This window comes from Zea mays, chromosome 4, assembly GCF_902167145.1.
Source record: "Zea mays cultivar B73 chromosome 4, Zm-B73-REFERENCE-NAM-5.0, whole genome shotgun sequence".
Classification (NCBI taxonomy): domain Eukaryota; kingdom Viridiplantae; phylum Streptophyta; class Magnoliopsida; order Poales; family Poaceae; genus Zea; species Zea mays.
This window is the reverse complement of record NC_050099.1, coordinates 247617872-247688954: the sequence shown is the minus strand read 5'-3', so window position 1 is coordinate 247688954 and position 71083 is coordinate 247617872. Positions and strand designations below refer to the sequence as shown.

The window sequence follows — 71083 nt, the reverse complement described above, 5'->3', positions numbered from 1 at the left end:
GGCGCTCCGCAAGCTCTGTGACGACGACGGCTCTCAGCTCTCTTACGGAAGCAAGGCGACGTCAGCAAGGACTCGACCGCTCCTATAGCTGTCCCTCCGCCAGGCTCCGTTGCTCCTCCGACAGCCACGACATCACGCCAGCAAGGTGCCAAGACCTCTCCGGCTGCCACATTGGCATGTACCTAGGGCGCTAGCTCTCTCTCCGCTAGACACGTAGCACTCTGCTACACCCCCCGTTGTACACCTGGATCCTCTCCTTACGACTATAAAAGGAAGGACCAGGGCCTTCTTAGAGGAGGTTGGCCGCGCGGGGACGAGGACGAGACAGGCGCTCTCTTGGGGCCACTCGCTTCCCTCACCCGCGTGGACGCTTGTAACCCCCCTACTGCAAGCGCACCCGACCTGGGCGCGGGACGAACACGAAGGCCGCGGGATCTCCACCTCTCTCACGCCCGTCTCCGGCCACCTCGCCTCTCCCCCCTTCGCGCTCGCCCACGCGCTCGACCCATCTGGGCTGGGGCACGCAGCACACTCACTCGTCGGCTTGGGGACCCCCCGGTCTCGAAACGCCGACACTGGGATTCTTCCGTGCTAATGGGGAATGGGTCACATGCTTCTGTTCATGGCACTGGCACGGTGGATCTGAAGTTTACTTCGGGAAAGATCGTGCAGCTGAAGAACGTGCATCATGTCCCTTCTATACACAAGAATCTCGTTAGCGGAACCCTTCTATGTAGAGATGGGTTCAAGGTAGTTTTGGAGTCCAATAAATTAGTTGTGTCCAAGTCTGGACAATTTATTGGTAAAGGCTATGATTGCGGAGGCTTGTTCCGCTTTTCTTTGTTAGATTTCAATAATAAGTCTGTGAACCATATTTGTGCTAATGTTGATGATCTTGCGAGTATTTGGCATTCTCGTTTGTGTCATATTAATTTTGGCTCTATGTCTCGGCTTGCAACCATGAGTTTAATTCCGAATATCACCATAGTCAAAGGTTCTAAGTGCCATAGTTGTGTGCAGTCGAAGCAACCTCGAAAGCCTCATAAGGCTGCTGAGGAGAGACACTTGGCACCGCTAGAACTCATACATTCTGATCTTTGTGAGATGAATGGTGTGTTGACAAAAGGTGGTAAGAGATACTTCATGACATTGATTGATGATGCGTCTAGATTTTGCTATGTATACTTGCTTAAAACTAAAGATGAGGCTTTAGACTACTTTAAAATCTATAAGGCTGAGGTTGAAAACCAACTAGAGAGAAAGATCAAACGTCTTAGATCAGATCGTGGTGGCGAGTTCTTTCCCAAAGTCTTTGACGATTTCTGTGCAGAACATGGCATTATTCATGAGAGGACTCCTCCCTATTCACCCGAGTCAAACGGGATTGCTGAAAGGAAAAACCGTACGTTGACTGACCTGGTGAATGCCATGTTAGACACTTGTGGTTTATCTAAGGCATGGTGGGGGGAGGCAGTCCTGACTTCATGTCATGTTCTGAATAGAATTCCTATGGGCAAAGAAGAGAAAACCCCTTATGAGAAGTGTGTTGGGAGAAAACCATCACTTTCATACTTGCGCACTTGGGGGTGCATGGCGAAAGTCAATGTACCAATTAATAAAAAGCGCAAGCTTGGTCCAAGGACAGTGGATTGTGTCTTTCTTGGATATGCTTCGTGTAGCATAGCTTATAGATTTTTAGTAGTTAAATCTGAAGTTCCTGATGTGTATGTTGATACTATTATGGAATCACGTGATGCTACTTTCTTTGAGCATATATTTCCAATGAAAGACATTCATAGCAATTCTAGATACTCTTCTGAGATAATTCCTGAACATAATACACCTATTGAGAGTTTTGAACATCCACATGAAATTGTCCTAGAGGAGGATGACAATGATGCTCCTAAAAGGAGCAAGAGACAAAGGGTTGAAAAATCCTTTGGTAATGATTTCATTGTGTACCTTGTGGACGATACTCCTACTACCATTGCAGAAGCATTTGCATCTCCAGATGCAGATGATTGGAAAGAAGCAGTTCATAATGAGATGGACTCCATTCTTTCAAATGGTACGTGGGAAGTCACTGATCGACCCTATGGATGCAAACCCGTGGGTTGTAAGTGGGTGTTTAAAAAGAAGCTCAAGACTGATGGTACAATTGAAAAGTACAAGGCTAGGCTTGTGGCTAAAGGCTATACTCAGAAAGAAGGAGAAGACTTCTTTGATACTTACTCACCTGTTGCTAGAATGACCACTATTCGAGTACTACTTTCTTTGGCTGCCTCGTATGGTCTCCTTGTTCATCAGATGGATGTAAAGACAGCTTTTCTTAATGGAGAGCTGGACGAGGAAATATATATGGAACAGCCTGATGGATTTGTAGTAAAGGGTCAAGAAAGCAAGGTGTGCAAGTTATTGAAATCTTTGTATGGTCTGAAGCAAGCACCAAAGCAGTGGCATGAGAAGTTTGACACGACTCTAACGTCTGCAGGCTTTGCCATTAATGAGGCAGACAGGTGTGTATATTATCGCTGTGGTGGGGGCGAAGGAGTTATATTGTGCTTATATGTTGATGATATATTGATATTTGGCACAAACATTGATGTGATCAATGAAGTCAAGTCTTTTCTATCAAAGAGTTTTGATATGAAAGATCTGGGAGAAGCTGATGTGATTCTAAACATCAAGCTGATTAAAGCAGATGGTGGGATTACTCTCTCGCAATCTCACTATGTTGAAAAGGTTTTGAAGCGATTCGGCTTCTCTGAGTGCAAACCTTCTCCAACACCTTATGATCCCAGTGTGACACTGCGAAAGAACAAGAGAATTGGTTTAGACCAATTGAGATACTCTCAGATTGTCGGTTCACTCATGTATCTTGCTGGTGCAACAAGGCCCGATATCTCGTTTGCTGTGAGCAAATTGAGTAGGTTCATGTCAAACCCCGGGACTGATCATTGGCATGCACTTGAGCGGGTTATGCGCTACCTGCAAGGTACAATGAGTTATGGAATTCACTATTCTGGTCAGCATGCAGTACTTGAAGGATATAGTGATTCGAACTGGATATCTGATGCAGACGAACTTTATGCCACCAGTGGTTATGTCTTTACTATTGGTGGAGGTGCGGTATCATGGAGGTCATGCAAGCAGACCATTTTGACGAGGTCAACCATGGAAGCCGAGCTAGCTGCACTTGACACAGCAACCGTTGAGGCAGAACGGTTGCGTGAACTCTTGATGGACTTGCCGGTGGTTGAGAAACCAATACCAGCTATCCTTATGAACTGTGACAATCAGACAGTGATTGCTAAAGTGACGAGTTCTAAGGATAATGGAAAGTCATCAAGACATGTCAAAAGACGATTGAAGTCTGTCAGAAAGTTGAGAAACTCCGGAGTTATAAGTGTGACTTATATTTCAACAGATAAAAATCTGGCAGATCCTTTTACCAAGGGACTACCACGTAATGTGATAGAAATCGCATCGAGAGAGATGGGTATGAGACCCGAATAAAGTTGCCATGGTGGAAACCCAGTCTATGTGATCGGAGATCCCGTGAATTAGGTCCTGGGAAGAACAAGCCATTGGTGAACTGAGGAGAGTAACCTTTGACCCTCTCTAAGTAAAGATGCAATACTCTCAAATGCTGTAAGGCAGGTTGGCTTCGTGCCTTAATGTGTTCTGTTGGCTTGTATTAGCGAAGATGTTGTCCTGCAGAACATTCTTTGAAAGAACACACCTATATGAGTTAGACTGTCTAACGTCGCAGTCTATGAGATTTGGGTGATCTCTAGTAAACTCATGAAGAGACCTTGGAGTACGACGTATATGCTCCACCCGAGAAGGGGATTACTGGTAGCCAAGTACTGGTCATGACTTCAAGTGAAACCCATTCACGCAAAACTTGCAATTCAAGGCATAGTCCATTGTCCAAGTTGTGGGTTGGTGTAGCTTGGAGTTCTAGGCGGAAGTTCAACTTAACAGTCTCTGCTGAAAAACTAGTATATTAAACAGTAGTGAACAGTGGCGAAAACTGCAGATGGGCATTTGAGATCTGGTGGAGGATTGTTAGGATTTATGGGCTTGGCCCAATTAAGAATTTCTAATAAATCCCAGAAAAATCTCAAAAGCCCATATAAGTGGATGACAAAGGGATAGGTGGAACCAATAGCACCATATTGCTAGCTCTTGTGGAGTAGAGCTAACTTAAATATGGAAGCCACACTCACTCACCAAGTCATGGATGAGAGGAGAGAGTGTGGAGAGCCACACGCGCGCGCTCGCTCGCCTCGCCTGGCCGGGCCGGGGCGTGGCGAAGGGCGCGGGCGCACGACATGCGTGTGAATGGTCCGCCGAAATCCGGCCCCTCGCCTTGCGGGGGCGCGACTACCTTTTGCCGTTTGATTTTTTGGTTTCTTGGCTGTTACGCTTATCCTAACCGATCGCTATAAAATCTCAACTGTTTGCGAGATTTTCGTGGGCGGATAAGCACGGGGGGTCGCGGACTCGGCCCTATAAAAGGAGCCCGGCAGCCAGCCTCCAAATTATCCCAGATCCCAGTTCGCCTTCGCCTCTCTTCATAGCTGAGCTGCCTTTTAGTTCCCTTCGTCCCGACCGCAGAGGTGCATCTGCGATCAGGAGAGCAGGTCTCCGGAACCCTTCGTCTTCTAGATCCTGCACCGGGAGAGGGCGAATAAGGTTTTTGGGAAGCGTCTTCACGCGACTGCTCGTGATCTTCTGACATCGTCGACCCAGCTGATCCTGGCGCGCGCCAACAATCAGTAAGTCTAATCAGTACGCATCATCTGATTTGGCTTTTATTTCAGTTCTTCTGATTTGGTCATGATTTATATTCGGAATTTAATTTGGAATTTGTCTAATTATTCAACATCTCTCTCTGCATATATAGACTAGTCCGCGCCATACTCCATAGGGTTGTGTTTGTGTTCTTACCAACACTTTAATTTGCTCAACAAATAGCTACCTCAAGTGAGAAGAACACATCTATCTAACCATCTCTTGTGTTTCTTGTTTGGTGCACAAATAAATTATACGCGTTTGAAATAGAAGAGAAGTTTGTGCATTCTTGATTGTTTTAGCGGATGATTCGTATAACCACGCATTTTTCGCATAAATTTCTCTTGTTTCTTTTTTCGTTTGTTTGCTTGCTTGCGGGGAAGGAGAGGGTGTGTTCATTTCCCCGAGAAGGTATGTGTGGGGGTTGCCTTGCCTGTGCATGCATGGGAATGGGAATATGAGAAGGACCCCATGTCCCCATCCATTGTTCGATTGCTACGTGCACTGGAGAAGGAATTTCCCAGGAGGAAACCACACGGGCGTAGCCCTCGCTCCCAGAAGCGAATAAAATCATATCAGACCAAGCATGCAGATCTGCCTTTATACACACACATATATATACACAGTGCTTTTGATCCAAATTCCAGCGATATTAACAGTGTGGTCTCTAGATGCAATGCAATGCAACGCACCGGAAATACAAGAATTTCAAAAGAAACAGACAAAGGGTAGCACATAAACGAGTGCACATGTTCTGGTGTTCATTACCAAACACGAAATGCTGTTCATCTGAGCATTTGGTTACAAATCTAATGGCCTAAACCGCAGCAGCAGTGACAATTTCCCCTGCGCTCGCTCGCTTCTTTATTATTAAACCAAGACACATCAGACATCTGATCTGGGCAAATCACTAAGTCCAGTGTTCCAAAAACAAAAAAAACAGTACACGAGATCGCTGGCAAGTATTTTAGATCCTTACACCATCAGCTGTGCAATGTCCTCGCGGAAGACACCCTTCCTCCTGGCAGTGACCGACGGGAACGGGGCGTAGGAGTAGGAGAAGCGCCTGCACTGGCTGCTCGCGCTGATCCTGTTGGGCTGTGCTAGCGTGGGCAGAACCGGGAAGTGCTTGGGCCCAATGTTGAGGCGCGAGAACAGCATCTTCCCGCTGGAGTCGTGGGGCGAAGCTTTGGAGGAGGAGGAGGTCTTCTGTGCCCCCGCGCCCCTGCTCGCGCTCGATACATGTCTGAACTGCTCGGCCGTGCTGCCGTTTGGTGGGCCTGGAAGACGGGGGCGGATCTCCGCTGATGGCTTCATGCGATCAAGCCAGCGAAGGATCGCGTTTCCGAGGTTCCGGCCGACCTCTATGTCTCTCTGCTGAATGTTCTTGTGGACCGACACTGCGACGTTGAAGACATCCCGTGTGCGCCTGGCAGAAGACAGGGGAGATGGAAGAAAGGAATCAGGAAAAAAAATGATGCGAGCTTTGATTGGTCATGTAAAATGCATTGGAATCATTGTGTAAATCTGTTCCCTGATTACATGTATGCTACTTTGAGTAATGGAATGCAGAACTACCGAATGCACAAGATAGATTTAACAGGAAAATATGTGTTCCTGCTCTATAAGGTTCGCCACTAAAACCTTGGCGTATACCATATAGGATTACTTACTACTGAAGGAACAAGGGGAAGCGAAGGTGAAGGATATGAACGCTTCCAGCAATCCCTTCCTGTAGGCCCCGTTTATTATGCTGTAGGGACACAACACCACCAACATAGCAGCTTGTGGCAAGGTAAAGGATGTTGCCTAAAACTGAAGCTGCCATAGCATGGGCGGATCTACAGGGTATGTCAGGTAAGCCGTGGCAATGCCTTGTAGCCCAGCGTACTACTATGAAAAAAAATCAGTGTTCCGTCTGCCTCTCAATCTCAAGTGGTGGCTTGTTTCGTGAGTTATGATCCCAAGCGACAGGCGCCACACTGTTTTGATTGCCTGGTGCAGAGGCGCTAGCTCGTCCACTCATAGGCTCAGACTTGCAGAAGCCTTGATCTGGTGGCAACGACGAACAAAATGGCAATCTCGTCTAACTTTCTTCTGAAGCTTATATGATACGATATTCTCTAGAAGCTACATGATATTCTCTAGAAGCTACGGAGTTAGTTAGTTTCTCGGCATCAGGTAGCAAGCTAGGAAACCTTTGTGAGCAGCACTCAAGGCTGACAGATCAATCAACTAAGAAATAAAGATTTCATTCCTATCTGCATTAGAAGAAGGGCAATTTATACAAACTGTTAAACTTGACTAGTATGCTAGTTTTTACTTCGAATACCGATTTGCTAGACAGTTTTTTTCACCGAATTTGTAAATGGATTTTACCGTATTGTACATATACAATAAAATTTTTTGGACGCGGAGTACCCTATATCAAACTTCCAGATCCAACAGGCATACCATTTGGCGGATTTCTAGATCTGGCACTGGCTACCGGTGACAAAATGTTTCGTGAGCGATTGTATAGCGGCACCCACAGGCCACATTGCCATCAGTAGCCGATCGTGAGGGCGGGGAGCGGGCAAATGTGCGTGCCGATTAGCAGGCCGAGAGGATTTGGTCCCGAATCAGTGGCGGGTGGTAATCTGCGGATAGGCGGGCCTGTTGTGTATGTGTGTGTTGCAGACACGGAATCAGCTATCTACCTCCCCTCCCCTTCCTTTCCTAGGTTGTATGTTGACCATCGAATCGAGGCGGCCTCGACCCCAAACACGGATTGAGTCGGAATCGACGGCGTCCTGAGCGCGGACGCACGGCAGCGGGGCTCGGCGAAGGCAGTACCTGTAGACGAAGTCCCGGATCCTGGGGTGGTTGGGCGGGATGAGGCGGCGCTGGATGCGGAGCGCGAGGCGGTAGGTGCGCCTCAGCCCGAGGAAGTAGGCGGTGATGGCCGTGAGCTCCCACAGCACCATCTCGATCCCCCGCGGCCCGACCTCGCCGGCGGCTCCTCCGACCCGCTGCTCCTCTTCGCTGGAACGGACGCACGGCCCGTCCCACCAGCAGCGGTGGCGGCGGCGGCGGATGGGGGAGATGGCTTTACGGCGGCGGCGGAGTTGCTCGTAATGGAATAAGGGGGCGGGGGACGAGACTTGTCGAAGCGGGGAAGGGGGAAGGAGAGGGCATCGTGGCGCATCTTCTAGTACTACTAGTAGATGCCGTGTGTCCGTGCGAAATCCTCTTCGCTTCCTTTCTTGCAAGAGGGGTTTGTTTGCTTTTTGCTTGCCGAGTTGACGGGACATCGCCACATGGGCACCTCACCCTCTATGTCAGCAGCAGGTTGCATACAAGAGCAACTCCAATAGTTCTCTAAATAACTCTCTAAATCTTAAATTTAAGAAGTGAACAAAAAAATGCTTCTCCAATGGTTCTCTAAATAGACTTGCTAAATTTACTTAGTTGCTATTCAACTCTATTTACTCTCCACATTTAGCAACTCGGTAGGAACTCCCTAAATACAGTTGACGTCAATTTCTTCACACTAGCGTGATTATTTTTACCTTTCCCATACAGTGAGATAGCCAGGTATAACACACTCTTTTTTTATTTTCTAGCATAATGAGGTAGCTAGGTCAAACACGTATGACGCAAGTTTCTCCTTCACCGTCGAACCTAAATTTCTCATAGGTTGCGTCACCGGACCACCACTCATCCATAATTCATATCGACCGACCTTTTTTCTTCCGCCCTCATATCCTCTGCTCTCAACCTTATTATCAGGCAGATCTCATAGGGACAGGGCCGCTAAAGCTAGATTCAAAATCGAACTACTTTCTAAATATGAGCAACTATTGGAGACTAAGTTATTTTTTACTTCCAATAGCTATTAGGAACTTGCTAAACATGATTTTAGCAAGCTATTTTTTAGAGAACTACTGGAGTTGCTCTAAGGCTATCCGCACTCATTGAACCCTAAATTTCTACTCTAAAAAGAATATTTCATTCTGGTCAGCGAAATTCTCTACTCTATTTCACAATCTTCCGCAGTCATATTCACCTTAAATCTCTACCCTATACCAACTTCCACATATTCTATTACTTATTTTCGTCTCTCTCCTACCCAGCCTCCGGCCACGTCCGCCTCACGCCCTGCCTCCGGTTCCACTTTTTCGTATCCAGTTGAACGCTAAGAATAGTGTTTCTCTCTCCTCCCCCTATTTTGCAGTCGCCGCGGGAGACGCCGCTGCAGCTGATTTTCCACCTCGCGCTACGCCAAAAGTGCCCCGTGGCAGTGGCGTTTCATCTGCCGTAGCCGACTGCGGCTAGCCTAAACCTAGCACATCAAGTGAACTCGTGCCATTATCTACGTACTCCTTCCATCCCATATGAAAATTCGTTTTATCTTTTTAATAAACTCGTACAATAATTAGAGGATGTTATCCATGTCGAGGTTAGGGTCGAACGAGGCGAAAGTTCCTCTCGAGGTTATGGTCATACCCACATCGGGGCATGTAATCATGTAGGAAGGGGTAGTACAATTGTCGAAGTGGTCTCCTTTACGGGTTGCCAGGGCAGTTGACCAAAGCTGAGCTCGGGCGAGGCAGCCCTCCCGAGGTTGAGGTCATCTTCAGGCGAGGCGGAGTGCACTCCCGAGGGTGAGGTCATGCTCGCACGTGTGCATGCCTCACCCGAAGTTGTTTGAGTACAATAGTTAGTGTGGTCCCATCACTCTCTGTTTGACTGTGGCGTCACGCGGGGTAGATATCTAATCGTCACATTTAATGTACATGTCTCAGGTTCTCGGGGCCTTTGATTGAGGTTAGACTCGAGACTGTCCTCCTGTCCGAGAAGGGCTCGGGGTGAGGCGGAAGCTACCATTCTGTGAAGAGGGGGCTCGGGCGAGACGAGGATTTCTCCCGAGTGTTGCCTTCACCTGAGGATAGGCTCGGACGAGGCGGAGTTTTGAGCGACCGTCGAGCGGGGTATCAGACGAATCGTGATTCGCGTCTTATGTTTTTCGGCACTCAGGTATTAAGCATGTTTAGAGGTATAATTTGGGTACCCCTAACTATGATATCCGGCAAATGTGAAGCATATATATATTAAACGTGCAGCTTTGAAGTCTTGCACTATTTACAACTGCTTCAAATTCTCTTACTTAGTTTAGTTGCTTTATAGAAAGGTTTTGGTTCCTGAAAAAAGAAAAAATGATGCATCATGGAGATGGAATCATTTGGTGCTAAGTCGCACAAATCGCTTAATGCTGATCAACCTAGCATTCAGGATTCGTAAACATGTATTCTAGACTGAGAATTTACTTTATAAAGGTGTTTAGATGTTTCTTTAGCTATTATTGATTTGTCTTTCTTACTAATTCTGCACATCATACATTTCTTTTTTTTATTTGAGGCAACACAAGTTTAGACGAAGTTTTTTCTGCTTTACTTTGAAGAAAGTGATGTTTGTTCTCGGTGTATCTAAACATAATACTTGACTTAAGGCATTCTGCCTTGTGTAGCTGCTATTTATGATTAATATTCTCACTATTGTTATTCTTAGAACCTTTCTCTACAATGAAATAGCATTTATTATACATGAAACTAATTAGAACTAAACTGATTTATAATTATAGTACATGAATAAACGGTATGAATAGCTTTCTGAATCATCATTTATATTTAGAAATGTATATGTACATCTTGCTCTTGCTCAAAATGTTATCACTTATATTATGATTATTTTTTTCATGCGCGTGCGTAAGGTGCGCGCCAATTACTAGTTGAGAATATTATGAAGTATAAATATAAAATTTCGTATAATTTTTTGTGTGTATTATTTTCTCCATATAACAAAAGGATGGAAAAACATCCAAATTCATATTCGAATAGGTATACAAATTTTATATCAATTATTTAAAAAGATATGAAACAGTTTCGAGGTTTAACTTTTACGAATGTTAATAGGTTCAATGTTAAAAACAAAAATATAAATTTACAGCCGCCAGTGACTGGAGATTGAAAGACTACAACTCTGTAAGTCACAAACACCAAGCAGTAAGTCAGTAAAGTAATGAGCAGCCATGAGTCGTCTGTGTACTTTCCAATGTGTTTTCAAATACGTTGCATTGTTGTTTTGCCCAGATAATAGATTTGAATTTATCCATGAATTTTTATTGCACAGTTTGGACTACGGTCGACGTGAATTGGATTGTTGTAGTCTATGGAGAACTGGATTGCGGACTGTTACAGTCTTTTGAGAATTTGGACTCTGAAGCCTGAAGTCTGAACTGTAGTTTGTTCTTGTGATTCAATGGCACTTGGACACTTGGTGGCTGTCATTGGCACTCTGGCAGGCAGCACCGTAGCAGGCTTAATGCCTTGCACTTTTGTATCTTGAGTACTCAAAACATTAGTAGTAGTAGTAGTAGGTACTTAGGTAGTACCTGTCTGTTGTGAGCTGTGGCTTAGTGGTTGTGTCGTTGTGGAGTGTGGATCTGTGATTCTAGTGTATGGCTCGAACCTGTATATTTTTGCTATGTACTTTAGTTACGTACTTCTGTTCTCGCATGTGCTTTTATATATATCTTGTAAATTGGGTAAACTCGAATCCAAAATTACGGGTATCCGAAATTATGGGTAGCAGGTTTTAAAAGTTGTGATGGGATATCAGTTTCTATTACTCGAATGTATCAAAACCCGAACTACCTGATCCGAACTAATTGGGTAACCCGAACACCGAGTCTTAGCCATGCTACCTTCGTCCGCTGGGCCAACAATCCAATGCGCGTCTAGCCGGCCCATTCCCGCCCCACCCTTGTGGCCTGCCTCACCCGACCCGACCCGGTCTCCCCCAAACCCTCGGGCAGCTTCTCCCGTGCCCCTCGCGTGCGCTCTACGACTGGGCGGCCGCCGGCACCCTACACCAGTTGCCCAGGTCTCTGTCTTCGGGACCTTCCCCGGCGACGAGCATCCACCAGGTCTGCCCCCCCTTCTCTTCCTCTCCTGCTCCGCGAAACCGAGCACCCAAACCCATGCTGCTTGTATTCAGACCTGATCTGCCAAATACAAGTGCAGTGTAGCAGTATACTTATTTTTCCTTTTGTTTCTTTTTATGATGTGTCTGCCTCCGCTGTTGTTCTCATTCTCATTAAGGGGCCTTTTTTGTAACACAGGTCATTGCTGAGAAGGCCGAGAAGAGCGACACCCTGGAAATTCACAGCAAAGTCAGTTCGTGCCCGTTTCAAGAATAATTCGATTGCATTTCTAATTGTTTGGGTAGTTTTCCTCCCATTACATATCTCCTTGTGCTTCTGAAAGTGCGTATTGTAGCATTTTTTTCATTGATTTTGCCAAACTCTTAAGTGTGGCTGTGCCGCTGTGGGACCATTTTCCTCCTGCCAATCATGCTTCCAGCTTCAACTGAAGAGGGGTAGCATTCTGTGCATTTTATTTACTTGACGATTCATTTTTCAGTTACTAGTTTGAACTGAAAACATTGTATTGTTCCCCCCCTATTCCCTATTTAACATAAGACTGTGTTAGAATTTTACATGCTAAACATTCTTTATTATTTAGAAACATAATACAGTGTTGTAATTTTAGATGCCAAACATCCTTAACTTTGTGGTTTCACTTCACCTTAATCCATGTTTTGACCAAAACATATTGTTTGCAGTCAATGGGTGGTTCACTAAGATGAGACATTTGTTGCGATACAACTGCATGATGTTTTGAGTCATTTATTCACACTGTTATTAAAGTGTCATTTAAACGACGATTAAGCGTCGTTTAAGCGCTAGAACGCGATTTGAATCCAAAACGTCCGAACGTTTTAAAAAATAGTGTTGAACGTCTGTTTTGGATGTTTAAGCATCGTGTAAACGTCCTAAACGCGCGTTTTAGACGTTTTAGGGTTCTACGGACGTTCTATGTGTTAGTGGGCCTTAATGGGCCTTTCCAGGCTTCAAGCAAGCCTCCCGCCAGACACGTTCCAGATTCCAGGCTTCAAGCCTCCCGCTAGCCAGCCGCCAGCCTGCTACCGCCGTCGGTCGTCCTCAGCCGCCCGCCAGGTACGCCGCCGGCCCCTCTCCTCCCTCCTCCGGTCCTCCCTCTTCCCTCCACCCACAGGGAAGTACGCCGCCGCCAGTGTGGCTGCCCAGTGCTCCAGCCGCACAGTTTTTGGCAAGTGCTCCAGCCGCACAGTTCTTCCCTCCACCCACAGGCCACACAGCCCATTGATTCAACTCCTGTTGTTCACTGACCGCAAAGATATTCTTATCAACTGATTGGAATTTCCGCAGCACCTATTGCTCCATTTCATTTGGTATAAAGATTTAAACCCTTTTTGGGGGGCATTTAGCTGAAGTGTGGCATTGTCTGACAGTGAATTTCAATATTTGAAAGTCTATGTCAAGTCTGAAAAGACGTTTCAACGTTCGTTTAAACGTTTAAACGTTGAAAAGTTGGTTCATAACGTTTTACCGTTTTAATAACCTTGTTTATTCAACAACTGTAAACCTGAAGCGGTGATATGATCATATGAGTCTAGTTCAGTACCAGACTTGGTGTTGCGTGCATTGTATTGGGTACCTGAATTTTTTACCATACCAGGTCTGAACTAACATGTTATCGTTGTGTCGCTTCTGATGCATGATATTTCCCTCCATTTGTTAACTGTGCATATCCTTTAGTATTTTTTGCAGTGTCTGATCTCCCAAGGGAACTCCTTATTTTTGTTCAAAAAATCTTGATCTATATTGTCTTCATGCAATGACTTTTGTCTCTGTTCATCTTATCAGTTTAGCTTTTGTTCAGTAATTATTGACAGGCTGGAAATTCTGCCTAGATATATGTATGCACATGAGTAATTTATCCTTGTTGAACGATGAGATGAAGGATAGGATTGTGTTCTGACAGATGTATTCAAGTATCATCTGGACCTGCACGCTATTCTTGGCTAGAATTCAGCCACCAATAGGCTTTGGTCAATGGTTGTGTTTCAGCCTAAACTGGTGGGGCGGGTTGGGGTGGGTTCGTTGATTATATTTTTAGGTGGGTGCGTTGGCAAAAGATGTTTGCAAGCGATGAGTTGGGGTGAGCCATGGGTTTGACCCCATTATCAGGGCTATGTAGCACAGAAGATAGTGCTGCTAGAAAATCTTGTTGGCAATCCCTGCAAAGTTGAGTGGCCACACATTCTTTGATGGTATCCATGGGTTTACCAACCAGAAATTTACCAATGGTATATGCATCTTTTACTGAAATGGTTTGTTAACATACAGCAATTCGATAAGGTTCTTGAGCCATGTCTTTTGCCTGAGCTGTATCTGAAAAGAAAAGACTTGCCACTAGAAAAATGTCTATTGTTTTAATACAAAATCTTATATAGTGACCAAAGTGGTGTCTAACTGTGAAGACATGTATGATCTGTTGATTATCAATATTTGTTTGGTATTTTCTACTCAAAAAAAGCTGTTCAGGATGTTCCTTTAACATTTAATGTGATATTAATAGCTGTGTCCGCTTCCGCTATTACATATATTTGTATTTCTATCCTTTAATTGCTTAGCCCCCTCTTAACTTCGTTTCATGATCCACCATTGTTTGTTAGGCTGATGACGAGGACAAACGATGCAAGTGGTGGTGGGAAGCTTCCCCGGAAGCGCTTCTATCGCGCCAGGGCACACAGCAACCCGCTCAGCGACTCGCACTTCCCAGTCCCAATATCGCCTGAAGAGGTCGATCTCTCACAGCACTACCCGCGGTACTTCCCTGCTGACAAGGGCAGCGACGGTGAGGAGGCTGCAGCGCCACAACAGATCCGCTTCGCCGATGTGGGGTGCGGATTTGGCGGGTTGCTTGTAGGGCTCTCGCCTCTCTTCCCAGATACGCTCATGATTGGCATGGAGCTCAGGGACAAGGTAATCCTATTATTTTGCCTTTTATTTCTCCCTTGATTTATTTGGACGCCTTGTAGCTTAAAGTTACTGGTAGTATTATGAAGATAAACAATGCGTTTGACATGCTTTTGAATATAAAAATGTTAAAATCTTAGAAATAAATCAAATTTGACCACATGCTTATCATGTAACATTACGAGTTTATATGCCAATCATCTGCAACATGTTCCAGTTTGGTTTGTGATACGAATTTAGTATTCTGTGACACCAACTTTCTTTCTTACATAATTATTATTTGCTTCAGCTTTGCAGTAAATGTGTGGTTAAAATTTAGTCTGCTGTAGATTTCTACTTAGAAAACGATGTGGTTTTAGAAAGTTGTTTTGTTCAGAAATTTCAAATAGCCTAGTTTAGGATCCACTGGGAAATATCTGTTACTCATTTTGCTTGTCATTTGTGATGGTACAGGTAACGGAGTATGTGAAGGAGAGGATTTTAGCTCTAAGAGGGGCAAACCCAGGACAGTATGATAACATATCCGTTGTCCGCACGAACTCGATGAAATACATTCCAAATTACTTCAGAAAGGCTCAGCTCACCAAGATGTTCTTCCTGTTCCCCGATCCCCACTTCAAGGAGAAGAACCACAGGAGGAGGGTTATCAGCATGCAGCTGTTAGACGAATATGCTTACGTGATGGAAGTGGGAGGAATCATATATACCATCACTGATGTCGAGGAGCTCGGAGAGTGGATGCGGTCGTGTCTAGAGAAACACCCGTTATTCGAAACCGTTCCTGAGGAAGAGATTAAGGCTGACCCTGTTTTCAAACTACTGTCTACTGCCACCGAAGAAAGCCAGAAGGTGGCAAGAAATGGAGGACAGACTTTCTATGCCATCTTCAGGCGGATCTCCTTACAAGAAGAATAAGTCGCTTAGAGATTATAAGCTAGATCGTGTTACGTGTGTTTGTCAGTTTTATACATTTTTTTTTTAAAAAAATTTAGCAGTAGGTGTACTTGGTACTAAATATTGCAATGTTGCTTTGCAAGGTTCTGCAGACCCAGTTATTTTGTTCAGCTTTAAAAGAGTTTACCAAGGCCTGTTTGTTTCGGCTTCTGGTAGCTTCTGGCCACTAAAAGCTGTTGCGAACTGTTAAACGCTCAGCTTTTTAGCCAGCTTCTATAAAATTCGTTGGAGCAAAACCATCCAAAATCAACATAAATATATAATCGGTTGAGTCGTTGTAATAGTAGGAATCCGTCACTTTCTAGATCTTGAGCCCTATGAACAACTTTATCTTCCTCCACACGTAATCGTAATAATACTCAGATTCTCCCCACAGCCAGATTCTCACCACAGCCAGATTTTCAGAAAAGCTGGTTAGAAAAAAGCTGAACCAAACAGGCCCCAAGACGATTGTGTTGAGTTTACCAAAATAATATTCCATTGTATAGAGCCATGTTCCTAATGGCATAGATGCCAGGATCATTTCCCTCACTGTGTATGCAGCTCAGTCTGAACCCTAAATACACCAATAGAAAATTGTTATAGGTTGCCATCTTAGCTTATGCCCTGTTTGCAATTCAGTTTTTAAGAAACCAGTTTTTATCTTTTAGTTTTAGCTGTTTGGTACCACCTCAAATTTTATAAACCAGTTTTTTAAAAACTAAATGCTTCTAAACAAGGCCTTAGTTGCAGATTTACGTAAACTTAGTAGTGTCTTCGAAGCCTAATACATGCTTACAAACTACGAGCAGCCTGAGGCAGTTACATCGAGATCAATGGACTGGGTGATACTGTTTGGCCAAAACGATAATGTGTACACATATGCTGAAGGTTAATAACAGTTACAATTCAGATCTTGTTTTGGTGGCCCTGGCCCATATTGAACAAAACAACTGAACACAACAGCTGGAGGACTGTTGCATGTACATCATCATTTTTCGAGTCACGTCGAACAGGCTACAGACCATGGACACTGAAATCTAACGGCACAATTGTAGAGCAATCTGTCAGATCGTTTGAGTTGGCGGTCAAGAAAAAAAAAATGAATGATGACTGGCACGGCGGCACGCGGCTCCTGGACCCTTCTTCATAAGCTATGCATGGGTCGTATGAGGCTGCTGCATTGGCTAACTTTTGGACTTTCTTTCCCTCAGATTCATGGCAGAGCGAAATCACGCACCTCTGTTTGCTGGAATAAGCTTGACAAGCTTTGCAAGATCATATGACTTGAAATCCCTTCCAAAGCATAGACTTAGATCCAGCGCAGTCCTCCCATCCTGTAACGCACTCACAGAGAAACCAAACAGTATTTCAGACATAACGGCAACATAAATTATTCATCCAAATAGCTCGAAGGACAGGTTGTAGCAGGAATATCAAAGAGTTGTCTTATTGACATCATCGTATTGGAAGCTACGCAACTTGTTTTGTGAAACAACACAAAACGTAAGGCAGCGATCACAGTAAAATATTTCTTTTGGTGTATATTGCTTATCAGCAAATATATGAAACAATACCTTGGTTCTTCTTGTCTTATCCGCACCATTGACAAGCAAGACCTTAGCTATATCTCTATTCCTACTCTGTATGGCTAAATGGAGTGGTGTCCATCCATCCTGCATGGAAGGGAACATTATTTAAGAGAACATTCACTGCCCTTGGAAAGGCTTGAGATGGTATGAAAATCGGTACACATTTGACTTACATTATCGGCAACATTGACATCAACCTTGTACTTAATCAGTAACTTCACGGTTTGCAGGGCACCAGCTTGAACAGCATAATGTAATGGTGTGGCTCCATCCTGCGCATCAGGCAGACTTAATTCAACATAGAGGGAAAGCATTCTTGTCCCCGACTAACGAAAACCAATGTGACGAGCTAACTTTGCTTCAAAAAGTTTCCCTTCACTCTTTTTGAGGACTTGGACAACAATTGACAAGAAGGGACTATTCCAGGTACCCTCTTACCCTATCTCTAACATGGGGATTTGCCCCTTTTCTTAGGAGATGGCTAATGACAGCCTCTTTTTTCCCTATGACAGCCTTGTGAAGAGAGGTGAAGCCATCCTGTATCAGCAACACTTATGTAGTTAACTATACCTTCGCAGATGGGGTTACTCTGATACAAAAGAAGAATGAAAATCATAAGCACGTAACTTACTCTATCAACTAAGTTGATGTCAACACCGCTGTTCAGAAGCTTGTCCATGAGGGGTATCTGCAGTGCCAACGCGTAGCTATGAAGTGGGTGCCACTTGGGCTACACCAAACAATTCATCAGAAATTAGATTCAACATCCAGTATTTCAGAGAAACAGTTAGATCAATGCATTCATTTGATTCCTGTCAGATTAAGACATCTCAAAATTCAGCAGCAAATCGAGAAATGCATCATCAAACACAAAAGAAAGATGGTTTTTAATATTTTAAGACAGATGGAGGAGCTTAACTGATGATATTCTAGTGACGTCAGGGGTCTCATGCTGGTCCAAAGTAGCCTTTTCTTCAGGCGTTAGGAGAAGCTCGATCTCTAGGCAAACAAAAAATTAGTGGTAGTGTAGAACACAAAGAAGTAGAGCGGATGCCTTCTCAGAGAGTGGACCGAGAAGTAGTAAGGAGTGCATTTGTGTGAGAACATCGAACAATACCTCTCCGGAGGTCCTGTTCTTGCTGCGCCGACGCCTCGAGCCTGTAGGACGGCGAGGAAGATGGGAAACGCAAGGCCCTCCTTTGCTCCGGGCCGTCGTCCTCGTAGTCGCTCCCGGAGCCGTCGTCTGGCTCCTCCCAGAAGACGTCGCCGTCAGAAGCGGCGGCGCGCGGCGGAGGGATCAGGCCCGCGCACAGCAGCCCCGGGAGCGAGCGGCAGAGAGGCGGTGGAGGGCGGGGAGCGGCGGCGCGGTGGGGAGGAGCAAATGGCACGGCGGATGGAGTGCTGGGTGGTGACGCGGTGGCCGCCCACACGAGCATCTCGAGGCAGCCGGCGTCCGGCGACCAAAGCCCCGGTTTTCCCGTCGAGTTCTGGGCACCGGCGGCGGATTTTGGTCGGGTAGCGCGGCGTCACTGCTGCTTGCGTCTGATAGAAATGACGGAGACAGACGACGACTCCGCTGGCCGAGGAGAATATGGGCCGGCTCAAAATGATGTGCTAGGCAGAGCCTGCAGTCCAGCCCAATAGAGAATCGCTGTCCGTTCGGCCCGTCCGTCTCCTCTGTCCTGTCAGCGCGCGTGGAGGAGAGATGCGGGAAAAATTATCACGACTAGTTTAGAAATTTAAATCTACTCCAGAATTTCTGGTAACTAAATTTCCACCAATCACTGCAAATTTTAAATGGGATTTAAGTTCTGAAACTAACCGTTAAGACTTGTTTGGTTGACAGGAAATGGAGGCAGGGCGGAGCCACGATGCAAATTTTATATGGGATTTAAGTTCTGAAACTAATCGTTAAGACTTGTTTGGTTGACAGGAAATGGAGGCAGGGCGGAGCCACGATGCGGACAAAGGGGCCCTTGGCTTCACTTCAATTTTTTATCTTCTTATATATATAACTAGGTAGGTGCCCGTGCGTTGCAACGGAAACATATCGTCGACATAGGGAACGTAGCTCCTAACAATCCTATGTGCAGCGTACCAGAGTGGTTGGTGATGACATTAAACATGGCAGGCGCAGTGTAGGCATCCTTTCCACAATCATAAGACAAAACTAAGATCCAAGCAGTGAAAATTGCAAGGCAGGCAATGGCTTTCTACTTGGAGATTTTAGGAAACATGTATTCTAAATCGTTGTCCCCTTGATCGCCGCTGCCTATTTGCATGCATAAGGAATATAACCTTTTTGTTGGAATGGAGAAAATCTCAAGATTTCAGGCCTTGATCCTTGTAATTAGGGCTGGACGAAATACTCGTGGCTCGCTGGCTCGCTCGGTTAATGGTCAGCTCGGCTCGGCTCGGATCGGCTCGTTTGGATTTTTTCACGAGCTGAGCTGACATCCTAGCTCGGTTCGTTAACGAGCCAGCTCGGTTCGTTAACGAGCCAGCTCGCGAGCTAAACGAGCTAATATATTCCAGCAAAACGAAACTATATGCATATCATTTACATAATAATTGATAAACATGTTATATATATATGAGGTGTCTATGGCCTATGAATTAAACTAATGATTAATGAACTATGTCAATGTGTTAATTTGGTCTATGCAAATATAATTATGGGTTAAACTAATGAACATGTATGTGAATTGTGAATTAATGAGTGATGAATTGTGCTAATTTGGTGTTATATTGACGTGATTTGTGAAACTATGAGTATAATTACTATTTTTTATTGTTAAATTAGTTTGAAATTAACTAAAAAATAATTATTATGTACATTTTATTTTTTTCTGTTCTGGCTCACGAGCTTAACGAGCCAGCTCGAGCTCGTTAACGAGCCGAGCCGAGCTGACTCTGTGGCTCGTTACCTTAACGAGCCGAGCCGAGCTGGCTCGTTAGCTTAACGAGCCAGCTCGAACTCGGACGAGCCGAGCCGAGCTGGCTCGTTATCCACCCCTACTTGTAATAAAAGGAAAAAAATAAAAAATTGTGTACTCGACAAAGCATCAATTACTGGCAACTGCTGAATGATGAGACCAAATGTTTTACTTATAATTTTATGAGCCATCAAAGAACGAAGAGGGGCTTTCTCCCAGATGGCTTAAATTGCCATGTGGTGGCATAATGAACTACCTTATAATATCACGTATGAATAATTGGAGCAGTAGCCATGGTAATCAACAATAGATATAATACCTCTGCTGCCTCACAATCATTTTCTCAAGTTCCTTCATAATGTTGTGACCATATATCTCTAGAACTCTACACAAAAGTGACTCGGCTTGTAAATAACAAACAACTACATGCCTCTTTAGACACCAAACTGAACACAACAAAACAGAGAAGGAACCTTTCAGCTTACCCATGAAGACGACAAACATCAACAGAACCAAGATCAATCACAAATCTGGTCTGCTCCAGGACCTTGTGCTGATAGGGGGGTCTTCATCATCCGCTTCATCGACTTCTCCATGTTAGCACCTAGAAAGGAATATCGGAGAGAAGAGATATGTTCAGGTAGAAGAAGGGTTGAAGAAGGAGATAACAACGAGGAAGACGATCTGATTTGATATCTGATAGCCAAATTCTTCCTATCCCTCCAGAATTCTCACACCAGCCTTATATCTCACCTGCTACCTGCTATTACGCTCAGGCTTACAAGGCTCATTCTAGCCCATATATTCTTATATTATCGCACCACATTACCACATCGAACCCACAACCATCTAGTATACCTAACATTCCCCACTCCTTGAAATACAGCTTGTTCCAAGCGGTCTTTCGCATGACCGCCAGGATCCCAAAGAAAGACGGAGATATTGCCTTGTCCACTGCTAACAGGACCCGGACCAGAGGTAACAAAGCCATCACCAGCAGCAATCCCTGAACCAATGAGATCGAGGCTAGTGACAATGCCAGTGCCAACAAGTCCAACACCAGTGAAAGCAAGGTTCCATTGTGTTATCCTCTCCATTGCAGCGTACCCTCCGGTTGCGAATGCCATGAGTATTGTATTATATGCGTACGCACAAGGCACAACTCTAGCTGTCTCTGTCTGGTTAAACAACTCCTTAGCATCATTTAGCTTCCCTGCCTTGCACAACACCCAAATCATGCTCGTGGTGAAAATGAGAGCCTGAGCATTGCTGATGCTAGCGATAATTGCTAGGATATGCTTGGTTGTTCTCTGGCTCAAGATCGATGAAGATGTGCCCCAACGTGATGAAGTGGTCCCAGCTGCCAGACCTCTGGAAGGACGTCTGGTTCTTGAGCCACCAGAGCAGCCTCAGGCCTGCCGTGTCGTGGTCAGCAGCAGTAGAGTTATTCCCCCACAGGTGGCTGCCGACGTCGAGGCCGCGGATGAAGCAAATCATCGAACACCTGTTGGGCAAGGTGTTGGGAACTGCCTCCTCCTCGTCGTGGCGCAGGCCGACGATGAGGTCACCGTTGGGGCGGCGCATGAAGACGATGGTGGCCCTCGTGTAGACAATTGAACCTTCCAGGAACATGTTAAGCCACATTCTGAGATCGGCGAGCTCGACGGCTGCCTGCCCGCCGCATGAAACCGTGGCGTCTGCCTCCGGAGCCACAGGGTCCACCGCCCATGAGTGCTTGAAGCCTAGGTCCCCGAGAGGCTGCTTCAGGTACCTCTCCTCCAACACTCTGAACGAATTGAACACGAACCTCCAGCTGGCTGAGTTTATTGCTATTATAACACTCGTTTCAGTAGCCTTCTCTGTTATAGTATTCTTAAATCCATCCTCTCTAATAGTATTTAAAAGTGTTTTCATCCTTTTATAAAGTATTCTGCTCGTTTTTTAATTAATTTACTTTTTCTTCCGTTGCTTTATCTCTTGACATGACAATATTGTCTCTGGCGTCTCCATCCGTTTGATCGCGAGAGAAATCTGATCGACTTCATTTCCCTACAACTCATGTCATCTTCACGTCGCCGCCGCCGTGGATTACCTCCCTCCTCGTCGCGGTAGGATCACCTCCATCCCCACCGCCACAACAGGTTCAAGTCATCCAACGGTTCCACCATAGCAAATTATTGTCTCCCTCCGCGATGAAGCCGATCAGACTCGTGGCGTTGGCATTTGTAGTTCAGTACACTGAATACTGATTATGGAGGAAGTACTTTAGCATATTAATATTTTATTCATTGAATGCGAGACATGACTTTGACCTTCATGATTGAGCGGCATGCAGTCTACTGAACACTCGAGTAAACTTCATTTTCTTTTTCATGGCGTTCTATGAATGAAATTTAGAAGGGCTTTTTATGACCTGAATACTCATCCATGATTATATGTGCATTATACAGTTTATTTAGGAGTAACAATAAGCTCTAAATCTTACACTATAAAATTTAAAGAGCCAACCGAGTTAAGATTAGACTATGTTTCTATTTATTTTTGAACTAAAATTAATTTAGGACACTAACAAATTGTAAAGAAATATTTGGATCGTGATCCATTACGAGAATTATGTCGGATATGGGAAAGCTTGATAGATGCATTATTTTGCCTTATTTATGATTATGTCATACTTATTATTCAAAGTTGAATGGATGAAGGAACTGTCCATGAATTTTTTCACTTAGCTGGTTGCAAAGACAAACAATCAGTACATATCGTTTTACTGTTTCAGCAGTCCAGTAATATGTGTAGTTTCTTAACTTACTTTTATATGTTGCAGCACTTAACTCGTTGCTTGTTTGGTTGTAAAAACAAACAGACGGACTCTGCAAAAACAAACAGCCATGCCTGATTGGTTGCTCTTATTTGAAGCAACGGTGTTGCATATTGCTTTCTAGCTATTGTTGTTGTTGTCCTATGTTTGCAGCAGCGGGTGCATGCATAGCAGCCGAATAGCTATGGCTGCATATTGTTGTTGTCTTGAGTTCAGGCATCAACTTCCAAGTTATGGCTACATATTGTTGTTGTCTTGAGTTCAGGCATCAACTTCCAGGTCGCCTTCAGCCTTTACACGAAATCAGTTCAGACAAATAGGGGCCGATTAGATTTCTCCTGCCATCTTATATTATGGATGAAGGCGCCAGGGATAATATTGTCATGTCAAGAGATAGAACAACGGAAGAAAAATTAAAATAATTAGAAAACGAGCATAATACTATTTAAAGGGATAGAAACACTTTTAAATACTATTATGGACAAGATAGAATTGAGAATACCATAATAAAGAAGCCTACTAAAACGAGTGTTATAATAGCAATAAACTCCAGCTGGCTTGCAGGTTCCACAGGTAGTGCTGCCTCACCGACGCGTCGATCTGCTCATCCAGTGCTCCTGCCATGTAGTTCCTGCTCCACCCGATGGGGAGGAGTTTGTGTTGGTCGTGCTGGACGCGGTAGATGTGGCAGAACTCCCATGGGTTGCCCCTGGTGTCGTGCATGTGAAAGGGAATTAGGCTTACACCTAGTTCCTAATTTTGGTGGTTGAATTACCCAACACAAATTATTGGACTAACTAGTTTGCTCTAGATTATATGTTTTACAGGTGTCAAAGGTTCATCTACAACTACTAAATCGACTGTCCGGAATATCGTAGATTATTCCGGACAGGAGAAGCTTTTTGGAAAAACAGACCAAGCGCGGACCGTCCGGGCCCTTGCGGCGGACCGTCCGCGACACCAGGATACCCTTCGGACAGAACCAATGCAAAAATACAAGTGTCCACTACGGACCGTCCGGAGGAAAAGCAAGGACCGTCCGAGCCCTCGTGCGGACCGTCCGGCCTCAGGCACGGACCGTCCGGTAGGTGAGAAACCGAAAAACCCGAAGGTGACGGGTTCAGAGAATTGAATTATAGCGGCCTCGCGGACCGTCCGGGCCAGGCGGGCGGACCGTCCGCGACTGGCTTTACCTGACATCTGACGTCGCATTAAATGCGATATAGCCGTTGATATAGCCGTTACTGCTGACCGTTGCGTTTTCAGCCGTTGATCTACAGGGGCGGACCGTTCGGACCAGGTGGGCGGACCGTCCGCGCTCAGCAGAATGGAGCAACGGCTAGGAAGTGGTTGGTGGCTATAAATACAACCCCAACCACCTCCATTCACTCCATCCAAGCATTCCAACCTTCAACATTCAATACAAGAGCTAGCAATCCATTCCAAGACACATTCAAAGCCTCCATCTCTCCAAGTTTCACAATTGAGAAAAGAGATCATTAGTGATTAGTGACTTGAGAGAGAAAGTGATCCGTGTGTTATTTGTCGCTCTTGTCGCTTGGCTTTTTGCAATCGTGCTTTCTTTCAATCTTTCATTGCGATCAAACTCACTTGTAATTAAGGCAAGAGATACCAATCTTGTGGTGATCCTTGTGGGAACTTTGTGTTCCAAGTGATTGAGAAGAGAAAGCTCACTCGGTCCGAGGGACCGTTTGAGAGAGGGAAAGGGTTGAAAGAGACCCGGCCTTTGTGGCCTCCTCAACGGGGAGTAGGTTTGCGAGAACCGAACCTCGGTAAAACAAATCCGCGTGTCACACTTCTTATTTGCTTGCGATTTGTTTTCCACCCTCTCTCGCGGACTCGATCATATTTCTAACGCTAACCCGGCTTGTAGTTGTGATTAACTTTGTAAATTTCAGTTTCGCCCTATTCACCCCCCCTCTAGGCGACTATCAATTGGTATCAAAGCCCGGTGCTTCATTAGAGCCTAACCGCTCGAAGTGATGTCGGGAGATCACGCCAAGAAGGAGATGGAGACCGGCGACAAGCCCACTACAAGCCAAGGGAGCACCTCATCGGAAGAGTCCCGCACCAAGAGGAAGGAGAAGAAGAAGGACTCCTCCAAACGGAAGGAGAAAAGATCTTCTTCCTCACATCACAAAGAGAAGAAGGAAAAATCTTCTTCCCACAAGTCGCATCGGAAAGGCGACAAGCACAAGAGGATGATGAAAGTGGTCTACTACGAGACCGACACTTCATCAACATCGACCTCCGACTCCGATGCGCCCTCCGTAACTTCTAAACGCCAAGAGCGTAAGAAGTTTAGTAAGATCCCCTTACACTATCCTCGTACATCTAGACATACTCCATTACTTTCCGTTCCATTAGGCAAACCGCCAACCTTTGACGGTGAAGATTATGCTAGGTGGAGTGATTTAATGAAATTTCATCTAACCTCACTCCACAAAAGTATATGGAATGTTGTTGAGTTTGGAGCACAGGTACCATCCGTAGGGGATGAGAATTATGATGAGGACGAGGTGGCCCAAATCGAGCACTTCAACTCTCAAGCTACAACCATACTCCTCGCCTCTCTAAGCAAGGAGGAGTACAACAAGGTGCAAGGGTTGAAGAATGCAAAGGAGATTTGGGACCTACTCAAGACCGCGCACGAAGGTGATGAACTCACCAAGATCACTAAGCGGGAAACGGTTGAGGGGGAGCTCGGTCGCTTCCGTCTTCGCCAAGGGGAGGAGCCACAAGATATGTACAACCGGCTCAAAACCTTGGTGAACCAAGTGCGCAACCTCGGGAGCAAGAAATGGGATGACCACGAGGTGGTTAAGGTTATTTTGAGATCACTTATTTTCCTTAACCCCACTCAAGTTCAATTAATTCGTGGTAATCCTAGATATACTCAAATGACCCCCGAGGAAGTTATCGGGAATTTTGTGAGCTTTGAATGTATGATCAAGGGCTCCAAGAAGATCAACGAGCTTGATGAACCCTCCACGTCCGAAGCACAACCGGTGGCATTTAAGGCGACGGAGGAGAAGAAGGAGGAGTCTACACCGAGTAGACAACCAATTGACGCCTCCAAGCTCGACAATGAGGAGATGGCTTTAATCATCAAAAGCTTTCGCCAAATCCTCAAGCAACGGAAGGGGAAGGATTACAAATCCCGTTCCAAGAAGGTTTGCTACAAGTGTGGTAAGCCCAGTCACTTTATCGCTAAATGTCCATTATCAAGTGACAGTGACAGGGATAACGACAAAAAGGGAAAGAGGAAAGAAAAGAAGAGGTACCACAAGAGGAGGGGCGGCGATGCCCACGTATGCCGCGAGTGGGACTCCGACGAGAGCTCCACCGACTCCTCCTCCGACGAGGACGCCGCCAACATCGCCGTCACCAAGGGACTCCTCTTCCCCAACGTCGGCCACAAGTGCCTCATGGCAAAGGACGGCAAGAGGAAGAAGGTAAAATCAAGATCCTCCACTAAATATGAAACCTCTAGTGATGAGGATGATGCTAGCAATGAGGAGGATAACTTGCGCGTTCTTTTTGCCAACCTTAACAATGAACAAAAGGAAAAACTAAATGAGCTAATTAGTGCCATCCATGAAAAGGATGACCTCTTGGACTCCCAAGAGGACTTCCTAATCAAGGAAAACAAAAAGCATGTTAAGGTTAAAAATGCTTACGCTCTAGAAGTAGAAAAATGTCAAAAACTATCTAGTGAGCTAAGCACTTGCCATGAGATGATTGATAACCTGAGACATGAAAATGCTAGTTTAAATGCTAAGGTTGATTCACATGTTTGTAATGTTTCGATTTCCAATCCTAGAGATAATAATGATGATTTGCTTGCTAGGATTGAAGAATTAAACATTTCTCTTGCTAGTCTTAGAGTAGAAAATGATAATTTGATTGCTAAGGCTAAAGATTATGATGTTTGCAAAGTTACAGTTTCCAATCTTAGAGATAAAAATGATATTCTTCATGCTAAGATTGTTGAACTTAATTCTTGCAAACCCTATACATCTATTGTTGAGCATGTATCTATCTGTACTAGATGTAGAGATGTTGATGTTAATGCTATTCATGATCATATGGCTTTAATCAAACAACAAAATGATCATATAGCAAAACTAGATGCTAAAATTGCCGAGCACAACTTAGAAAATGAGAAATTTAAATTTGCTCGTAGCATGCTTTATAATGGGAGACGCCCTGGCATTAAGGATGACATTGGCTTCCAAAAGGGAGACAATGACAAACTTAATGCCCCTCCTAAGAACTTGTCTAACTTTGTTAAGGGCAAGGCTCCCATGCCTCAAGATAACGAGGGCTACATTTTGTACCCTACCGGCTATCCTGAGAGCAAAATTAGGAGAATTCATTCTAGGAAGTCTCACTCTGGCCCTAATCATGCTTTTATGTATAAGGGTGAGACATCTAGCTCTAGGCAACCAACCCATGCTAAGTTGCCTAAAAAGAAAACTCCTGGTGCATCAAATGATCATAACATTTCATTTAAAACTTTTGATGCATCTTATGTTTTGACTAACAAATCCGGCAAGGTAGTTGCCAAATATGTTGGGGGCAAACACAAGGGCTCCAAAACTTGTGTTTGGGTACCCAAAGTTCTTGTGTCTAATGCCAAAGGACCCAAAACCATTTGGGTACCTAAAGTCAAGAACTAAACTTGTTTTGTAGGTTTATGCATCCGGGGGCTCAAGTTGGATACTCGACAGCGGGTGCACAAACCACATGACAGGGGAGAAAAGAATGTTCTCCTCATATGAGAAAAACCAAGATCCCCAACGAGCTATCACATTCGGGGATGGAAATCAAGGTTTGGTCAAAGGTCTGGGTAAAATTGCTATTTCACCTGACCATTCCATTTCCAATGTTTTTCTTGTTGATTCATTAGATTACAATTTGCTTTTCGTTTCACAATTATGTCAAATGGGCTACAACTGTCTATTCACTGATATAGGTGTTACTGTCTTTAGAAGAAGTGACGATTCAATAGCATTCAAGGGAGTGTTAGAGGGTCAGCTATACTTGGTAGATTTTGATAGAGCTGAACTCGACACTTGCTTGGTTGCTAAGACTAACTTGGGTTGGCTCTGGCACCGCCGACTACCCCACGTTGGAATGAAGAATCTTCATAAGCTTCTAAAGGGAGAACACATTTTAGGACTAACCAATGTTCATTTTGAGAAAGACAGGATTTGTAGCGCATGCCAAGTCGGGAAGCAAGTTGGCACTCATCATCCACATAAGAACATCATGACGACCGACAGGCCACTGGAGCTCCTACACATGGATCTATTCGGCCCGATTGCTTACATAAGCATCGGCGGGAGTAAGTACTGTCTAGTTATTGTGGATGATTATTCTCGCTTCACTTGGGTGTTCTTTTTGCAGGAAAAATCTCAAACCCAAGAGACCTTAAAGGGATTCTTGAGACGGGCTCAAAATGAGTTCGGCTTAAGGATCAAGAAAATTAGAAGCGACAACGGGACGGAGTTCAAGAACTCTCAAATTGAAAGCTTTCTTGAGGAAGAGGGCATCAAGCATGAGTTCTCTTCTCCCTACACTCCACAACAAAATGGTGTAGTGGAGAGGAAGAATCGAACTCTATTGGATATGGCAAGAACCATGCTTGATGAGTACAAGACTTCGGATCGGTTTTGGGCGGAGACAGTCAACACCGCTTGCTACGACATCAACCGGTTATATCTACACCGAATCCTCAAGAAGACATCATATGAACTCCTAACCGGTAAAAAGCCCAACATTTCATATTTTAGAGTCTTTGGTAGCAAATGCTTTATTCTTGTTAAGAGAGGTAGAAAATCTAAATTTGCTCCTAAGACTGTAGAAGGCTTTTTACTTGGTTATGACTCAAACACAAGGGCATATAGGGTCTTTAACAAGTCCACTGGACTAGTTGAAGTCTCATGTGACGTTGTGTTTGATGAAACTAACGGCTCTCAAGTAGAGCAAGTTGATCTTGATGAGATAGGTGAAGAACAGGCTCCATGCATAGCGCTAAGGAACATGTCCATTGGGGATGTATGTCCTAAGGAATCCGAAGAGCCTCCACATGCACAAGATCAACCATCCTCCTCCACGCTAGCATCTCCACCAACTCAAAATGAGGATGAAGCTCAAGTTGATGAAGTAGAAGATCAAGCAAATGAGCCACCTCAAGATGATGGCAATAATCAAGGGGGAGATGCAAATGATCAAGACAAGGAGGATGAAGAGCAAAGGCCGCCACATCCAAGAGTCCACCAAGCAATACAACGAGATCACCCCGTCGACACTATCCTCGGCGACATTCATAAGGGGGTAACTACTAGATCTCGTGTTGCACATTTTTGTGAGCATTACTCGTTTGTTTCCTCTATTGAGCCACACAGGGTAGAGGAAGCACTACAAGATTCAGATTGGGTGGTGGCGATGCAAGAGGAGCTCAACAATTTCACAAGGAACGAGGTATGGCACTTAGTTCCACGTCCTAACCAAAATGTTGTAGGAACCAAATGGGTCTTCCGCAACAAGCAAGATGAGCATGGTGTGGTGACAAGGAACAAAGCTCGACTTGTGGCCAAAGGATACTCCCAAGTCGAAGGTTTGGATTTCGGTGAAACCTATGCACCCGTAGCTAGGCTTGAGTCAATTCGCATATTATTAGCCTATGCTACTTACCATGGCTTTAAGCTTTATCAAATGGACGTGAAAAGTGCCTTCCTCAACGGACCAATCAAGGAAGAGGTCTATGTTGAGCAACCTCCCGGCTTTGAAGACAGTGAGTATCCTAACCATGTCTATAAGCTCTCTAAGGCGCTTTATGGGCTCAAGCAAGCCCCAAGAGCATGGTATGAATGCCTTAGAGATTTTCTTATTGCTAATGGCTTCAAAGTCGGAAAGGCCGATCCTACACTCTTTACAAAAACTCTCAAAAATGACTTGTTTGTATGCCAAATTTATGTTGATGATATTATATTTGGGTCTACTAACGAGTCTACATGTGAAGAGTTTAGTAGGATCATGACACAAAAGTTCGAGATGTCTATGATGGGGGAGTTGAAGTACTTCTTGGGATTTCAAGTGAAGCAACTCCAAGAGGGCACCTTCTTAAGCCAAACCAAGTACACTCAAGATATTCTAAGCAAGTTTGGAATGAAGGATGCCAAACCCATCAAGACACCCATGGGAACTAATGGGCATCTCGATCTCGACACGAGAGGTAAGTCCGTGGATCAAAGGGTATACCGGTCGATGATAGGTTCTTTACTCTATTTATGTGCATCTCGACCGGATATTATGCTTTCCGTATGCATGTGTGCAAGATTCCAAGCCGACCCTAAGGAAGCTCACCTTACGGCCGTAAAACGAATCTTGAGATATTTGGCTTATACTCCTAAGTTTGGGCTTTGGTATCCTAGGGGATCCACGTTTGATTTGATTGGTTATTCGGATGCCGATTGGGCAGAGTGCAAAATCAATAGGAAGAGCACATCGGGGACTTGCCAGTTCTTGGGAAGATCCTTGGTGTCTTGGGCTTCAAAGAAGCAAAATTCGGTCGCTCTTTCCACCGCCGAAGCCGAGTACATTGCCGCAGGCCATTGTTGCGCGCAATTGCTTTGGATGAGGCAAACCCTGCGGGACTACGGTTACAAATTGACCAAAGTCCCTTTGCTATGTGATAATGAGAGTGCAATTAAGATGGCGGATATTCCCGTCGAGCATAGCCGCACTAAACACATAGCCATTCGGTATCATTTTCTTAGGGATCACCAACAAAAGGGAGATATCGAGATTTCTTACATTAATACTAAAGATCAATTAGCCGATATCTTTACCAAGCCTCTTGATGAACAATCTTTTAACAAACTTAGGCATGAGCTAAATATTCTTGATTCTAGGAACTTCTTTTGTTGATTTGCACACATAGCTCATTTATATACCTTTGATCATGTCTCTTTCATATGCTATGACTAATGTGTCTTCAAGTTCATTTCAAACCAAGTCATAGGTGTATTGAAAGGGAATCGGAGTCTTCAGCGAAGACAAAGGCTTCCACTCCGTAACTCACCCTTCGCCATCTCTCCGGGCCACTCTCCATCTTTGGGGGAGAGAGCAAAAGGACTTCATCTTTGGTATAATCTTAACTCATTTATTATGACCAAAGAAGAAGAAAGTACCTTAAGGGCTCTTATGATTCCGTTTTTGGCGATTCATGCCAAAGGGGGAGAGAGTATGAGCCCAAAGCAAAAGGACCGCACCGCACCACCACCAATTTCAAAAAACTTCGTGTTTTCCAAAAAAAAATATTATCAATTGGTTTCCTATTGTGTTCAAAAGGAGGAGAAAGTAGTATTTCAAAAATCATATATCAAAACCCTCTTGAACACTAAGAGGAGGATCTCATTTAGGGGGAGTTTTGTTTAGTCAAAGGAGGAGCATTTGAAACAGGGGGAGAAAATTTCAAATCTTGTAAATGCTTTGCAAAATCTTACTCATTTACCTTTGACTATTTGCAAAAGAACTTTGAAAAGGATTTACAAAAGAGTTTGCAAAAACAAAACATGTGGTGCAAGCGTGGTCCAAAATATTAAGAATAAGAGAAACAATCCATGAATATCTTATAAGTATTTATATTGGCTCAATTCCAAGTAACCTTTGCACTTACTTCATGCAAACTAGTTCAAATATGCACTTTTATATTTGCTTTGGTTTGTGTTGGCATCAATCACCAAAAAGGGGGAGATTGAAAGGGAATTAGGCTTACACCTAGTTCCTAATTTTGGTGGTTGAATTACCCAACACAAATTATTGGACTAACTAGTTTGCTCTAGATTATATGTTTTACAGGTGTCAAAGGTTCATCTACAACTACTAAATCGACTGTCCGGAATACCGTAGATTATTCCGGACAGGAGAAGCTTTTTGGAAAAACAGACCAAGCGCGGACCGTCCGGGCCCTTGCGGCGGACCGTCCGCGACACCAGGATACCCTTCGGACAGAACCAATGCAAAAATACAAGTGTCCACTACGGACCGTCCGGAGGAAAAGCAAGGACCGTCCGAGCCCTCGTGCGGACCGTCCGGCCTCAGGCACGGACCGTCCGGTAGGTGAGAAACCGAAAAACCCGAAGGTGACGGGTTCGGAGAATTGAATTATAGCGGCCTCGCGGACCGTCCGGGCCAGGCGGGCGGACCGTCCGCGACTGGCTTTACCTGACATCTGACGTCGCATTAAATGCGATATAGCCGTTGATATAGCCGTTACTGCTGACCGTTGCGTTTTCAGCCGTTGATCTACAAGGGCGAACCGTCCGGACCAGGTGGGCGGACCGTCCGCGCTCAGCAGAATGGAGCAACGGCTAGGAAGTGGTTGGTGGCTATAAATACAACCCCAACCACCTCCATTCACTCCATCCAAGCATTCCAACCTTCAACATTCAATACAAGAGCTAGCAATCCATTCCAAGACACATTCAAAGCCTCCATCTCTCCAAGTTTCACAATTGAGAAAAGAGATCATTAGTGATTAGTGACTTGAGAGAGAAAGTGATCCGTGTGTTATTTGTCGCTCTTGTCGCTTGGCTTTTTGCAATCGTGCTTTCTTTCAATCTTTCATTGCGATCAAACTCACTTGTAATTGAGGCAAGAGACACCAATCTTGTGGTGATCCTTGTGGGAACTTTGTGTTCCAAGTGATTGAGAAGAGAAAGCTCACTCGGTCCGAGGGACCGTTTGAGAGAGGGAAAGGGTTGAAAGAGACCCGGCCTTTGTGGCCTCCTCAACGGGGAGTAGGTTTGCGAGAACCGAACCTCGGTAAAACAAATCCGCGTGTCACACTTCTTATTTGCTTGCGATTTGTTTTCCACCCTCTCTCGCGGACTCGATCATATTTCTAACGCTAACCCGGCTTGTAGTTGTGATTAACTTTGTAAATTTCAGTTTCGCCCTATTCACCCCCCTCTAGGCGACTATCAGCATGACTTGGTCCTGTACGCGCGCCTCTCCATCCGAGTCGATCTTGGGGAAGATGGGCTCCGCATAGTATTGCACGTGCTGCAGCAGCTTTGTGCCGTTGGTGTCCAAGCGGAAGCAGTTCATCTCGCGAACGGAAATGGAGGAAGATGTGGGCGCAGTCGTGACCGAGGCGGGGCCACGCTGGACGAGCTCCTTGGTGAGGTGAAGCGGTATGGCGAGCTCGAGGGAGATGTCGGTGATCTGAACAGCGTCGTTGGTTGTGCACACGAACGCCGCAGTGTCGACGACAAGCTGCTCCGAGCAGACGAGGTTGGATTCGTGCAAATCCGTGGCGCGCACCTCGGCGATACGGCGCCGCTGCACCTCTAGGTCGGCCAGCCTCTGCACCGTCGCGGTTGCCTCCATAGTCGCGCGCCACTTGCGGATCGACTGCTTGAGTTGGCTCTAGCAGTCGGTCGTCGGGAGCGAGGGTCCCGCTGGCGGCCTCGCAGATGGGGGTGAAGTAGGACAGCGCAGATCTGCTGCCTCCGTGGATGCAGGTGTCGAAGCTGTATCCGGCGCCGGTGGCTATGAGTTCGGTGACGCGTCGGTGGCGATGATTTCGGTAATGGTGAGCAACGGATCGAGTTGCCGTAGGACCAGATGGGCACCGACCGCCGCACCATTTCGTAGCAGATCACTCACTCCACCGTGGCCACGTGCAAGCGTGTCCTGAATCTCCTGCACCAGCTGCAGCACCACCCCATCTCCTCGAGTCGGCGCCGCTGCAGGGAGGAGTGAGCTTGCGGCGGTGCTTGGGACCGGAGCTGGAGAAGACGGGGTGGATTGGATGAATCCAACTGGCGAGGCTTGAGAAGGGTTGGGAACAGAGTAGGCGCCACAGTTGAGGACCATCATCGAACACTTGGTGGGCGCGGCCGCGAGCTCGGCATAGGGGAAGTATCCTAGGGCCATATGGTCCAGGAGGTGGTAGTGTCGCGAGCACTCGGGGCAGGAGTCGAAGAGGTCACGCCAATAGGCGCCCGAGAAGCGGGCCAGCGCCACCGTGTCGGGCCACACGTCGAGGAGGCCTCCCAAGCTGGAGTGGTACACGATCTCGTCCAGGGAGTAGCGCTCGTTGGGGTCGACGTTTGGTGCCGGCGGGAAGGGCTCGTACCACGCCGAGAGGCCCTGCTTCGGGGCTGGTTGCCACGTCTCCTCACAGATGTTCTCATCCGTTGTATGCTGGTGCTTGGTGGTGACCGCGGGAAAAAGGACGGCGGTGTCGGTGGCGAGCAGGGCCAGGGTGCACGGGCAAGGGGCGGCCGGCTGGGATGAGGGTGGCGACGGATTTGGGAGAAGGGCTTGCAAGGAAAGGGGAGGTGGTTGGTGTTGGGCGATTGTGAAGGCGTGGCGAGCGGGGCAAAATCCTCGCGCGACTGAGGAGGATGGCAGCGTTGAGCTGCGCAGGATGCGGCTGTGTTTTGCGAACGGGGAGGGAGGCCGGGTTGCGGGCGGGTGGTTCGCGGCGGGGGCGGGCGGTTCGCGCGGGCTGCTCCAGGCGGGGGCAGTCTACACTAACATCTTAATAGTTAGTAGAGATTGAATATGATGCGAATTAGAAAAAATAGTAAGTATATAAAGGCAAAGCTGCAACACACATCCACCATCCCGCCTAATAGCCTAACTCCACAGCTCGCTAAAATAGTCTAATTCTGGTAGGAGCGTTCGACTCCGTTGCCACCAGCGCGCGGGTGCTCGCCTCGACTTTGTCGCTTGTCGCTTTATGCGCTCGTTCGCCCCAACGCCGCCACTACACCTAGCTCCCCTTCTATGCTCACCCGCTCTGTCGCCGCACCAAAGCCGCCGTCGCCCGTTCATCCTCTTTTGCCTGCGCCCGCACGCTCGCGCGATTTCATCGTTCAGTCATCCCAACATCGACACATAGTTTTTTCTTGTTTACATTTTTCTCTTCTTTCAAATTTTAATTCCTACTATCCGATCACTAGTCTTTATATGCAATGTTATATGAGATCTCATGTTACATCTGTTTTACAGTCTTATTTAAATATCTTATGATTTTTTTGGCTCACATGAATTTTGTCCTGTGTTCGCCACTGAATGGAGGGGATCCACAGGGGATCTTCTCACTATTCAAAATTGAATAGCGAGGAGATTCCTCCCCATGGACCCCTCTATTTCTCTATCCACCAAACAACCTTAAGAGAGATGTGGGAAAAAATACCACCTAAGGGCTTGTTCGTTTCAACAGTAATCAACATGGATTGGATGGTATTGAGTCTGTTTACATCCATAGTAAGTCAAAATCCATCACAGTCCATTTCAATACACTTTAATCCACATGTAATTGCAATAACCGAACAAGGCCTAACAAAAACTAGTTTATTTTTCCTTGAGAAACATGAGAATCCTTTGATAAATGGAGTTGCCAAACTAGCCCTAAATATGGTAGAGATTTGTATGAGATATACATTATGATAATATAGATAGATATTCTTCCCTATTGTTTGGACATGCAAGTTTATAGATACATTTTCGAGGTCTCCAAATATTTTATTTAGATTTGTGAGACGCGGGAAGAAATTTTCGCTTAAATATATATAGTAGAGATGTAGAGATTGGTATGTGATACGCGGTATGATAAATAGATATGCTTCCCTATTGTTTGGACATATAAGTTTGTAGATACATTTTCTAGGTCTCTAAATATTTTATTAAGATTTGCGGTGGCCTAATCTATCTCGGGATTTTCTAGAAGCCTATAGGTTTTCTTTTGCGAGTGTGTGGTTTCAAAGTTTTATCACATATTTATAAATAGAATAAAGCTGAAACCGCATTGGAAACCACTTCTACCAATTCAAGAGAGAGAGTTTAATGGTGTGAGAGATAATTTAAATGGTTTGGAGAGTGTTAGGGGTCACATATTTGGTTTTGCAGTTTTTTCTTGTGTGGGGTAGTATAAGACCATGGCAGTAACAAAAATTGGAGAATATATCTCGTGCACACGTGAGTTTAGTGCATATATAAAATTATCATCATTCATGTCAGATTTAACGTCTCTAGTTACTTGTTGTATTTTACAAATAACACCTTCTGTCACTATAGTCCACCACTTCGGAGGGTGCTCTTTGTAAAATATACAGAATAACTATAAACGTTAGGTCTAAGATGAGCGATGATAATTTAATTAATATGTGAACTAACTTTTATGTGCTAGATATATTCTTTAAATTTAAAAGTTGAAGACAAAAGGTATTTTTTTTCGCCCTCGCCATTCCGCTACTCCTGTGAACTGTGATGCTGTACGATGCGTATCGTATTCGTATCCAATAGATTAACAGCGGCAGGCGTGAATATCCATTACCATCGCCGACCGCTACTACAGTCTACACGAATGCTACATGTCCGCCGCGCGCTTCTTGAGCTCCCTGACCCTGTCCCTGCTGGCCGCCCTGCCGTGGGAGCGTCGCGGGCTCATCCGCCGCCGCAGCGCGAAGCGGAGGTGTCCGGTGTCCTTGAACCGCCTGCGCTCCGACTCGACGACGTCGCACTCGGGGAACGCGGCGGGGTAGCGCAGCGTGTCGTAGCAGTAGGAGTAGACCATGTTGCGCTCCCGGAACCTGCGCATGGCCTGCTGCTTCTCCACCGTCATGACGGCCACGTCCGACGCCCTGAGTGCCTCGGCGGCTGCGGCGCACCGCTCCGCCGTCGTCTGCTGGATGGGCCCGTCGACGCGGCAGCCGAGGAGGGCCAGGTCGGTGAAGGAGGCGACGAAGGGCCCGTAGCGGTAGTTGACGCGGTACCGGCCCCCGGCGGTGGCCCAGGTGGAGGCGTCCCACACGGTGGCGTACACGGACATGGGCTTGGAGGGGAAGTCCCCGCCCATGGCGGCCGACTGCCGCACCTCGCGCACCGGCACGTCGTCCACGTAGAAGGCCACGGCGGCGGGCGTCCACAGGATGGAGTAGCGGTGGAACTCCGTGGTTGGGTCGAAGGGGAGCACGTACCGCTCCTCCCGGCCCCGGCCCACGCTGCCGTTTCCGTACACGTTGGTCTGCACCCGCCATGGCTTGCCCCGGATGTTGCCCAGGAACTCGAAGTCCAGCTCGTCGTGCCGCTTCTCGAACACGTCGCCGTTGGACGCCTGTGGGAGCCGGCCGGGCATCACATCATGGAGCAGGCATGAAGCATATCATATATACATAAAAGGGAGGATAGACTCACGCACGTAGAAGGCGACGACGACGCCGGCGGTGTAGTCGGAGGGGAGCTTGATGGACGCGCTGAAGAAGCCGTGCTGGTACATGGACGACGAGATGAAACCGGACCCTAATAAATAAAGCAAATCCAATCCATTTTCAATGGCTCGCTCTCATTGCATGCATGTTTTCAAATTTGAATATATGTAGTTTGTACTGATCGATGAACGCGATGCATGGACAAGGCGTCGTCCACGCAAATATGAAAACAAACAAACGAAGCATATATAGCATGTATGTAAGTAAAACCACCGGTGGAACGGTCGAGGAGGAGGCTGACGGTGCGGTGGTCGGCGGAGCGGAGGATGTTGCCGTGCCCGAACAGCGGCGCGTACCCGTCCTCGAACGCCATCGTCGTCACGTTGATCGCCGGGAGCGCGGACACGGCCGCCGCTAGGACGACGACGAGCAGCAGCAGCGCCGCCGCCGCCGGCGTCAAGCAAACCATGTATGCACGTATGCTCCGCTCGCCGACCGGCGGTCAAATTCGATCGCCGGCGAGCCAGCAGGCGGGCGCGGCGATGGTAATGATGCTGACGCCAGGCGGGGCCAATCGCTGATTATTATTGCGTTGCCTTATTTTGAGGTGGTGATTCAAATGAGGAGAGCTCCAGCTTAGGAAATGGCCGCCGCGGCGCACGCGCTATATATGGGGCGGGCCAGAGACACAGACACCTCCATCTCCATGCTGCGCATGCTAGGACACGCTGGGGTAGTGGGGTGGCAGTGGCATTATTTCGAGGCTGATTTGGATCTTGCGGGTTTGTTTGTATCCAAATATTAGCCGTGGATTCTCGGATTAAATCCAGCTGTGCACTGCTGCAGCTGCAGAGACAAAAAATAATCTAGAAGCAGTAGAAACCGATATAGATTTATTGGAATTCAATGGAATGATATCAGTCGCTGCGATGGAGGATGGGTTCGGTATAGACCTGCTAATGGCAAAAAATCCAACCCACGCCTAACTCATACCCAAATCTAGTACATTTGATATCCATCTCACATCCATCCAAAAATATAAGAAGGAAATTAAACACAACTCATCCAATAATATTATTGATCCCAAACCAACCCGTAATTGGATGGAAACCCATGAAACCGTGGGTTAAGCTTGTTGTCTCACATCAAGCCAACTGCATACACTATACACAATGACAATTTTACAGGTAGCTTCAGTCATAGGCGGAGCTAAGGCCCGGGCAGGGTGGGCTGTTGCCCGGGCTTAATCTCCAGCAAAAACCTATTATATCTAGGTAATTTGTTTCTTTTTTTCTAGGCAGCCGTCCATAATTTCTCATCTGGTCGCATGGTCATGTGTATCCGCTGCCTCTGCTTGCTGGATGCCATGCTTACAAACAGATTCTACACCGCCAAAGGTTGTATGGCCTAACTTCATTTTCTTTTCATATGGGTTGTTGTACGAGAGCAGACTCCGCCCACACTCATGCACATCTTTTGTTTGCGCCAGAAAACAACAACGATAATGTCAACAGTCATCTCATTTGGCTCATCTCCACGATAATAGCAATGTTGTCAATGCCGACCCAAGCGCTAATTAGCTTGAATCATTAATTTTTTTCTGCTTTATATACAAGATCACGGTGCTCAGAGGTATTTCGAGTCATACAGATAAATGGTTCGATCACTTGGTGTTGTGTTAGTGTTACATTAAGTGAAAATTATTTAAAGCATTTGATAATTATACAATAACACAACGTCATAGCATAAAGACTGAAAATGAGACTACCTCGTGTTATATGAGATTAACATATTATATACATGCAAGCAAAATTTTAAGTACTTTGCAATATACATGCAGAATATTTATGATTTTTTACATTATGTAATCTTTTTAAGTTGCCCAGGCTTCCAATAAATTCTAGCTCCGCCACTGGCTTCAGTGGCATACAAAAACAGAGTTGCATACACAGTGATAAATTTGGTTGATGAACATTTAGGTCTCGAGAGAATAACAAAAAACAAATCTTAAAGATCCTTAATGAACAATAATTTGTTGGCAAAAACATAAACTACCAGCAGTGGAAAGAGTCTCTTATCAAGCTCGAAGCTAGCAACAGTGGAAGAGCACATTTAGGTAGCATGAGAAGCCCACCGAACGACGCATAAATCTCTCTGGAAGTGAAAAAAAAGCACCATGTGAGTAGGGATGGCAACGGGGAATTCCCCGTCGGGTTTTAGCTCCCCAAACCCGTTCCCGCGACGAAAAAATTTCCCTGCGGGGATCCCCACGAATGCTTGCGGGGGACATTTTTCCCCATCCCCGTTCCCCGCGAGGATAAATCCCCGTCGGGTATCCCCATCCCCGCTTAAATTATAATTAAATCGTACTTCATTTGTTATTAATGTAAAACATTGTCACTTATACACATTGTTAGATGTAAAAATCATTATGTGCGCATTAAAATCAATGTATTTGTACAACGGGTGATCTCTTGACAAGGTAATTCTTTATTTTTATCATTAACTATTACATGAAAACATTGTCACATGTAAGCTTAACGGGTCCCCGCGGGGAACGGGGATGGGGAATGGTTCCCCATCCCCGTCCCCGTTTACCCGTCGGGGGAGAATTTTCTCTCGTTTACATCCCCGTGGGGGAAGAAACTCCCCCATCCCCATCCCCTAATAGAGGAATTCCCCGCGGGGAATCGGGGATCGGGTCCCCATTGCCATCTCTACATGTGAGAAAAACATCACATTGAATTGTTGAGCAAAAGTCCACCTTGTACAAGTTGGGAGAAACGCTATGAATGACAAAAATGAAAAATGGTTTCAGTGCACGACAATTCTGAATTTATGACCATTTGTCGCTTCAACTAACAATATTTCCAACCGTGAGTAAACTGTACTCAAGAAAAAGGAAAACTATTTTGAATTTGCACATCTATGTGACTCGCCGAACATCTCTCATCCGCATAAACAACAAATCAGCATCGAAACCACATCACATTGCAATCTTAACACCTCACAAACAGTAAAACAACGCAATTCGCAGCAGGAAAAAAGCGCGCCAAAAGCATTCGGCTCCATTACTTCAGTGAGCACCAGCACCTGGATACACCACAATAGTAAAATAGCAAAAAGAGAAGATATATTGTTTACTAACCCATTTCCACTGGCAGGAAAAGTGTTGCTGCTAGCTAGGTCCAAACACAACTGGATGAACTGAAATAGCAAAACAACAATTGTTAGGAAAGTAGAGTGATTACTAGCATACTTAGCAATATATTACATTCAATATAGAGAGAGTAAAAGCAACGAATAATCTATGTGATTACTAGCATACTGATCAAGTACCTTGAATATTTGGGTATTCATAGAACCAATCCTTGCAGCATACAAGGCATTCAAGTGTTTCTGGTGTCATTGAGCTTCGATTATCAACAAGAATGCGACCATCGGCGCTAAAAGCAGACTCCGAAGGTACAATGCTCAAAGGTATTGCTAATAAATCACATGCCATAGCTAAAAGCACTGGGTATTTGTTTGCATTTATCCTCCACCAACTTAGAATTTCAAATATTTCATATGTTCTCACAAATTCTTCTTCTAAGTATGCGTCAAGATCAGACTTTGCAAGACGTCTTCCTCTTGTTTGGGATTGTAAGGAAAATGGACCCCGGGGCATTTGGCTTAATGAGTTTTGGTGTTTGATGATTAACACAGTCCGTGAACTAATGAATTTCCTAGTGTTTGTGTTTGTAGTTCACATGATGCTAAAATTACTTGAACCTAGGAATTGAGGAAAGCAACACCTCAAAAGAAGACATTAAGAAGATCCAAGAAAAGTCCAAGAATGAAGATGTGTGTTGCCTGCGGACAGTCTGTGCGAGGAGCACTGGACTGTCCGGTGCCCACATACTGGACTGTCCAGTGCACCAGGAACCTCAGTCCCAACGGCTAGTTCCAGGTGGCACTCAGAGGGAAGACCACCGAACTGTCCGGTGTGAAGTCCGGACTGTCCGATGTGAAAGCCTGTGGGGGACAGATATCCCCCGGGTCCACTAGAAGGCTAGAAGACCTCGCGAAAGGCCTTGGGCCTATTGTTTCGCAAGGCCATCCCTTCGTGGGCCTGTGGAGGAATGTCTGGCAGAGTGGATCAACGCAAGATTGGATCAACTTGAGCCCAGACAACCCAATGAATTTAAGCATTATCCACAGCAGTGATCCGATTCTCCTGCGCTGCGCCCTCAGGCGTCAGAACTGAATGATGATAAGTCCACAGAGTTATAGAAAGATAAGCTTAGTCGGTTCACTATTACTTAGGCACACATTGTTATCATATCCGCATGTAACTCCCCACGGTCGAGTATATAAGGCCTAGGGGGCACCCCTCAAATAACATCTCTCACTCATTTTTAGCCATCTGCTCAGCTCTCTAGCATCCCTCGTACTAGAGAACTCCCCTGTAACCCACCACATAAAAGATCCACACCAGGACGTATGGTGTTACACATCTCAAAGCGGCCTGAACCTGTACAAGATTGTCTACTGTCTCTCGTGCATCTGGCACGAACCATCGAGCTACAGTCGGTAACACCGTTCTACTCCAAAAAGCACCTTGAGGGGCAACCCTGGGTGCGCAGTCGGACCCAAAACACCGACAGCTGGCGCGCCAGGTAGGGGGTGTGTCACTGATCCAAGCTAGCTCAATGGCCATCACTTTCCAGCACAAGATCATCCTCCGCCCTGGATCCGTGTTCTGCTTCGGAACCATCTCATCCGTGGCAGACGAAGAAGGAACTCTACATCGCATCGCGGATCCGCCGGAGAGAAAACCTTCCTCGACAATCTCCGGGAAAGCCGGAGCGAAGCAGGAAAAAGTGCAACCTCCAGCGCTCCGAGCGAAGACTACCTCCTGCAAGCCAGGAGCAGAGGATCCGTCTACCCGGAGAACCCCGCTGTCCACCTCCTCTACGGAAAAATGGACATGGATCACAAGGAAAAAGGAAACAAACGTGGTGAGAGCTCGTCAAGCTGCTCTTCTGGTACCTCCGCCCTCAAAGGAGAACAGAAAGAAGCTTGTCGCTACGACAGTTCCATTCTACCCTGACGTCCTCTTCATCGGGGGGAGAGTGGAATCATCCCCCATCTCCGACGATGAACCAACCGCGCCGGGGGAGGAACCTCTTCAGCAGGAATCTCCCCGACGAAGGAACCGACGCCGAAATATCAGGCGACATCATGAAGCCGGAGAGCGGGACCTGGCGCAGCCTGTGTCACGAGATGAAATCTCGGAGGTGGGAGAAACTCCAGAAGAACGAGTCTTCAGGGAAAAAAGGAATTCCCGATGACGTGATCGTCGGCAAGCTCAAGAGCAGGCCGAACAGGAGGCGAGACAGCGTCGAGAGAACCCTCTTCTCGGACGAAACCTGAACCCCGACTTCGTCCGAGCCATGAACACACCGAGCGAGGTCGGTGGAGTGTTGGCTCGGATAGCCGATGGCCTCCCCCGGACTCCAGATGCCGAGGGCTATCGACGGCTGCTCACTCGGGCAGCTAATCATCTTCTGCCTCTCGCTCATCCTCCGAGCGATCTACGACACGCCATCAACAGTCGGCGGGACGCACATAGCTCCATCAATGCTTCGCGTGAACGACGACACGAGAACGAGATTCGGCGCCGAGAAGAGTATGATCGGGATCATAGCATCCCTACGTGAAGTCAGGCCACCAGAGTTGAGTCGGCAACAGCTTCAACCGACGGCAGTTGACTTTGTATCAGAATGGACCGAGCAGCAAGTACCAGACGACCCGGAGACTGCAGAAGTATGGCAGATGTATTTCGATGGCTCGCTAAAGCTGTAGGGAGCAGGTGCAGGGATCCTCTTCATTGCACCTGGAGGTGAGCAACTCAAATATGCTCTTCAGTTGTTATTCTCGGCGTCCAATAATGCAGCAGAATATGAAGCTTTGATCCACGGATTGAACATCGCCATATCACTGGGCATTAAGAGGTTGATGGTATACGGAGATTCACTGGTGGTCATAAGTCAGTTAATAAATAATGGGATTGCTCGAATGACTCTATGAGCAAGTACTGCACAGCCATCCGAAAACTGGAAGACAAATTTGAAGGGTTGGAGTTTCATCATGTGGAAAGAGATCGCAATGCCGCAGCAGATGCATTGTCGAAGCTGGGATCCAGTCGGGCCCAGGTCCCACCTAGAGTTTTCATCCAAGAAGTACCACACCCGAGTATTTCCTTAGATCGGGTAGAAGAGTGCAATGTTTTGAGCCAGCCAGAGTCAGACTCTAATGACTGTAGGGAGCCTATTATTAAGAATATAAAAACGAAGAGGAACCGGATGATAAAGCTGCAGCAGAACACATCACAAGACAGTCAGCCCACTACACCCTCATTGGGGATACACTGTACAGAAGAGGCGCAACAGGAGTCCTCATGAAGTGCATTCCTTCGGTTACTGGGAAGCAACTGTTAGATGAGATCCATGCCGGACAGTGCGGGATACATGTAGCATCTAGAACTTTAGTGGGGAAGGTCTTCAGGTCTGGTTTCTACTGGCCGACGGCAAAAAACGATGCAGCCGAGTTAGTCCAGAAGTGCGAAGCTTGCCAATTCTTATCAAAGCAGCAGCATTTACCAGCAAAGCAACTGCAAACTATACTAGTGACATGGCCATTTGCATGCTGGGGACTGGACATGATTGGACCCTTCAAGAAAGCTCAGGGAGGCTATACTCACGTCCTGGTTGCCATTGACAAATTCACTAAATGGATAGAGTACAAACCCATTGCTTCTCTGACTTCAGCTAAGGTAGTGGAATTCATACAAGATATAATATTCAGGTTTGGAATACCGAATAGCATTATAACTGACTTGGGATCCAATTTCACTAGCTCTGAATTCTTTTATTTCTGCGAACAAAGGAGCATCCAGATCAAATATGCGTCAGTAGCACACCCAAGAGCCAACGGTCAGGTAGAAAGGGCTAATGGAATGATATTGGAAGCACTCAGGAAGAAAGTCTTTGATAAGAATGAAAAGTTCGCGGGAAAGTGGATCAGAGAGTTGTCGTATGTGATTTGGAGCCTAAGAACTCAACCTAGTCGACCTTTGCATGGAAACACTCCCTTCTTCATAGTCTATGGTTCGGAGGTAGTGCTACCTGCTGACCTCAGGTTTGGGGCACCAAGGCTGGTCTTCGAAAACATAGCTGAAGTTGAAGCTACCAGACTAGAGGATATGAATATATTGGAAGAAGAACGATTGAATACAATAATTCAGTCAGCTAGGTACCAGCAAACCCTGAGGCCCTATCATGATTAGGCCATACGACATCGATCCTTGCAGTGGGTGAGAGCACCTAGAGGGGGGGGGGTGAATAGGTGATCCTGTGAAACTTGAAAACTTAAGCCACAAAACTTGGTTAATCGTTAGCACAATAATTGCCAAGTGGCTAAAGAGGAATCCTCAACAAAACACAATAACCAACAAGGTTCAATCACAGAGATGGCACGATGGTTATCCCGTGGTTCGGCCAAGACCAACGCTTGCCTACTCCACGTTGTGGCGTCCCAACGGACGAGGGTTGCAATCAACCCATCTCAAGCGGTCCAAAGACCCACTTGAATACCACAGTGTTTTGTTTTGCTTTACTCAATCCCGTTTGCGAGGAATCTCCACAACTTGGAGCCTCTCGCCCTTACACTTGAAATTCACAAAGAAGCACAGAGCAAGGGAGGGATTAGCAACGCACTCAAGACAAGAAATCACAGCAACACCACGCACACAAGTCGCAACGAGAGCTCACAACACAACTTAATGAGTTCACCACTCAACTAGAGCTCTAATTGCTATCGCAAAGAATCAAAGGCGCGAAGTCGATGTCTTGGTGCTTAGGAATGCTTAGGAGATGCTTGGTGTACTCCTCCATGCGTCTAGGGGTCCCTTTTATAGCCCCAAGGCAGCTAGGAGCCGTTGAGAGCAATCTTGGAAGGCTGATCTTGCCTTCTGTCGACTGGAGCACCGGACAGTCCGGTGCACACCGGACATGTCCGGTGCCCGATTTCTTTCCATAAATGGCGCAGTCGACTGTTGGCAACCAGAGAGCCGTTGGCGCACCGGACATGTCCGGTGCACACCGGACAGTCCGGTGCCTTCTTCTAGCCGTTGGCTCGGCCACGTGTCCCGCGCAGATTGCGCGGCCGACCGCTGGCCCGGCCGACCGTTGGCTCACCGGATAGTCCGGTGCACACCGGACAGTCCGGTGAATTATAGTCGTACGTCGTCGGTGAATTCCCGAGAGCAGCCTGTTCGCTAGAGCCAGCCTGGCGCACCGGACACTGTCCGGTGCACCACCGGACAGTCCGGTGCTCCAGACTGAGCAAAGTCTTGGCTGCTCGAGCCAAGGCATTTTCAGTTGGATTTTTCCTGTTTCCAGCACTTAGACCCAATACATTAGTCCATAAAACAATGTACTAAGTCTGAGAAACATACATTTATCCTTGATTTGTACTTTGTCCACCATTTTACACTTAGGCACTTGTGTTGGACACTAAATCACCAAAATACTTAGAAATGGCCCAAGGGCACATTTCCCTTTCAATCTCCCCCTTTTTGGTGATTTATGCCAACACAACATAAAGCAAGTAGAACAAGTACAAAATCAATTCAACTAAGAACTCAAAATTGTTTTGATTCAAATTTGACATATACGGATCACTCTATGCCACCACTTGGTTTGTTTTTGCAAATCAAACTCAAATTCCTATCTCTAAGTCAAATCCACCTGTAGAGACATAAAGAGAGGTTTTCCAAAGAAATTTGATCAAGGATTTCAAAAACTCCCCCTTTTTCCCATAATCGACACTTCTCCTCACAAGAGGCCAACTTTTGACATAAGAGACAATAAAAGAGTTTTGACAAACCAAAAGCTCTAATCTACTATTTTTTCAAAAATTCTCAAGTGGTAGCTGATCCATCTATTGCTTTGGCCTTTATTTTCTCCCCCTTTGGCATCAAGCACCAAAACGGGATCAATCTTGGCCCCTTAACCCCATTGCCTCACCAAAATCTTCAAATAAGAACACAAAGGCAATAAGAGTACATGAGATGAACTTGGAATAAGTTACCCTCTCATCGGAGTGCAGTAGAAGTCTTTCATGGTCCAAGTCCACCTTTTCCCTTTCAAACCTCCTTTGAGACTAAAACAAGCAAACTCAAGCATAGGGTTAGTCTCAAAGAGTCAAGTTGTAGCACAGCTCCCCCTAAATATGTGCATCACTTGCAAAAAGGACTTGTGAGGTCCAGGGAGTGTTTGTACAACTTGAGCACCACAATAAGCAACAAAATGCAGAATGAACATGATCAAAGCATAACCATAGGTATGCTACAATTCAATCCAAGTTCTGCGAATCTAAGACATTTAGCTCACTACGCAGCCTGCAAAAGGTCTTCTCATCTAGAGGCTTGGTAAAGATATCGGCTAGCTGGTTCTCGGTGCTAACATGAAACACTTCGATATCTCCCTTTTGCTGGTGATCTCTCAAAAAGTGATGACGGATGTCAATGTGCTTTGTGCGGCTGTGCTCAACAGGATTTTCCGCTATTCGGATAGCACTCTCATTATCACATAGGAGTGGGACTTTGCTCAGATTGTAGCCAAAGTCCCTGAGGGTTTGCCTCATCCAAAGTAGTTGCGCACAACACTGTCCTGCGGCAACATACTCGGCCTCAGCGGTGGATAGGGCAACGGAAGTTTGTTTCTTAGAGTTCCACGACACCAGGGACCTTCCTAAGAATTGGCACGTCCCCGATGTACTCTTCCTATCGACCTTACATCCAGCATAGTCGGAATCTGAATATCCAATCAAGTCAAAGTTAGACCCCTTTGGATACCAGATCCTAAAGCAAGGCGTAGCGACTAAATATCTAAGAATTCGCTTCACGGCCACTAAGTGACACTCCTTAGGATCGGATTGAAATCTAGCACACATGCATACGCTAAGCATAATATCCGGTCTACTAGCACATAAATAAAGCAAAGAACCTATCATGGACCGGTATGCTTTTTGATCAACAGACTTACCACCTTTGTTGAGGTCGGTGTGTCCATCGGTTCCCATCGGCGTCTTGGCGGGCTTGGCGTCCTTCATCCCAAACCGCTTTAGCAAATCTTGCGTGTACTTCGTTTGGGAGATGAAGGTGCCGTCCTTGAGTTGCTTCACTTGGAACCCAAGGAAGTAGTTCAACTCGCCCATCATCGACATCTCGAATTTCTGCGTCATAACCCTGCTAAACTCTTCACAAGACTTTTGATTAGTAGAACCAAATATTATGTCATCGACATAAATTTGGCACACAAAAAGATCACCATCGCACGTCTTAGTAAAAAGAGTTGGATCGGCTTTCCCGACCTTGAAAGCATTAGCAATTAAAAAGTCTCTAAGGCATTCATACCATGCTCTTGGGGCTTGCTTAAGTCCATAGAGCGCCTTAGAGAGCTTACACACATGGTCGGGGTACCGTTCATCCTCGAAGCCAGGGGGTTGCTCCACGTACACCTCCTCTTTGATCGGCCCGTTGAGGAAAACGCTCTTCACATCCATTTGGTACAACCTGAAAGAATGGTGAGCGGCATATGCTAACAAGATACGAATTGATTCTAGCCTAGCCACAGGAGCAAACGTCTCCTCAAAGTCCAAACCTGCGACTTGGGCATAACCTTTTGCCACAAGTCGAGCCTTGTTCCTCGTCACCACCCCGTGCTCGTCCTGTTTGTTGCGGAACACCCACTTGGTTCCCACAACATTTTGCTTGGGACGAGGCACCAGTGTCCAAACTTCATTGCGCTTGAAGTTGTTGAGTTCCTCCTGCATGGCCAACACCCAGTCCGGATCTAGCAAGGCCTCTTCTACCCTGAAAGGCTCAATAGAAGAGACAAAAGAGTAATGCTCACAAAAATTAACTAATCTCGAGCGAGTAGTTACTCCCTTGCTAATATCACCCAATATTTGGTCGACGGGATGATCCCTTTGGATCGTCGCTCGAACTTGGGTTGGAGGTGCCTGAAGTGCTTCTTCCTCCTCAATTTGAACATCCTGTGCTCCTCCTTGATCATGCGCCTCCACTTGAGGTACCTGTTCGTCATCTTGGGTTGGGAGATGCACAATAGTTGAGGAAGACGGTTGATCTTGCTCCAATTGTTCCTGAGGCCGTACATCTCCAATCGCCATGGTGCGTATCGCGGCCGTTGGAACGTCTTCTTCATCTACATCATCAAGATCAACAACTTGCTCTCTTGGAGAGCCATTAGTCTCATCAAATACAACGTCGCTAGAGACTTCAACCAAACCCGATGATTTGTTGAAGACCCTATACGCCTTTGTATTTGAATCATAACCTAATAAAAACCCTTCTACAACTTTGGGAGCAAATTTGGAATTCCTACCCTTCTTCACTAGAATGTAGCATTTACTCCCAAATACACGAAAGTACGATACATTGGGTTTGTTACCAGTTAGCAGCTCGTATGAGGTCTTCTTGAGGAGGCGGTGAAGATAGACCCTGTTGATGGTGTGGCAAGCCGTGTTCACGGCTTCCGACCAAAAACACTCAGGGGTCTTGAACTCTCCAAGCATAGTCCTCGCCATATCAATGAGCGTCCTGTTCTTCCTCTCTACCACACCATTTTGCTGAGGTGTGTAGGGAGCAGAGAACTCGTGCTTGATCCCCTCCTCCTCAAGGAACTCCTCCACTTGAAGATTCTTGAATTCGGACCCGTTGTCGCTCCTTATCTTCTTCACCTTGAGCTCAAACTCATTTTGAGCTCTCCTGAGGAAGCGCTTGAGGGTCCCTTGGGTTTCAGACTTATCTTGCAAAAAAACACCCAAGTGAAGCGGGAAAAGTCATCAACAATAACTAGACCATACTTACTCCCTCCTATGCTCAGATAGGCGACGGGTCCGAAGAGGTCCATATGCAGCAGCTCCAGAGGTCTTGAAGTAGTCATCACATTCTTGCTGTGATGTGTTCCTCCCACTTGTTTACCTACTTGACAAGCTGCACAAGGTCTATCTTTTTCGAATTGCACATTAGTCAAACCTATCACGTGTTCTCCCTTTAGAAGCTTGTGAAGGTTCTTCATCCCCACATGTGCTAAGCGGCGATGCCACAGCCAGCCCATGCTAGTCTTAGCGATTAAGCATGCATCTAGACCGGCCTCCTCTTTTGCAAAATCAACTAAATAAAGTTTGCCGTCTAGTACACCCTTAAAAGCTAGTGAACCATCACATCTTCTAAAGGCAGACACATCTATATTTGTAAATAGACAATTATATCCCATATTACATAATTAACTGACAGATAGTAAATTGTATCCAAGAGACTCAACTAAAAACACATTAGAGATAGAGTGCTCATTGGATATTGCAATCTTTCCTAAACCTTTCACCTTGCCTTGGTTCCCATCACCGAATATGATTGAATCTTGGGAATCCTTATTCTTGACGTAGGAGGTGAACATCTTCTTCTCCCCCGTCATATGGTTCGTGCATCCGCTGTCGATAATCCAGCGTGAGCCCCCGGATGCATAAACCTGCAAGGCAATTTTAGGCTTGGGTCTTAGGTACCCAACTCTTGTTGGGTCCTACAAGGTTAGTCACAATTTCCTTAGGGACCCAAATGCAAGTTTTATCACCCTTGCATTTTGCCCCTAATTTCCTAGCAACTATCTTCCTATCCTTTCTACAAATAGCAAAGGAAGCATTCAAAGCATGATAAATTGTAGAGGGTCCATTCATAACTTTCCTAGGAGCATGAACAATATTCTTTCTAAGCACATGATGAATATTTTTCCTAGGCATATCTCTACCATGCATATAGGAAGAACTGGAAGCATACATAGCATAAGAATCATAGGCATGTGAATCAAACGCATTACAACTCCTATGAGACTGTCTTCTATCATTGTACATAAAAGCATGATTCTTTTTAGTACTACTTGCCATAGGGGCCTTCCCTTTCTCCTTGGCGGAGATGGGAGCCTTATGACTTGTTAAGTTCTTGGCTTCCCTTTTGAAGCTAAGCCCATCCTTAATTGAGGGGTGTCTACCAATCGTGTAGGCATCCCTAGCAAATTTTAGTTTATCAAAATCACTTTTGCTAGCCTTAAGTTGGGCATTAAGACTAGCCATTTCATCATTTAACTTTGCAATAGAAGCTATGTGTTCACTACAAGCATCAATATCAAAATCTTTACATCTATTGCAAATAACAACATTTTCTACACAAGTTGTTGATTTACTAGCTATTTCTAACTTAGCATTCAAATCATCATTAATGCTCCTTAAGCTAGAAATTGTCTCATGGCAAGAGGATAATTCACAAGAAAGCATTTCATTTCTCTTAACTTCTAAGGCATGAGATTTTTGTGCTTCTACAAATTTGTCATGTTCTTCATTCAACAAGTCCTCTTGTTTTTCTAAAAGCCTATTCTTATCATTCAAGGCATCGATCAATTCATTAATTTTATCTACCTTGGTTCTATCTAGGCCCTTAAATAAACATGAATAATCTATTTCATCCTCATCACTAGATTCGTCCTCACTTGAAGAAGCATAAGTAGAGTTTTGACTACATACCTTCTTCTCCCTTGCCATAAGGCATGTGTGACGCTCGTTGGGGAAGAGGGATGACTTGTTGAAGGCAGTGGCGGCGAGTCCTTCATTGTCGGAGTCGGAGGAGGAGCAATCCGAGTCCCACTCCTTTCTTAGATGTGCCTCGCCCTTGGCCTTCTTGTAATTTTTCTTCTTTTCCCTCTTGCTCCCGTGTTCCTGGTCACTTTCATTATCGGGACAGTTAGCAATAAAATGACCAATCTTACCGCATTTGAAGCATGAGCGCTTCCCCTTGGCTTTGGTCTTGCTTGGCTGTTGAAAGTTCCCTTTGGCCTGGGAACAGGATCTGGATGTCGCCTAGAGGGGGGGTGAATAGGCGAATAAAAATTATCACTTTAAAACTTAAATCTTACTCTACTCGAAGACAGGGTCGCAGTGGAGTGAAGAACCCTTCGAGTAGGTTGCAGTGGAATTTAAGTTCCTGTCTTAAGAATATCCTGCACTTCAAGGAAAGCTAGTACCACAAGTAAGTAGTGAAGTGCAGATATAAAAGCGAGTAAGACAGAGAGTCAGAGTACAATACAGAACAGAGCACACAGACGCAAGGATTTATCCCGAGGTTCGGCCAAGCCTGAAATGCTTGCCTAGTCCTCGTTGGAGTTAGCCACACCTGGGCTTGGAGTCTATTTCAACTCCTTCCTCCGTTTGCTCAGATCTGTCAGTATGACAGATAGAGCCTTTCACTATTGAGATGGGTTACAACAACACCGTGGCTGCTTACAAACTTCTCGGCAGCACCTCGGTAGAGTAACGATACGCTCAAGACCTTGCTCTAGCTCTAAGCAGCACTTCTCCTCTCTCTTAAGGCTTATAGCTGTGCCTTCTACACAAACTATAGAGTTACACACTAGAGGGAGAGTGAGAATTGATTCGAGTGAAGTCTACACTTGTTGGCTGCGCTTATTATTCTCTTGGAGGCGCCTAGGAGTCCCTTTTATAGACCCAAGGGGCCTAGGAGCCGTTGGACTTCATTTGGAAGGCAATATCAGCTTTCTGTCGGGTGGTGCACCGGACAGTCCGGTGCACACCGGACACTGTCCGGTGCCCGATTTCTTTCCTTCTATGGCGAAGCCGACCGTTGGCAGTCTTGGAGCCGTTGGCGCACCGGACATGTCCGGTGCACACCGGACAGTCCGGTGCCTCCATCTAGCCGTTGGCTCGGCCACGTGTCCCGCGCAGATCGCGCGGCCGACCGTTGGCCCGGCCGACCGTTGGCTCACCGGACAGTCCGGTGCACACCGGACAGTCCGGTGAATTATAGCCGTACGTCGCCGGTGAATTCCCGAGAGCGGCCAGTTCACCAGAGTTCAGCCTGTCGCACCGGAAAGTCCGGTGTGCCAGACTGAGCTGAGTCTTAGCTGTACACAGCCAAGCCCTTTGCACCTCTTTCCTTTTCTTCTTCTTTCTGTTTCTAACACTTAGACAAGTATATTAGTCCACAAAATCAATGTACTAAGTCTAGAAACATACCTTCTCTTAATTATTACATCTATACCATTTCACATGCTTGAGCTTTGATGTTGGACTCATAAATCATCAAGTCGGCTTGACTTGATCTAGATTGACATTTCTTAGCTCCAACATCCTGCAAAGGTCACATAGAACATCTCCAAACATAGGAACAACCCAAACTAAAGATCAAGGTGAACTTAGCTCTTTTGGGCTGCTTCCAGTTCTGGTTTTGACACTTGTTCTCCTTCTAGTGACCTTGATCTCCTTCTTAGAGCTTGGTCTTGATCCTTATGACTTACACCACATAACTGTAGTTGTTTCTTCATTGGCTGTAAGTCACGTCCTTATGTAGTGATCCTTGGTGTGTTATAGCTCTTCTCAACTCGATCACCCTTGACTTTGCAAGCCTTCTTCTTCACCCTTGGCTTTGGGTTCCTCAGCCTCCTTGACCTTCTCCCGTGCACTTGGTACCTCGAAGCTTCTCTTGCCTCCGTCCTTGGCTTGATCAGTTGTCTCCGAGCTACGCACCCGAGTCTCACTTTATGCAATGTCCATCTTACTTGTGATGTCCATTATGTATCCATAATCCAGTTCTTGGACCATCACATTTGTTCTCTTGTGTTGAACCCTGTTAGCTTTACCTTAGGCACCTGTTCAACACTTAGTACACTTGTTAGTCCTTTAATTGAGTTGTCATCCAAACACCAAAACTCACAAGAGAGCTTTCAGCTGTCCCTTGCGGCCCTTAAGCGCCGTCTTGAATCTCTTGATGATGAGAGCCATCTCTTCATCATTAAGTCCGGCGGCCTCAATTTGTGCTACCTTGCTGGGTAACGCCTCCTTGCTTCTTGTTGCCTTGAGAGCAAGGGGTTGCGGCTCGTTGATAGGACCATTCAAGGCGTCGTCCACGTACCTCGCCTCCTTGATCATCATTCGCCCGCTAACGAATTTTCCAAGGACTTCTTTGGGCGACATTTTGGTGTACCTGGGATTCTCACGAATATTATTCACCAAATGAGGATCAAGAACGGTAAAGGACCTTAGCATCAGTCGGACGACGTCGTGGTCCGTCCATCGCGTGCTTCCGTAGCTCCTTATTTTGTTGATAAGGGTCTTGAGCCGGTTGTATGTTTGAGTTGGCTCCTCGCCCCTTATCATCGCGAACCGTCCAAGCTCGCCCTCCACCAACTCCATTTTGGTGAGCAAGGTGACGTCGTTCCCCTCGTGAGAAATCTTGAGGGTGTCCCATATTTGCTTGGCGTTATCCAAGCCGCTCACTTTGTGGTATTCATCCCTGCACAAAGAAGCTAGAAGAACAGTAGTAGCTTGTGCATTCTTATGGATTTGCTCATTAATGAATACAGGACTATCCGTACTATCAAAGTGCATTCCACTCTCTACAATCTCCCATATACTAGGATGGAGAGAGAACAAGTGACTACGCATTTTGTGACTCCAAAATCCGTAGTCCTCTCCATCAAAATGAGGAGGTTTACCAAGTGGAATAGATAATAAATGAGCATTTGCACTTTGAGGAATACAAGAGTAGTCAAAGGAAAAGTTCGAATTGACCGGTTTCCTTCTCTCGTAGTCGTTGTGGTCGTCGTCCTTTTGGGAGGAAGTAGACTCATCGCTGTCGTCGTAGTAGACGATCTCCTTGATGCGCCTCGTCTTCTTCTTCTTCCCTTCCTTCCGTCTATGGCCCGAGCCGGAGTCGGTAGGCTTGTCGTCCTTCGGCTCGTTGACGAAGGATTCCTTCTCTTTATCGTTGATCACGATACCCTTCCCCTTAGGATCCATCTCTTCGGGCGGTTAGTCCCTTTGTGAAGAGAACGACTTTGATACCAATTGAGAGCACCTAGAGGGGGGGTGAATAGGTGATCCTGTGAAACTTGAAAACTTAAGCCACAAAACTTGGTTAATCGTTAGCACAATAATTGCCAAGTGGCTAAAGAGGAATCCTCAACAAAACACAATAACCAACAAGGATCAATCACAGAGACGGCACAGTGGTTATCCCGTGGTTCGGCCAAGACCAACGCTTGCCTACTCCACGTTGTGGCGTCCCAACGGACGAGGGTTGCAATCAACCCCTCTCAAGCGGTCCAAAGACCCACTTGAATACCACGGTGTTTTGCTTTGCTTTACTCAATCCCGTTTGCGAGGAATCTCCACAACTTGGAGCCTCTCACCCTTACACTTGAAATTCACAAAGAAGCACAGAGCAAGGGAGGGATTAGCAACGCACTCAAGACAAGAAATCACAGCAACACCACGCACACAAGTCGCAACGAGAGCTCACAACACAACTTAATGAGTTCACCACTCAACTAGAGCTCTAATTGCTATCGCAAAGAATCAAAGGCGCGGAGTCGATGTCTTGGTGCTTAGGAATGCTTAGGAGATGCTTGGTGTACTCCTCCATGCGCCTAGGGGTCCCTTTTATAGCCCCAAGGCAGCTAGGAGCCGTTGAGAGCAATCTTGGAAGGCTGATCTTGCCTTCTGTCGACTGGAGCACCGGACAGTCCGGTGCACACCGGACATGTCCGGTGCCCGATTTCTTTCCATAAATGGCGCAGTCGACCGTTGGCAACCAGAGAGCCGTTGGCGCACCGGACATGTCCGGTGCACACCGGACAGTCCGGTGCCTTCTTCTAGCCGTTGGCTCGGCCACGTGTCCCGCGCAGATTGCGCGGCCGACCGTTGGCCCGGCCGACCGTTGGCTCACCGGACAGTCCGGTGCACACCGGACAGTCCGGTGAATTATAGCCGTACGTCGCCGGTGAATTCCCGAGAGCAGCCTGTTCGCTAGAGCCAGCCTGGCGCACCGGACACTGTCCGGTGCACCACCGGACAGTCCGGTGCTCCAGACTGAGCAAAGTCTTGGCTGCTCGAGCCAAGGCATTTTCAGTTGGATTTTTCCTGTTTCCAGCACTTAGACACAATACATTAGTCCACAAAACAATGTACTAAGTCTGAGAAACATACCTTTATCCTTGATTTGTACTTTGTCCACCATTTTACACTTAGGCACTTGTGTTGGACACTAAATCACCAAAATACTTAGAAATGGCCCAAGGGCACATTTCCCTTTCAGTGGGAGACTTGGTCCTTCGCCGAATTCTAACGGGGGAAGGACGGCACAAATTATCGCCACTATGGGGAGGGCCATTCATGGTAGCAGAAGTCACTCTTGGCCATGATCATACCGGCTTACTTAAATGAATGGCACGAAAATAGGGAATTCATGGAATATAGAGCATCTCAGGAAGTTTTACCCCTAGCTAGATTTCAAAAGCTATCGGGGCAGCATTGTATTCTGTAATCGGAAAATACATCATCAATAAAAAGATTTCATTCTCAAGGGCACTCGAACTATTTATTATCAATCTGCATGCTTACTCGACTTAGGGTGACCACTATACCCTACTAACGGAGCAATCGGCTTAAGTCGGCAATAACTTAAGACGGTGCAACATGCTCACGTTTACTCGACTTAGGGTGACCACTATACCCTACTAACGGAGCAATCGTCTTAAGTCGGCAGTGACTTAAGACGGTGCAACATGCTCACATTTACTCGACTTAGGGTGACCACTATACCCTACTAACGGAGCAATCAGCTTAAGTCGGCAGTGACTTAAGACGGTGCAACATGCTCACGCTTACTCGACTTAGGGTGACCACTATACCCTACTAACGGAGCAATCGGCTTAAGTCGGCAGTGACTTAAGACGGTGCAACATGCTCACGCTTACTCAACTTAGGGTGACCACTATACCCTACTAACGAAGCAATCAACTTAAGTCGGCAATGACTTAAGATGGTGCAACATGCTCACACCTACTCGACCTAGTATAACATGCTTACGATCACTCATCTTAGGGCGATCTCTATGCCTCATTAGCTAATCAATTAGCATAAAATAGGAAAAAGCTTCGAAACCAGCACACTGCATTTACTTCTGCAATCATAACAACTGTTGAATTCCAACAACAGAAAACAAAAATAGCATTCAGTACCAAGAACACGTTCTACCGAGTATTCGGGCACATTGATCACATACACATATAGTTCATGAATGTATTCAATATTTCTACTTGGCAATGTCTTTCTCAGGAGCAACCGATGAAGAAGGGCGACTCGAGGAGTCAGGAGCAGCTTTGACATCGGCAACTATATCATCAGGAACAACTACGTCCGACCTTCTCATCAAGATCCGGCCCGCGCGAATGGCTTTATTCATAGCCTTGTCGCGCTGAGCCTTCAGAATGGTGGAATTGTCTTTGGCAACCTTGGTAGCCAGTCAAGCGGTTTCTAGCTCCTGGACGACTGATCTCTTGGAGGCGCGCAAATCCTTGATGACAGAGTCTTTGCTCGACACCAACTGCCTAAGACGCAGGACCTCATCCTGGGATACTTGCAGCTCGTGACGGTGATGATCCAAATCTGCCATGGTAAAACTGTGGCTCCTCTCCAAGATGGTTAGATAATTGCTGGCGTCACGATACAACCTATCAAGGTTATCGCAAGAAGCCGCAAGTACCTGTTTCTCCTCCTACAGACAAGAATCAGCTCTTAAGTATCCAGTAAGCAGTAAAAACACAGCAGAGAAAATCAAGTAAGCTTACCTCGTTAGCCGCCCTTTCAGAGTCAAGCTGAGCACTAAGAGAGGAATTCAAAGAATTGGCATTGTCTAAAGAAGCAGAAACCCGAGCCAGGTCAATCTGACCTTGGGAATACTTCCCGTCGAGTTCAGAGTACCGCCGGGCCATATCTAACAAAAAACAGTCGAAGAAGGACACACAGTTAAAAAACAGACTAATCAATCAGCCTAGGAAGAAACAAAGACACTAACCAGCATTTGACATTTTCAAATCAGATATCTACTTCTGAAGCAGCAATGGATTCCATTACATCAGAGACAAAGCTCCTTCTGGGATAGAGGCACCTTGTGATCTCAATTGACCAGCCATCCCATCGACCAAAGCCTGATATTAAAAAACAAATGAGTACAAAGACAATAATTCGCTAGGAGTATTGCCAGAACAGAAAAAGCCAAATTACCTGAAGATTAGAAAAGAACGAAGGAAATCCCAAGTCACGAGAAGCTAGGTGGTGGCTCGACGAAGGAATATCAACCGGGGCAATCTGAAGAACATCACCAGGGATTAATTCAACACCACTAGCAGGCATCAGAACCCTAGCATCCGGTGCGCCGACCTCTATGGCGACTCCCTCATTTGAAGTATGTGCTGCTATTATGCCACCAGAGTGTGGTGGAGAAGACCCGACGTGGACATCCATGGAGGTATGAGAAGGGGAGCTCGCTCGGACACCCTCGAGGGCTGGGTTGCAGCTCGCACTGCCCATCAGAGCCAGATCATCACCGGAAACACCCTCGGGGGCTGGGTTGCAGCTTGCGCTACCCACCCAAGCCGGATCATTACTGGCAACACCCTCAGAGGCTGGGCAACCGCCAACATCACCCTTGAGGACTAGGTTCTCTGCAACAGACACCTCTAAGGCTGAAGGATTCTCAATCACCTCCATGGGAATTGAGCGACCTTGACCAACCTCTTGGCTCCGAAGACCGCCTTCCAAGGTCGACGATGCACGAGATGTTGCCCGGGATACCTCTAATCCCACATCTGGAGTGTCAGAGAAGACGTCCATCATATCACCATCAGTTGGCTCTGACAGCATATCTTCAGGAACAACATCCTCGAGAGCCTGATCAAAATTTGTTAGGTCCCGTTTGTTTCGTTGGAATTGAATTCCATTTTAATAATTATAATTTAGATAAAACTAATTAAGTTTATATATTTATATATGTAATATATTTGTATATTATCTTAAATCATATGAGAGAGATAGTTATATACTACATTCATGTTATAACGAAGTAAGTAGAAGAGTGTGCTATAAGTTGTACATCGGAAAAATAGTATGTAGATCTATAGAATCAATTTCCATCTCTCACCCCATGAATTTGAGATAGGCTTATATGATAACTTTGGAAAGTGGTGGAATGTCACATTCTAAAAAATAGCCTATTCTAATAGTAAGATTCCAATTCCTCAAAATGAAAGAAAACAAACGAGGCCTTATGGATAATTCTTGCAGGCCAACAAGAGCAGACAGAGCTGGAGAAGGAATATCACTATCCCCCACTGACTCTATAACGCCGACTATTCTTCCAAATCAATGGCACTTCCTCTTCTTCTTCTTCGTCCTCATCAACAATACGGACAATAAACGGCGCAGGGTCACACCCATTGGGTTCAACTCTGGCAGGGTCACACCCATTGGGATCAGCTCTGGCAGGGTCACACCCATCTGGATCAGCATCAACAGGGTCACACCCATTGGGTTTAGCTCCAGTAAAGATTTCCACTGGTACTTCTTTAGCAACAGGAGCAGAAGGGCCAGCATCCTGGTCCAAACACGATACTCGCTGAAGCCGTCTCTTTTTCTTCTTCTTCCCCTCGGCAGGTGCAGTTGGAGGATTGACCTAGTGGAGACGTTTCGGGTGAGTACCCTCAGGCTTTCGGGTGTCCATGGTTTTTTCAAGCTCTGGGATAGTTGCAACAACCATTGTTTCAGCAGGGACCGAGTCAGAAGAATCCCCAGCCAACATGTCCAACATAGCACTTATCTCTGCATCACCTGGACTCGTAGGCATCTCAAAGTGAACTTGCCTCTCATCATTGGGAAGATCACCAAGTGAAGCAACCAGGACCTCAATATCTTCGAGAGAGGGTCGCACTCTAAGACCCAAACCACTATCACCAGCAGGAGGATTGGACACAAAATTGAAAAAGGACTTAGAAGGTGGCAAATTCCAAGCAGAATATGCAACAGGAGCACCAATATTTGATACTTTGCCTCTCAAGACCATCTCCAGTCGGCTCACCAAATCCACTGCAGGAATCCTCTTGTTGGTAACCCGGGTTGAGTCGGTGACACCACTGTACAAATAAGTCGGGTATGCTCTATCCTTCAGTGGCTGAATATTCTTAAAAACAAAGTCTGCAACCACAGCTTCAGTGGTCAGACCTCTCTCCTTCAACAAACAAATTTCAGCAAGCAGAACCTTGGCTTCTATTATCTCCAAGTCTGTAGGAGACTCAATCCAACTTGGAGTGCGAACATCCGGCTGTCTCCCTGACCGAGGGGGGAGGGACTTGCCATGGTTTTCCACAATGAACCACTCAAAATGCCATACTTTAATGCTATCCTTAAGTGGGATATCAAGGTATTCTGTTTTCCTCCCATGGCGCATCTCAAGACTCGCACCGCCCACGAGCTGGTGCTGCCCCCAGCCATCCCAGGACGACAGTGATACAAATACTTCCACAAACCAAAGTGAGGAAGAATTCCAAGGTAGGCCTCGCACAGATGAACAAAGACAGAAATTTGCAGAATAGAGTTGGGATTCAGGTGAGTCAGATTCATATTGTAGAAGTCAAGGAGACCGCGAAAGAAGGGAGAAATGGGAAGAGCAAGGCCGCAGATAAGAAAAGGGATGTAAACAACAGACTCGTGAGTATTCTCTATCAGGACAGTAACCCCACGGCAAATCCGCCAAGAGCAAAGCTCCTTCGGAGGAAGAACTCCGACATCGACAAGGTGGAGAAGATCCAACTCAAAAACAACAGACATATGATTACCTGCGAAATGCAACTGGCTGTTGAGATCGATAGGAGGAATGACCGCAGCAGCAGAATTCTGGCTCTTCCGCTTGGGCGTCATCGCAATCTCGTCGGTGGACTGAGCGGAAGCGAAATCAAAGGGAAACAGAGGATGTTCGGAGGCAAAAAAGTGAGGCTAGGGCTCAGAACGCAGAGGCGTGCGACGACGTGATATAAATGGGGTTTTCTCGGGTCAAACATCGTTTCTAAAAAGTGCTTAGTCACCACTCGGTTGTTATTTCTAAAACACCGACGTGGCTCGATATGACTCGGCTGTTACCTCTAAAATGCCGACGTCACCAAGCACCACTCGACTGTTATTTCTAAAACACCGAAGTGGCTCAGCATGACTTGGCTGTTACCTCTAAAAACGTCGATGTCGCCAAGCACCACTCGACTGTTATTTCTATAACGCCGACGTGGCTCAGCATGACTCGGCTGTTACCTCTAAAAACGCTGACACCGCCAAGCACCACTCGGCTGTTACCTTTAAAGCGTTGGCATGGCCCAGCATAGCTTGACTGTTGCCTCTAAAACACCGATGCAATCTAGCATAATTCAGTTGTTACCTCTGAAGACACCAGCAGTAACTCAGCCATTTTTTCTCTACGTAAATACAGGCAGAATTAAATACGATGCAACAATTACAAGTCGTTACTCGAGCGTTATCTCTGAGAACAACGGCTGTGTTGTGCACAAATACAAGATGTCGATCGACTATAAAGGAACGATGGAAAGGCAAGAGACGTGCACAGAACAAGCCGAAGTTTTCTTCATTATATAAAAGGGGAAGTCCTTCCACAAACTCAAAGACCGACTCATTATGAGCTGGTCTTCTTCCCATTTTTCGATACATTACATTACTACATTACATCACTGCCTACACTACACTATACTACTAACTACTACTACATTATTCCACTAATACTACTTCAACTACTATTTATCTATACTAATATTTAAGCCAGTGGCACTTTGCCACTAGCCTTGCTGCTGCCGCTGCCGCTCTTGCCGTCGCCACCGTCGCCGTCGCCCTTGCCGTCGCCCTTGCCGCCGTCGCCGTCACCATCACCATCGCCTCCGTCGTTGCCGTCGCCCTCGTCGTCGCCATCACCACCGCTCTCCTCCTCGGACAAGTCAGAGGAGTTCTCCTCGTCCGAGGAGACCTCCGACTCATCCGAGCCCTCGAGCCCGGAGCGCTCGATGGCCCGGATGTATGTCCACACCTCGGCGGTGATCCCCTGGGAATCGTCCGAGTCATCGAACGATGCCGGGGAGAGGTGTAGACCGGCGACTCCTCGGACTCTGAGGAAAACTCCTCCTCCGAGTACTCGGAATCGCCGAAGTCCTCCGAGGGAGGGCTCTGCTCGCGCTTCCGCTTGTCGCCAGAGTGGTGTGACGAACTTCCGCCTTTCTTGCTCTTGCCCATGGTTAAGTAGAAGAGAAGAGAAAAGAGGAGAATAAGCAACAAATGGCCGAGAGATGTGTGAAGACACTAGTGAAGCAAGCGCTCTATTTATAGGGGCGGGAGGCAACTGCTCATCTCCTACCACGGTCACTGAACAGTCGCAAATATTCAATATGCAATTCAAATCGTCTGGAAACAAGTAAGGCAGCAGACATCGTTTCACGTAACACGACACCCATTGATACTCAAGTCAACTGCTTGGACGATATGATTACACCCGCGGTCACGTCAAGTTACTACTCAGGGGCAGTTTGCTAAACGCTCAGCGCACCAAGCCGTCCCTTTGCTACAACCATTAGGGGGATGCCCAGGAATTTTCAATAGATTTTCCCAAGCAGTCGCATCCATACAGTATACGCAATGAATGTATCAAGACAGAAGGAAGATATCAATAGAGATTGGAGGAAAGCCAAAAATAGCTGCTGAAGTACAAGTCTAATCAACAGAAGCATTGAAGCACGAAGCGAAATGAAGACCAACCAAAGAGCCATCTACCGGACGTCCAATCTGTCGCCGATCAAATAAATTTCAAACCTAACAGGACATGGGTAGACCGCATTGCTGATCTCAAAGGCAAAACCATATGCTGATCTCTAAAGCATAAAGTTGATGATATAATGCTGAATTCTAAGGCATTCGACGAAGATAAAATGATGATTTATAAAAGCATGAGATGAAGACCTTTGAATGGATTATTCTCAGTAATCCACTCAAAGCTCGGGGGCTACACCCATTGGGTGTGGTGCACCCAATGAATCATTAATCCCAGAAGACATAATGCTGATCTCAAAAGCATGAACTGATGATGAAATGTTGATTTCTAAAGCATAAGACAAAGATGAACCAACGACTTCTAAAAGGTAGGAAATGAAGACCTTTGAGTGGATTATTTTCAGTAATCCACTCAAAGCTCGAAGGCTACACCTGGTGCACCCAATGAATCTTCAACCTCCAAAAACGAAGTGCTGATCTCTAAAGCATAAGCTGACCGATCAAAGCTCAGAAGCGACGACTGGACGAGCGTACTGTCAAAGCATCCACATTTGAAAATCAAAACTGCAAGCTGGACCTAGAATCTTTGGGCCGATTATTTCAAAATCAACTCAAAGATTGGGGGCTTGTGGGGGACAGATATCCCCCGGGTCCACTAGAAGGCTAGAAGACCTCGCGGAAGGCCTTGGGCCCATTGTTTCGCAAGGCCATCCATTCGTGGGCCTGGGGAGGAATGTCTGGCAGAGTCGATCGACGCAAGATTGGATCAACTCGAGCCCAGGCAGCCCAATGAATTTAAGCATTATCCACAACAGTGATCCGATTCTCCCGCGCTGCGCCCTCAGGCGTCAGAACTGAATGATGATAAGTCGACAGAGTTATAGGAAGATAAGCTCAGTCGGTTCACTATTACTTAGGCGCACATTGTTATCATATCCACATGTAACGCCCCACGGTCGAGTATATAAGGCCTAGGGGCACCCCCTCAAACAACATCTCTCACTCATTTTTAGCCATCTGCTCAGCTCTCTAGCATCCCTCGTACTAGAGAACTCCCCTGTAACCCGCCACATAAAAGATCCACACCAGGACGTATGGTGTTACGCATCTCAAAGCGGCCCGAACCTGTATAAGATTTTCTACTATCTCTCGTGCATCTGGCACGAACCATCGAGCTACAGTTGGTAACACCGTCCTACTCCAAAATGCACCTCGAGGGGCAACCCTGGGTGTGCGGTCAGACCCAAAACACCGACAAAGCCTGCGACGCCAACGGTCACCTGCTCTGACAGGGTAATAGGCTAGGCGCACCGAACAAGGAATAGTGCGCTGTCCAGTGCACCACCGGACTGTCCGGTGTGACTGCAGAAAGCAGTAGCTTTCCTCCAACGGCTAGATTTGTGTTGGGGCTATAAATACACCCCCAACTGGCCATTTCCAAGTGTGGGAGCCCAAGAGACATACCAAGGCATATAATAGACATTTCCAAGTGCTCTTACACCCAAGTGCTTAATAGAATTATTCGGTGATTAGCGTAGGGGCTTTGCGAAGTGTTTAGGTTAGTTAGACCGCTCTAGCGCTTGCTCTAGGTGAACCCTAGTTAGTTGAGTGAGTTTTGTAAAACCACACAACCCCTCGGCTCTTGCGTGAGCCGTTACAATTGTATCGAGTGGGACGAGAGTCTTGCGAGACCGTGACAACCGCGTTTGTGTCACGGCCGCCACCGTGTACCGGAGGGAACGAGACCTGCTGCGTTTCGGCCGGAAGCTCGATAGTGGAGACGGCGGGGAGCATCCGAGAGGAGCCAGAAGCGGAGCACCACTTGCGCGTGGAGAAGGCCCGTCTGTAACACCCTAATTTTGGGGGTATAAAATTTCTTTCTAATTATCACCCAAAATTATGTGTTACTCTTCCTTTTCTCACTCTATGCTTTCTCTCTCTCTAGATTATGTCCCCCTTTTTCCTTTTTGTTTAGAAATAGCTTAAACTAGTGGAGATCAATTATTTATTTTTGTCAAAACCTTATGAATCATGACATGTTGCATCATGCTGAGCTTAAAATATTCTTTGAAATATTGCACAAGTTTGAATTGATTTGAATTTGAAACCTAGTTTGAATTTGGATTTGAAAACTCTATAGGAAAAAGAAAAGGCATTACAAATTCTAGGGAAATAGGAAAACCTAATTCGGCCCAAGGCAGCCCATTAAGCTCAGCCCACGCGCGCCCGCGCGCCCTCTCTGCCTGACAGGCGAGCCCCACCTGTCAGCGCAACCCCGAGCGCCCATTCTCCCTCGCTCTCTCGCTGCCCAGTGGACCCAGCCTGTTGGTGCCAGTTACTTCACCCGCTCGCTCTCCCTCTCTCTCTCTCTGTCTCGCGGGCCCGGTTCGCCAGCGCCGAGCCGTTGCCCCGCGTGTCCCCTTTACTCTCTCTGCGCCGTGGACCCTCCCTGTCAGATCCACCTTCCTCGCGCCCGCCGTGGACCAGCGCATGCGCACTCGCACACGTCGCTGGGTTTCTCGGCCACGACGCCCGCCCACGCGCCCAACTCCCTTTTTAGAGCCCCGCCAGTGCCCCGCACTCGCCCCTCGCCTCATTTCGCACGCCCTCACGCTCTCTCGCGCTCTGCCCACGCCGCCAGCCGCTGCTGAAGACCCGCGCCCGTGTTCTCGGCCATCCAGCTCGCCGGAGACCGCCCCAAGCCTCCCCGAGGTGAGACACCCGTCCCCGTGCCCAATTTCCCTTATTGCGCCTTGTGTTCGTCCAATTTCGCCTTCACCGGTGCTCGCGCGGTGGCCGGCCGACTTAGTCTAGTTTAGTTCACTGGAGTAGTTCTCTGTGTCGTTCCTGCCTCTGCTGAAGTTAGCCAAGGCCTTAGCGCACCTTAAGTCCCCACCCCGTGGCCGGAATCGCTCACCGGAGTTCCCCCGGTCCACCCGAGACTTTCTCACCGCCGTTCTCCCCTCTCTGCCCGTGGATTCATGGTCCTTTCCCCGCCATCGAGTTCGCTGTGGCACCCTCTTCCCCTCTGCCCAACTCCGGCGACCCCGGAGCCACCCTAGCTCGCGCCCGCCTCAACACCGGCGACCTCACCACCGCGGAGAGGAGTGGCGCCGCCCGCAGCCGTCTGTTTCCCCGGTCTGATCCCCTCCGTCCGATTCAGATCGAATGGCCCGGACCGCGGGATACCGCTTCGCGCACGCACGCCTGACACGCCCTAGCCCGCCTGTCAGTGCCATTCGCAGCCTCTCGGACCCCCCCTCGGACCCCCTCGGACCCGCTCGGACCCCCTCGGACCCTTGTAGCCGTCTGTTTCCCCTCTGGCGCTGGGCCCGCTTGGTCAGCACGCTCTCCCCCTCTGTTGCTGACACCCCCTGTCCCGCCTGTTAGCGCTCGCTCGCTCGCGCGCACGCGCCCTCGGCCGCAGATCTAATCTCAACTGTCGGTTTCTGATCCAACGGTTAGATTCACCCGATACCCCTTCGCGCGTTAGTTTTCTTAAAGAGACCCTCGGTTTATTGGAAATCAACCCGCCGTCCCTGGTTTTCGCACGCAGACCCCTGTAATCTTTCAGATTTAGCCCTAGACTTTTAAATATTCATAGAATTAACCCTAATTTCATATTTTGAATTCCCAAACTTGTTTATTTCATAACTTTTGCATATGAACTCCAAATTTAGTGATTAAAATTGCAAAATGTTCATAGAATTATTCTCTGTTTAAATAAAATAGGTTCACTCACTGTCTGCACACTCTAATTTTTAGGATTAAATATAAACTAATGTAGATGTATGTTTTAGTTATTTAATAAAATTAATAAAAGGAGAACCTTAGAAATTTTAACTTGTTTGAGCTTGTGAGATTAATAATATGCATTACATGAGTTCATCTCTGTTCTAAATTCTAGGTCACTATAAAATACATTGATTTATGATTATGTGCTTGTAAATAACATTTAGGGAAATAATAATCTACTTCCAAATGAAGTTAATTCATATTATAGTTCATGTCTTATTTTGAATTCATTTGTCCCTTATGTAGTATTGTGTCTTTTAAAGATGTGTTCCAATGTTTGTACATGTTTGGTGTGATGTTCATTTGTACTTTCCAAATGTATTGAATGCATGCTCGCTTTATTTAGACAACGAGCAGTCTGAAGTTCCTAAGTGTGTTGTTGGAGACCTCCCTTAGCAACAACCTGGTGAAGGCAAGTGTCCTCAGACCTATCATGTCCTACTATACTTTATAATTCACTGTCCCACATTACATTACTGAAACTTAAGGATTGACTAGTTTGTATTTCCCTTACCCTTGTTTACCTTTTTGGGTTAATCATGGTTAGCTTATGCTACTGCTTAAACTTAATCAATGAACATGATGTGATCTTTTATGATACGATGATGTTATCCCGATGAGGTTCTTATGATTATTTAGGGGGCTTAGGCTCTTTCCTGAGTGCCTCTCCGTAAGGACCTGTTTAGGGAGTGACAACCCGGGATAACAGTGCAACCATGATGGTGGAATGGGACACCCTTAGCTGATTAATTAGAGGAACCAGAGGAGTAGTTGGCTTCGCCGTAGGGCCATCAATAGGGTCCGAGCACAGTACTTGCTCTTCCGAGGTTGGTTGCAGAGGTTCTTTGATTTGGTTTTTGTTAGTCACCCTTCCTTTGGGGAGATGTACTGTGTTTATCAAACTAGAGAAACCTAACGGGCGGCTATGACCTCTGGGAAATCTTTGTAAAGGCTACGTAGTGTGACCCTGCTGGGTCACCTTGGTAGTGATCAATGGGGAGGCTAGAACCCCGGGCAGAGTGGGAATCACGACTTGTGGGTAAAGTGTACAACCTCTGCAGAGTGTTAGAAACAGGTATATCAGCCGAGCTCACGGTTAAGAGCAGCCTTGGGATCCTCTTCGATTAGAAGAACAATGGTTACTTTTATGATGATGATTAACAATGGTGATTATAATTCTGATCTCTGGTATTTCCTCTTGGAGGGAGTGCCTCTGGGTAATAATTGGGTTTATTACTAAAAACTTGGCTCTACTACTAATAATAAATGTTTGACCAACTAAAAGCAACTACTTAACCTCAACTCCATATACAGCTAGTCCACTTTAGCCAAACGGGACATTTGCTGAGTACGTTGATGTGTACTCACCCTTGCTTTACAAACCACCCCCACCCCAGGTTGTCCCCACTGTTCTCAGTGTTCAGGAGGTGAAGCTGGCAACATGGAAGATTTCGAGGAGTTTCAGGACTACGACGAGTTCTAGTTCTTTCTTAGTGGCAAACCCCCAGTCAGCTGCCTGTGTAGGCTTAGCATCTACGTTTCTTATTTCCGCACTTTGATAATTATGTTGAACAATGGTTATGTAATAGACTCTGTGGATGTCTTGGACATCTTGATGTAATAAAGTACCTTTCCGCTATTTATTTCGAGCATTGTGTGATGATGTCTAATTATGTAATCGTTGTGTACGTGAGTTCTGATCCTGGCACGTACATGGTTCGCATTTGGTTTACCTTCCAAAAACCGAGTGTGACACCGTGGCTCTCTACGGAGTTACTTGACCGAGGTGGTTGGCCCTCGTGTGGGCTTCCCTTTGCGTAGGGGCACCAACGAGGATTAGTCAGGACCTTACGCGGTTCTGGATACCTCGGTAAAAATACCAGCGTCATCCACGAGAGTTTGCTTCTCTACTTTGCTCTTTAAGTTTCCGCATTTATATTAAACATTTGAGTTTCAATCTTGTATTCATACTTATATAGTGTAGATTGAAACTTAGCCATTGCGGTAGAGATAGCAACACTTAGACAAAACTTAGTTTGCACATTCTAGTTTGATTATTTGCATAGGTTTTGCTATATGGATTTATGTGTGGCCTAGTTTAGCGAAAGTTTTAGAAGTCCTAATTCACCCCCCCTCTTAGGCGTCACCTGTAACCTACAGGGACCATTGAGAAAATTCTTTATCCAACCTTCTTTTTCCAAGAATCGGTGAGCCCATAGTACTAGTATTTGTAGCAACAATAGGTGAGATTGTAGTATCTTTTTGAACATTTTTTTGCATATTCACCAAAAAACTTGGTGAACCATTGTTTGGCCAATGACATGTTTTTTGGATGTCGATAAACTGTTGGCACGTCTTCTCATAAAACAAGTCCAAAAAATCCATCTTCTTTGATGGGTCAAGTATAGTGGCTATGACAAGTGCCATATTATACTTGCCCTTCTCTCAGTATTTATCGAACCTAGAATCCATTGCTAGTGCCAAATCCTGAAGCACACGATTGATTTGCCAATTTTCATTTCTTAGAGCTTGATGGATACATAGCACATTATGCAAAAACAAATGAGATGTTGGACTTCTATGTGCTGAGAATGCTTTTGTACCTTCCTCAAATGCCCCAAGAAACTCTCCAATCACCTTAGAGTTTGTCCACTCTTCATCATCTGGTGAAGGCTCAAGTTGTTCCTCAACATATATCTTCAAGACAACTTTGTACTCAATGGCCTCCATAATCATGTTGTGTGTCAAATTCCAACGGTTTGGAACATGAAGAATTAAAATGCATGACATAAGCAACATCGTATGCAATATATAACTATAAGACATGGGCAAATTCTATAATAACTACATATTGATTACATAGATGAACTGGTTAGATGCTAGATCGCATAAAAGCTACGCAGAAACATTCATGCTCTAGTAAGTAAAATAAAGAAATGCATATACCCAATGAGAGGCTAAACAGATGCACTAAGAAACATGATTAAGCATTTCTTGTAAGCAACAAACAAAATGTATGGCGCCTAGCTTTATTCCATACTTACTCCTATATATAATGCAAGATTCGAGCTCGTCCAAAAAAAGAACAGAACTACAGATCGAGAAAAGAACGCTATAATTGAAAGCACTAATTAAAGCAGACAACATAGAAGTTCAGATAACTCATACATCGGAGGTATCGGGCGTCCGACGCAAGCAGATTAGGCACAAATGCCAACTTACCATACTACTCGAGATGCCATAAATTAAAGAAGCAGGTGATGAAAGGAAGCTTAATATCTCACATGCTTACATGGCTGACTGGCTGAGCGACTGGCGACTTGGCCAACACTCGGTGGTCGGAGCCGAGAGGCGGAGGCAGGGGCAGTCGGGCGGGGGCTTGAGGGCAACTCCCCTGGTGCTAGGCCCACAGACTCGGTATGTGAAAGGGAAATAAGGTCAAACATTTTCCTAATTTTGGTGGTTGAATTGCCCAACACAAACAATTGGACTAACTAGTTTGCTCTAGATTATAAGTTCTATAGGTGCCAAAGGTTCAACACAAACCAATAAAAATGTCCTAGTTAGGGTTCAAAAAGAAAGGAGCAAAAGAAATCGAAGGTTGCCCTGGTCTGGCGCACCGGACAATGTTCGGTGCACCAGGGTGGATCAACTCGAACTCGCCACCTTCGGGTTTCTGAAAAAGCCACTCCACTATAATTCACCAGACTGTCCGGTGTAACACCGGACTGTCCGGTGTGCCATGCGGAGCAATAACTACAGCGCAACGGTCAACTCCAATGGAAACCTAAAAAGCGCTACAGTGTGCGAACAGTTCGCACAGAGTCAGAGCAGGCGCCAGAAGGCGCACCAGACAGTGAACAATGACTGTTCGATGCACCACCGGACTGTCTAGTGGCCCAGGCTGACAGACCTTCAACGGTCAAACCCTAACGGTTGGGTGACGTGGCTGGCGCACCGGATAGTGTCCGGTGGCGCACCGGACTGTCCGGTGCGCCCATCGACAGCAGCCCAACCCCAACGGTTGGTTTGGTGGTTGGGGCTATAAATACCCCAACCACCACCACTTCAAGGCATCCAAGTTTTCAGCCATTGCATTCAATACAAGAGCTCTAGACTTCACTCCAAGACACAAACAAGAGATCAAATCCTCTCCCAAGTCCAAGATCACTCCAAACAATTAGTGACTAGTGAGAGAGAGATATTTGTGTTCATTTGAGTTCTTGTCGCTTGGATCGCTTTTCTTCTTCCCCATTCTTGTTCTCAACACCTTTGTAATCAAAGCAAGAGACACCAAGTTGTGGTGGTCCTTGTGGGGTCTAAGTGACCCAATTGATTGATGAGAAAAGCTCACTCGGTCTAGGTGACTGTTTGAAAGAGGGAAAGGGTTGAAAGAGACCCGGTCTTTGTGACCACCTCAATGGGGAGTAGGTTTGCAAGAGCCAAACCTCGGTAAAACAAATCACCGTGTCATCCGCTTTCATTTGCTTGTGATTTGTTTTCGCCCTCTCTTTCGGAATCGACTTTATTTCTAACGCTAATTCCGGCTTGTTGTTGTGCTTAAAGTTTGTAAATTTCAGATTTGCCTATTCACCCCCCTCTAGGCGACTTTCAATTGGTATCAGAGCCCGGTACTTCATTAGAGTCTAACCACTCAAAGTGATGTCGGGAGCATCCGCCAAGAGGGAGATCGGGACCGGTGACAACTCCGCAAGCTCGGGAAGAACACACTCGAGGGAGTCCGGCCACAAGCACAAGGAGGAATCCTCTTCCTCCATCAAGACACAACGGAAAGGTGACAAGAAGAAGAAGATGAAGAAAGTGGTCTACTACGAGACCGACTCTTCATCACCTTCCACCTTCGGCTCCGAATCGGCATCCGCCACTTCCAAGCGCCATGAGCGCAAGAAGTATAGTAAGATGCCCCTCCGCTATCCTCGCATTTCCAAACGTACTCCATTACTTTCTGTCCCATTAGGCAAACCACCGGTTTTTGACGGTGAAGATTATTCTATGTGGAGTGATAAAATGAGGCATCACCTAACCTCACTCCACAAAAGCATATGGGATATTGTTGAGTATGGAGCGCAGGTGCCGAAGGAAGGGGACAAAGACTATGATTCGGAGGAGGTCGACCAAATTAGGCACTTCAACTCCCAAGCCACTACTATACTCCTCGCCTCTCTAAGTCGAGAGGAGTATAATAAGGTGCAAGGGTTGAAGAGCGCCAAAGAGATTTGGGACGTGCTCAAGACCGC

General features: G+C 46.3%; 4 protein-coding genes across 7 annotated transcripts; 1 reads left to right on the top strand and 3 right to left on the bottom strand.

Annotated features, from left to right (window-relative positions):
• Positions 1-5529: 5529 nt before the first annotated feature.
• On the bottom strand, positions 5530-7921 carry LOC100276886 (uncharacterized). The gene is made up of 2 exons (NM_001150588.2): positions 7636-7921; positions 5530-6229 (listed from the first exon to the last, which is right to left on the bottom strand). Exons 1-2 carry the CDS (start codon positions 7764-7766, stop codon positions 5776-5778), a joined length of 585 nt encoding a protein of 194 aa, NP_001144060.1. The 5' UTR covers positions 7767-7921; the 3' UTR covers positions 5530-5775.
• A 3628-nt stretch (positions 7922-11549) lies between these two features.
• On the top strand, positions 11550-15792 carry LOC100280508 (tRNA (guanine-N(1)-)-methyltransferase). Of its 4 annotated transcripts, none has more exons than XM_008678942.4 (4): positions 11550-11767; positions 11963-12013; positions 14401-14710; positions 15158-15792. In XM_008678942.4, exons 3-4 carry the CDS (start codon positions 14405-14407, stop codon positions 15617-15619), a joined length of 768 nt encoding a protein of 255 aa, XP_008677164.1. In that variant the 5' UTR covers positions 11550-11767; positions 11963-12013; positions 14401-14404; the 3' UTR covers positions 15620-15792.
• A 703-nt stretch (positions 15793-16495) lies between these two features.
• On the bottom strand, positions 16496-18789 carry LOC100191181 (uncharacterized). Its single transcript, NM_001136616.2, has 7 exons — positions 18347-18789; positions 18149-18228; positions 17861-17959; positions 17668-17766; positions 17403-17501; positions 17215-17313; positions 16496-16974 (listed from the first exon to the last, which is right to left on the bottom strand). Exons 1-7 carry the CDS (start codon positions 18663-18665, stop codon positions 16870-16872), a joined length of 900 nt encoding a protein of 299 aa, NP_001130088.1. The 5' UTR covers positions 18666-18789; the 3' UTR covers positions 16496-16869.
• A 17537-nt stretch (positions 18790-36326) lies between these two features.
• Positions 36327-37809, bottom strand: LOC100279904 (uncharacterized). The gene is given in 3 exon segments (NM_001152856.1): positions 36327-37147; positions 37232-37332; positions 37515-37809. Coding segments are annotated over 3 exon segments (1044 nt in total). The 5' UTR covers positions 37711-37809; the 3' UTR covers positions 36327-36400.
• Positions 37810-71083: the final 33274 nt, after the last annotated feature.

Excerpts from the sequence above, each read along its gene's own strand:
- LOC100191181 (NM_001136616.2), bottom strand. The coding sequence starts at position 18,665 with ATGCTCGTGTGGGCGGCCACCGCGTCACCACCCAGCACTCCATCCGCC. Across the intron at positions 18,229-18,346 it reads AGAACAGGACCTCCGGAGAG|AGATCGAGCTTCTCCTAACG; the intron begins GTATTGTTCGAT and ends TTGTTTGCCTAG. Across the intron at positions 17,767-17,860 it reads ACATCAACTTAGTTGATAGA|GATGGCTTCACCTCTCTTCA; the intron begins GTAAGTTACGTG and ends TTGCTGATACAG.
- LOC100280508 (XM_008678942.4), top strand. The coding sequence starts at position 14,405 with ATGACGAGGACAAACGATGCAAGTGGTGGTGGGAAGCTTCCCCGGAAG. Across the intron at positions 14,711-15,157 it reads GCATGGAGCTCAGGGACAAG|GTAACGGAGTATGTGAAGGA; the intron begins GTAATCCTATTA and ends GTGATGGTACAG.
- LOC100276886 (NM_001150588.2), bottom strand. The coding sequence starts at position 7,766 with ATGGTGCTGTGGGAGCTCACGGCCATCACCGCCTACTTCCTCGGGCTG. Across the intron at positions 6,230-7,635 it reads ATCCGGGACTTCGTCTACAG|GCGCACACGGGATGTCTTCA; the intron begins GTACTGCCTTCG and ends GTCTTCTGCCAG.